At 38.5% G+C, this 72089-nt stretch overlaps 1 long non-coding RNA gene across 1 annotated transcript; it reads left to right on the forward strand.

Annotated features, from left to right (window-relative positions):
• The first annotated feature begins 22585 nt into the window (after positions 1-22585).
• LOC140848740 (uncharacterized) lies at positions 22586-33856 on the forward strand. Its single transcript, XR_012129855.1, has 3 exons — positions 22586-22776; positions 28369-28469; positions 32351-33856. It is a non-coding gene; the product is annotated as an uncharacterized lncRNA (long non-coding RNA).
• The last annotated feature ends 38233 nt before the right edge of the window (positions 33857-72089 follow it).

The raw sequence follows: 72089 nt of genomic DNA on the forward strand, positions 1-72089 counted from the left end.
AGGATTACATCATTAACTGATGGCACACAGTAGAAACTCAGTGTATATGAGATATTCTTTGCTGCTTAGCCCAGTCATGCGCAAACATTACATTTCTTCCTTTACTGTGTCACTGTGGTGATCTCTGGACCACATAAAGTAGAATACTTCTTGAATCACGGTTAAGCAAATTTCTCTTATGCTGTAACAATAGCTTTTTAAAAATGTCATTTTCACATTTTGTTTCATATTCTGACCACAGATTTCCTGTTTAGTTTCTTCCTCACCTTGCCAGAATGTCTCTGAATGCCTTCTTTTTTTCCTTGTTTTAAAAAATTTGATGAGTCTCAACACTACCTTCAAAATATTTCAGCCATTATGTGGTCTACTGCTGCATGGAATCTACTTTCTTCCTGGGAACATTCATCTGCCCCCTGACCTTTTTGCTACAATCCAGACCAGATGCTTTCTAAGCTTCATGGATACCACAGGGGTCTATCAGTGCTTCCTGCATTCCATGATTTCCTCTCTTTGATGTCTCTCTATTTTTGCTGGTGTAAATCCTCAAATAATTTCCTCAGAATGGTACATGAAAGGCAAATTTTATAAATCTTTGCAAATAACCTGGACAGCTTATTATTTGCCATCATGAATTTTTGAGGAAACTCTCCTAGCAGTATTTTTTTAATTTATAAGTTCATTCTAAAACCCTTAGAAAGCATAAAGGACCTAGAATAACCAAAACAACTTTGAAAAAGAAAAAACAAACTTGGAGTGCTAATTCTACGCAACTTTGACACTTGTTTTAAAGCTACAGTATTCAAGAAAGTGTGATATTGGATAAAGATAAAAGCTCAATGCCTGTGGCACCTTCCAAATCTCAAACACCCTATTCTTTTTTTTCATCTGGGGATCACAAAGCAGACGTGATCAACTGAAAATTGGGCATTACCATCCACAGAAATGCATCCCTAATAGTATATGTGTTTAGATCTCAGCCCCATCAACAGTATGGGTCTAGCATCTATAGATGAATATTTTTGCAACAGGATGCTGTTAACATTTTGCAGGGTTACTGCACACATTGGACTCTGTGTCTACTCATCACCACTGTTGCTACCTTAGTTCCGACGATCATCTTCTTGTCTAGAAGTGGATACCAGCTACCATTGATATCCCTCCTTGTAGTCCTATGACCTCCCATCTGTTCTGCACAGCTTCAGGGTGCTTTGTCTAAAATCAAATCTAATAAATTCACTGTCCATGCAACTCCCCACCAACACGCACACAAACAGAGCCTGGGTTTTTTAACAAGCCTAAATACAACCTACACGAGCCTGCTCCCTCCCCATAACCCAGTTTTTCCAATGTACCATGCTCTCTGTCACATTCAGATTTATGCACAAGTTTCTCTGTACCTGGAGTGTTCCATCTTCTCCAGTTTTCTCCTCTCCATCTTTCAAGTCTCCATGTACAATGCACTTACTCTAGGAAGCCACCCTTGACCCCCTCACAGTTAAATTAAATGCCTCTACATGTGCCCTACAGCCCATACAGTTACCCTATTTCTCAACAGCACTTTGCTTCTGTTTACCCCACAAGACTGAAAGCTCTTTGAGGGTAGGTGAGGTTATCTTGCTTGCTGGTTTCTGGTACGCAATAGACAATTGCTAAATACTCATGCAAATATTAAAATAAAGTGGAAAGTGTAAAAAGGGATAGTTCTCTTAAATCAATACATCTTCTTTCTGGGGCTGTTGCTGGGGAGGATCTGGCACTATTTTAAAGTACATAGTTGCATTGCCATTGGGCTGGTTTGCATTACTCCTTCATGAGGGCTAAAAAAGGAAACCAGGCAGTTGGCTGAATTTTCTAAATATGCTATTAGTAATGCTCTCTTTTTAATGATTGCCACCTCCTTGCCATCTGGAGCACAGAGTGGGAAAGTCTCATACCTACAACCTCATGGCCTTAGCATGAGCTGTTTTCTATGCAAACCCCCTGAAAGAGACAGAATATACTGCTGCTACTGAGGATGGCAGGCAGCTCTTTGCCACCAGAGAGCCAAAGGCTTGCAGCTTGCCCTGTGTCTGTGCAAATCTCTGTAATTATGTTGGCTGTATGTGTCAAGACAAGATGGTAAAGCCATGAGGCTTCTTGATGCATTTGTAACTGATATGCACAGTGGAGAAAGGATCTGAGAGTCCAAGAGAAAATTGGCCCTTTTCGGGGAATTTTAGAAGAACTCTCACTCCTTCTCAAGCCGCATTTGCATTCCTGCTGAATGGGCTTTTTAGATTTTTCCCTGTGAACAGGCATAAAATCAGCAGCCAAAGCAAATGAATTTTGGAGATGGCTATGTACCAGGATAAATACAAGTTGATTTTATTCAAAGATAATGAGATTTTTCCCCCCAATTTATGTATGTAATGACTTTGATTCCTTTTATCAAGCATACCAGACATTATGAGCATAGAGGAGTTCAGGAATCTTGAATGTAGGTCCCTTAGGAAGCTCTGCGCTTATAAAAACCGTGCTTCCCCTGCTCATATCCTTTCTGGGGCCCTTTGTGAGCATGGCTCCTGAGCTTATGACACATCCTTTTGAAAAAAGTCAAAAATCACTCAGAACTATAATGGTGAGGGGGGGGGGGAGGCAATTAAAAGGTATGTTTCTCCTGTAGACAGATGAATGAAAAGAAAGCTAGAAAAAGAGTGAGAGAGTCAATGTGAGACAGAACTGCACTGACATGAGATGATTTAGTGCATGGGTGTGTCTTAACTTTCCGAAATTTGGGGCTGCTTCTTAAACTAGGATTTGTCTTAACACAATGGAGGCCTATCAGTCTAAAGCGGCCAGTTGAAGCTCATTTGGCATCATTCAGGATTCACTATGTCACAGCAAACTGTCAATTGTACCCTTTAAGAAAAAATCTAAGGAGCAACGTTAAATCCTCATAAATATTTGCCTTTCATTAATGTGCAGCTCTGATAATCAGAGAAGTTAGGCACCAAGCCCCACCTCTTTCATGCTGGCCAGAGCCCAGAAGGAGCCACCCTTTGGGTAAACTCCTGACAAACATGAGTGCAGGGAGAAGCAGTACCCCTGCCTACCTGTGCATAGGATACCACCTGAGGGAAATCTGGGGCTCCTCTGCTTCTAACAAAGCAAGGCACCCACAGAATATGTGTATCTACTAGGAAGTCATATTCTCTGAGTTCTTCCACTGCTCTAGGAATCCTTCCAGGCACTTTGCATACATCACCTCATTTAATCCTTACCACTGCCCCATGCTGCTATTAACATAAAATGTCTCTATTTTACAAGTAAGACACAGAGAAGTTTTACATCTCCAAGGCCACACAGCCACACTTAGGCCAAATCTAGACTCAGGGGTCTTGCTTTGGAATGTACTTTCAAGGGAAGAAGTGGGTGCCAGTGCTTTTTATTCCTCATAGTTTCCTTTGCATGGTTGGAAATAGTTATCTGCACTTTGCAACTAGGGAGCTGGACACAAGCAAATGTAAATAACCTGTCAAATGCAATCCACGGCAAGCATGAATAGACTCTGATTATTAATTAGATGTAGGAGTATGAAGAACTGGGAAACATGAAATGATTGTCAGATTTCTTTTTTATTGCATTTTTTATTAAGGTATTATTGATATACACTCTTATGAAAGTTTCACATGAAAAACAGTGTGTTTACTACATTCACCCATAATATCGAGTACCCCCCATACCCCATTGCAGTCACTGTCTACCAGTGTAATAAGTTGCTGCAGAGTAACTACTTGTCTGTGCTACACTGTCTTCCCCATGATACCCCCCACACCATGTGTACTAATCATAATACCCCTCAATCCCCTTCTCCTCTCTTCCCACCCACCCTCCTCAACCCCTCCCCTTTGGTAACTGCTAGTACCTTCTTGGAGTTTGTGAGTCTGCTGCTGTTTTGTTCCTTGAATTTTTCTTCATTGTTACACTCCACAAATGAGGGAAATCATTTGGTACTTGTCTTTCTCTGTCTGGTTTATTTCACTGAGCATAATACCCTCCAGCTCCATCCATTTTGTTGCAAATGGTAGGATTTGTTTCTTTCTTATGGCTGAATAGTATTCCATTGTATATATGTAGCACATCTTCTTTATCCATTCATCTACTGAGGAACACTTAGGTTGCTTCCATATCTTGGCTATTGTAAATAGTGTTGCAATAAACATAGGGGTGCATATGTCTTTTTGAATCTGAGAACTTGAATTCTTTGGGTAAATTCCTAGGAGTGGAATTCCCGGGTCAAATGGTATTTCTGTTTTTAGTTTTTTGAGGAACCTCCATATTGCTTTCCACAATGGTTGAACTAGCTTATATTTCCACCAGCAGTGTAGGAGGGTTCCCCTTTCTCTGCATCCTCACCAGTATTTGTTGTTCTTAGTCTTTTTGATGCTGGCCATCCTAACTGGTGTGAGGTGATATCTCATTGTGGTTTTACTTTGCATTTCTCTGATAATTAGTGATGTGGAGCATCTTTTCATGTGCCTGTTGGCCATCTGAATTTCTTCTTTGGAGAATTGTCTGTGCATACCCTCCACCCATTTTCTAATCTGGTTATTTGCTTTTTGGGTGTTGAGGCATGTGAGTTCTTTATATATTTTGGATGTTAATCCCTTGTCGGATATGTCATTTACAAATACGTTCTTCCATATTGTAGGGTACCTTTTTGTTCTGCTGATGATATCCTTTGCTCTACAGAAGCTTTTTAGCATGATGTAGTCCCATCTGTTCATTTTTGCTTTTGTTTCCCTTGTCTGAGGAGATGCGTTCAGGAAGTAGTTACTCATGCTTATATTCAGGAGATTTTTGCCTATGTTTTCTTCTAAGAGTTTTATGGTTTCATGACTTACATTCAGGTCTTTGATCCATTTTGAGTTTACTTTTGTATATGGGGTTGGACAATAATCCAGTTTCATTCTCTTGCATATAGCTGTCCAGTTTTGCCAACACTGGTTGTTGAAGAGGCTGTCATTTCCCCATTGTATGTCCATGACTCTGATTGTCAGATTTCAAGCAGGCAGGGTTTTATTGAAACAGAATGAAGAGAATGGTATGAGAAAAAAAAACAGTTCTATTTTAAATCTGTGGAGTTTGTAGTAGGATGGAATATCCAAGAGCAGGGAAGAACTGATGGAGATGGAACTCCTGCTTCAGAGAAAGTGGTAGCTCTTCCTTGTCAATACACAGGTTGAAGACTAGATTTCTACAATGTGCAGTCAGGAAACAGGGGAGAAAAGAACACAGGGAAGCCACTGAAGGCTTATTTCATTTGAGATCACCTAGTATCCATCAATCGAATTGTAGGTTTCCTTACTTATGTTTCAGGAGAAGAAATCGTGGCTGTGTCTGGAAGAGCATAAACTTTGTGATGCTTCTCAAAAACCATGATAAATATATAAAAAGAAATGGAGATGTAGAAGTCAAAATAGGAGTCCAAATAGCTGATACAGATATATAGATATTTAGGTCTAGGTGGAGGGCCTAGAAGAATTTTTTGATGAGAAGTTAAATCAGGATACAAAGGTATAATAACCCTTTTGTATAAAGTCAAAACTACATCTGTATTACTTAATACATTTTGCCATAATACTTACTCAAAAACAGCACCTTGTGATATATCATCTTATTCTTCCAGGTCTGTGTACCACTTAATGGAGCTTTTTAGGTCACATAACTTAGCTAATTGTAGTATTTTAGATCAATCTTATCTCATCATTTGAGTTGAAAATAACTTATGATCAAGATTTCTGTCTCATAGTCCCTCAACACAATTGTTGCACATGATGAATTATGTATGTATCATGTTTTTTGAGAAGCATACACAATTATTGATAATAGAAGCATAACTATTCATTCAAATAATATTTATTTCCTGAGGACCCTTTCTGTGCTTGGCACAAAGATAAATAAGTTATAGCTGGTCATAAAAGACCACATATTGCATGATTCTATTTATGAATATGTCCAGACTTGGCTAATCGATAAAGACAGAAGTAAGCCAATGATTGCCTAGGGCTCGGGGAGGGGTGATGTGAGGATCTAGTGGGATGATCGCCAAAGGGTGTGGGAGTTCCTTTTTGGAGTGATAAAAATGCCCTAAAATCGATTGTGCTGATGGTTGTACAACTCTGTGAATATAATACAAAACTTTGAATTGTACATTTAAACGGATGAATTGTTTGGTGTGTCAGTTGTATTTTGGTAAGCTGTTACTGAAAATGCCATAACGTAGTTTATTCTCATTGAGGAAAGCGTATTCAAAGGAAGTATGGGGTGGGAAGCACAATGTCAGAAGTTTCTGCAAAGAACCATGGATGTTTAAGAGCAAGAGGACGTTTATTTGGGCCAAAAGTTTCAGGGAAACTAATTAACCATTTGTTAACTGATTGATTGATTGATTGATTGATGACAAGCCACACCCACAGCTCTCAGCACCATGCTGCCTCTAGCCTCCGTAGCTCTTGGCTTTCTTGAAGCTGGATATTAATTCATGAAATAGAAACCTGATCACAGGGGTGAGGAGCATGCGCCCTAGCTGCTTGGAGCTCCTTGAAACATTTGCTTTACATTCAGACCGAAACCCAGAAGAACCGGAAATCAAACTCTGACATATGGGCATGTGGTCCAGTGGCCAGAGCTTGCTTTCTTTCAAAGATTAATGAAGCACAAAGATGCCAGCTTTCTCCTTTCAACTCCCCACCATAATCGGCTCTCAGCAGCCTGCCAGTTTAATATTGCTTCACTTCAGTGCTCAGGAACAGTCCCAACTGGAAAAGACCAGGAAAATTTGGTCCAAGAGTTTTATGAAGAGCAGTTTAATAACCCCTCTAGAACATTCCATAAGCAGTATTACAAGCTTTCCTTTCTTTTTATATCTAGGAATGGAGAAAAGAGTAGGGGGAAGGGCACTGTAATCATGAGTCAAATTTCAAAGTCCATAAGTTGAACCTCTGCAAGGCCCTGGATATTTTCTAAATTAATTGACCATCAAATTCTTACCCTCTACATCTGCATTACATTAGAGATCATAAAACTATCTGGGGTTTTTTGCTACTTAAAGGAAAGATTGTGTGGGCATAATGCTTTGAGAGGGCCTGTTCCTTTTCAAAATTATTTTGAATTCATAAAATGAAACAAGATTATCTTTTGTGTTTATGCATTGTTACGCCCCTCTAAGAAGCTCAAAGGACTTTGCATAGTCTTGTTGGTCTTGATAAGGAAAAATGGAGACATATTTCCATGTTAGCAGCTGACTCTAAAAGGAGAACTTGGATTTCCTGCTAGGCTTGTTCTCTGTTTCATTTGATAAACTTTGTAAGAGACATGCATCCTTTAGCCCATTTATTAGTCTATTCAACAAATACTTACTGAGGATTGTGGTAGACACTGTGTAGGCACTGAGTATATCAAGAAGAGAAAATAGCCTCTGTTCTAAGAGGTTTTACAGGCTGGTACGAGGGACAAGCTATCTAAAAGTAAATAAATAAAGTAACGGTAGGAGAAATAAAGCTGGTGCTGTGATAGTAGACAAAAACAGTGGTAAGTTACCTACTCTGGCTAAGATAAGCCCAAATACCTCCCCGAGGAGGTGGCAATTGAGCTGAAATAGGAAGGAAGAGCAGAAGCGGCCACACAGGGAAGGAATCAGGGAAATGTGCTCCAGGCATGATGAACAGCTAATGTAAAGGTCCTGAGGCAAAAGATTTTATTTTTTAGCGACATCCAGGCTAACATGGCCAGATAAAGTTAATGAGAGGGAGACTAGAAAGACAGGAATATGAATAGTTCTGCAGGTATGGTGGCCACTATGCTATAAGCTGACAAGAATATTAGTTAACTATATTGGCTAACTTTTTTATTGACTGGTTAGTAGGTAACCACACACTAAGCTAAGCCATCTACAGGATTTACCTCACTCCAGACTTATAAGACAGGCATCGCTATCATCATCCACATTTTACAAATGAGAGACAAGAGGGTAAAAACTTGAATGGACTGCCTGACACACACAGCTAACAGGTCTGGGACAGAGGCTTGAACCCAGGTGTTCTGATGCCAGACCACAAGCACTTAGATAGTTGCTGTCCTGCCACCTGGCTGGTATGTGGCACACAAGTGGTAGGGGAGGCAGCCAGAGAGATAGACAGGCAACTAGATACAGAGTCTTGGCTTGAGGAAGTCAAAGATTGTTCACAGAACATCAGAACAAGGCTGAGCAGTCAGCTATGGCTTGCTGGGAGATTTCACCAAGGGGAGAGGGTGAGGGGAAGCCAGTCTTCCACGATGAGCACCAGAGGCATTCAAAGCGCATGAGTTACGCAGAGGATCTAAGCACCTGGGCAAGACTGAAACACAGGGGAGGAAGTGGCTGGGTTTGTTGAGAGAGAATGGACCAATAGGCAGGGTCAAAGCCATAAAGGTCTAACTTTTGCTGACTTCTACCATGACCCTCATCACCCCAAGTATCAAGACCATCATCAGTGTTAAAGGCAAAAGCAAATATTTTTATATCTGGAGGCAAGTCAAGGGAAATCTATGAAGAGAAATTGTGGAATGTTGTAGTTATGAGGCTGCATTAATACTCTAGAATGTTGTCCTTTGGTACAGGCAAAAGACTGTGAACACTCCAGCCTGCTCAAGTCTGGGAAGCTACCTGCCCACCCTCCTTAGTCAGTTAGGAGCTCTTCCAAGGTTATGTAAGTTTGTGTTCAACAGCCCCACGCAAAGCTATCTTTTTTTTTTTAAGTAAGGTATCATTGATATACAATCTTATGAAGGTTTCACATGAGCAATGTTGTGGGTTCAACATTCACCCATATTATCAAGTTTCCCCTCCCTACCTGACCCACAGCAAAGCTATCTTTGAATCTGCCTATTTGAGTTCAGGAATCTTTAGTTGGAGTTTTGGGGGAAACTGCTTTTTTCTAAAGATAATGTTAAATCCAGCTCTGGACCAGCACAGAGGACAGTGAAGAGCTAAAAGGTCAAGGCAAGAAATGTCAAGTAGGAACCGCCCTGGAAAGTCCTTGGAGTCATGTTCTCTTCATTGTGACATCAGCCGATGGCTGTTTTCCCTTTCTTCATTGTGCTCTTTTTGGTCCCAGCAACATGCCTTTTGGAGGATGGCTGGGCCAGTAAGCCCAGTTCTTATAATGGCTTTCCCTGTGTAATCCATCTGAACCTAATGAGCAAAAAAAACCCTACACTGAGTGCCATCAGTGAGAGTCCCTAAAATTCTATTCCTCCTCAAATTAGAATATTACGAAGTCCACGCTTGTGCCACTCACCACGTGACACGCTACTAAGTCAAGAGACAAGGTATTGTGCCAAGCAAAGCAACTTCGTTAGGAAAGCCAGCAGACCGAGAATATGGTGCACTCATGTCCTAAAGCCCCATCTTAACTCAGGATTGATTGTGAGCTTCTTCTATATTATGGAAGGGGGAGCAGGAAAAGGTTGAGGTCTGGAGATCACGATCCACCTCAGACATCTGGACCTCAGCAAAAGTCTGAGGAGGGTGGCAAAACTCCTTGTCCTTGGTTAGCTGACTCCAGTCATTTCGTTGATCCGGGTCTGGCCACGATGTTCCTGTAAATCCCTGGCAATCCGGTCGTCCTTTGTGTACATACTTCTTTATCTCCTCAGGGGAGATGATTAAGAGGCTGGTAGCCTCAATCTTAAATCATGAGCAAAACTCTCTGATGATGAACAAGCCTACGTGTAGGGCTACAAGGCTGGGCAGAAGCTTTTGGACCCAAAGATTAAGGCAGCAAAGGAGATGGAGACACTGTCAAGGCTGAGATGCCACTTTTTCACTCTGTTACAAAAGCATCTCAAGAAAAACAAATAGAGCAAAATTTGCATAGCAGTTCATCCTATTTTTCTTATTTCTTATACTTTTTACAACTTTTTCTCTCATTCTAGAAGTAAAACCTGCTTATTGCTGAAAATTTAGAAAATGCAGAAAGTTAGAAAACAAACAAAAATCATGCATGATCATATAATATTTTTTTGCAATTTGGGGTAAATCTCTTCAGTTATTTTTATTTAACCATAAAATTTATTTTCTTTTAATTTTTAACAGAAATACATATTTTTGCAAAAGGCATATTTAGGTAATTCACACATAGGTGTACATGTACATATGTTACTACCAAAAAAGTATATAACAGAAGGTGGACCCCATTGCATGTATGATATCCATTTCACATTTTTATAATGTGTTTTCTTAATTACTTATGAGTCCTTTATATATTAAGGTCTAATCCTTTGTTATTTATATATGTTGCAACAGTTTTCCAAATTTTAGTTAGCCAAATTTTAGCTAATCCTGTTTACATGCAAATGTTTTTAATTTGTGTAGTTAAATCCCTATATTTTCCTTTATGATTTATATCACTGATGTTGTCTTTAGAAAACACTTCACCCACCCAAGGATTATGTAAATATCACCTATCCATATTAAACTGTCAAGGTCTTCTTTTTTAAAGAAAATCTAAATGTAAATCCTTAACCACTCTGAAATTTATGCTGGTAAGACGTGTGAGGAAAGGATCTAGCCTTATTATTTCTCCAGTCGGTAAGCCAATTACTTCAGTATCTTTTTTTCTGGCAAATCCATCCCATCCCAATTGAATTAAAATGCCGTTTTTATTTATAATGATTTCTATATGCTCATCACCTGTTTCCGGACTTCACATGCTATCTCATGGATCAGTCTGTCTGCACCACGTAGTGTCTCACTATTTTAATGTGTTATCTTTTAACTGGCAGGAAAAGATCCTCTTCAGTACTCCTTTTTTTAGTTATTTCTCAGTGTTTATTGTTTCAACTCAGAGTCATGTTGGAAATTCCAAGTAAAATCCCCTGGAGGTCTTTCTGGAAATGAATGGATTCAGAGCTGGGGGCCTATACGGCTTTGGAATGAACTCCCTCTCTCTCCTCTCTCCCCCCAGGTGGGTAAAGAGTTCTCTGAAGACAATTATCAATGGTATAAACCACAAAGAAATATATAGAGGGTTTAATTACATAAATCAAAAACATTTGCGTGTAAACAGGATTACCTAATAAGAGGCAAAGTATTTGGGAAACTATTGCAAAATATATAAAGACAGTGTGTGTTCACTACCTCGGGGCTTTCTACTTCCCATCTTTTTTCAGTGGCAGCTTCCCAGGGCTGGCCTTCCTCTCATCCACCTTTGTTCTCTCATTGTAGACCCTCCAGTCAGCTGGTCTGATTTCCTAGCATGTCTGTGCTCTTCTGAAATCTCACCCCACCTATTTGTACCAGACCATAGGTCACTGGTCCTCTGCTGCCTTGCTAATCTGTGTGCCTTCTCCCGGTCTAATCAGGTGAGTGGTGGGGTGGGGACTGGGTATGGAAGCATGGAGAGTCACACGTGATAAAACCTGGTAATTTCCACATCAGGGGCTATGGGAGAGAGATATTTTCCTAGACAGGAATGAGGAGTGTGTGCAGTGCAAACATTTGGACACTTGGCTGGACTAGATCATAAATGTAAGCAGGGTAAGTAGTATATAAAACCTTATTTTCAGTAAGACTCCAAATTTTAAATTATAAATATAAGTATATGTATATGTGTATATATATTTATAACAACATTTATTGAGTCCTTATAATCAACTAGGCACAGAGCTAAGTGCTATTATCTTATTAAATTGTTCTCAATCACAAGGTAAGTATTATTCTCACAGTTTTACAGCTGAGAGAACTAAGGCTCAAAGAAATTTAAAAAAAAAAACTAATTCAAACTCACAAGGTTAGTGTCAAAACCAGAAATGGAACCAAGATCATTTTGCCTCCAAAGGCCAGATTTTTCAACATTATACTCATATGCCTTCTGAAGGATTGGAAGGAACTGTACCAATTATTATAGAGTTTACCAGTTGTTGAGCAATTATTATTGTCATCAGGATTAGGAAATATGGGGTTTTCATATGAGAAACTCTAATGTTTAAGGGGCTGCTTAGGCTTTAGAATCTGACCTGCAGTATTCAAATATTCTAATCCTGACAGTAATGTTTACTTTCTGTGTGTCCTTGGGCAGGACACTTAACCTCTCTAAGATTCACTTTTTCAGCTATGAAATAGAAATTTTAAAAATCTACATCATGAAGTAATTTTAAGAACTAAATGTGATACTAATTTGATTAGTTAATTAAATGTAAATGTGCACTGTCACACAGCAAGTTCAGTAAAGAGTAGCTCATATTCTTATATTTTTCAGGATTTCTCAAAATTTCTCAATGAGCATATATTTCCTTTTACCTAAGTGGAAGGTGGGGGTAGGAGTTTGTCTATTTTTAATAGTGAATACATATATTTTAAGTGGCAATATTGAATTACATTGAGCCATTTTCCAATTTCCCTGATAACTAATGGTGTGCATGTTTAAGAAAGCTAACAAGGTTTTTATAGTTGAAGGCCCAAAAGTTCAACAGCAGGCCTTTTTAATTTCTGGGCAAAAACAGAGCCAGATGGAAACTGCTTCTTCTAATACTATGCTTTTGCCAGTTTGATTATCCGTGTACTGCATGAATACTGACTACCATTCTGTGTTTTATAAATATCCTTTATGATGGTGTTTTTCAGTTATACTAAACCACCAGTATCAGAGTCCTTTGATCAAAAATCAGATTCCTGAGCCCCAGCTATCACCTACTGAGTCAAAATCTCAGGGAATATGTTCCAGGATTTTTTTTTTCCAGACTAGTTCCCTTGGTAACTCTATGCACACTGACATTTGAGAATCACTACTTTAAGAGACCTGAAATTTATGGATAAGGGGAGTTGAGTTTTAAACCAAGTTCTGACCTTAATATCTGTGTGTCCTTAAGAAAGCCCCTTCAATTCAGTCTATCAATTTCCTCATCTGTCCAATGAATCAGAAACCTTCTGGGGTCTCTTCCAGGCATATTATTCTTTGTATATAAGTAAAATTTTATGGCACAGAGTAGTAGGAAAATGTTTTATGAAAAAATATGGGACTTGATCCATATCAAAAAAAAGGGAGAATTTATCTGACAAAATGTATTGAGTATTCCAGCCATCAATGAACAGAGCTAATGTTGGAGGGACAATGAGACAACATTCCTGATCTAAATCATTAGTTTCTTGTTGGAAAGTAGCCAAAGGCAAAAATATGGGCAAAAAATACAAACAGCTTTAATGTCAACATACAAACTTTTGATTTATGTATGTAAGCAACCAGTGGTCACTGACAGCTGGAGAACAGGGAAATGACATATGGGATGATGTTTTAGGTGTTGGGCAAAATAAAAGGCTTGTGGCAGCACACACAGTTAAGAGGCAGGTTCTAGGAAGCCCTGAATGAAGAGTTATATGGAACACAAAGAAATAATTCAAAAGAGTTAGAAGCTTCGAGTTTCAACCCTAACATGGCAAGAGCTTGAATGTCAGCAAGCCTATCCATAGAACAACACAAACCTGGACAAGCTGAAAACCGATGCCTTTCATGGACTTCTGTGGAATTTTCAGAGAACTGAAATCACAGAGCAAAGCCCAAAATCTGGAGAGAGACATCCTGAGAGTCACAGCCTGGATCTGCTTACCTGAAGCAGAAACTCTTGGAGCCGTTAAGTGGTACCATTTGCTGAAATGGTAAATTTGAGGCAATCCTGCAGGCAGAGAATGACTAGAGAGTGAGAAACTCTCGGAGAGTGAGGACCTCACGGGAGCCGCTGTCCTGGGAAGGTGGAGCAGGCTTCACGGTTTTCGTCTGGAGGAGCTCCATGATGTTACCAGGACGAGGAGCCGAAAAGGGCTCTCGTGGCCCAGGCAGGGAGACGGAGAGAGTAACTATTGTGAAATAATGCTGAGCCGTCTCTGTGACAAAGTCCTCATCTTCAGGGAAAGGACTTTCCAGAGCCTTCTCCTAACTCGGGGGTGGGCATTCCTTCACTTCTAGTTGCCTCCACACTTCCTGTCTCACCGAGAGGAGCAGGGAAGAGAGATGAACCTAGGAAACACTAGAATGGGACACGAAGGTCATGACTCAGGGACACAGGCACATGAAAAGAATGGGATTTAACTAGAAAAATAAAGCATTTTCCTTCAGCACACTGTGATGCCACATCAATAGGACTCTCATATAATAACAGGGGTCATAGCTAAAGAGCTGCAAGACTGCAAAATGTACGCTATCTAAGGTTTTAAGAAAGGTTAAAGTCAACAGAGAAGACAAAAAACAAGGATGCTAAAGGGAACTGACATCTCTGGCACCTACAGCTACAGCAAACATCAAACATAGCTCAGTATCTAGCCAGATTAACTTAAAACTTCAGACTAACAGCCTACTTACATTAGTTCCTACTACCTCTTTATAGTATGTAAGCCATTCAACAGAAAACCACTAAGCATGCTAGAAATCAAGAAAAAACACAGTGTAAAGACACAGCCCAAGAATCAGAACTGGATTAAAATACTGAAACAGAATTTGGAATTATCAGATTGATTAATATATTAAGATTCTAATGAAAAGATAGACAACATGAAAAAAGACATAAGTAAGCAGAGAGATGGAAATATTAAAATCAAAAGGAAATGTTAGACTTCAAAAACAGTGTAACAGAATGAAGAATGCCTTTGATAGGCTCCAGCAGACAGGACACAGCCTAAGAAAGCAATGAATCTGAAGATACATCAGTCAAAACATCCTAAATTGAAATGAAAAGAAAATAATATATGAAGAGCAGAGCAGAGCACCCAAGAACTGTGGGGCAATTTCAAAAGGTGCAATGTATTATAGTTAGAATACCAGAAAAAGAAAAAGAATGGAGCAGAAAAATATTTGAAGTAGTAATGTCCACACATTTTTCAAAAATACTGACAGTCACCAAATCACAGATCCAGGAAGCTTAAAAAACAGCATGGAAGATAAATACCAAAAAAACTGACACCTACATATGTCATATTCAAACTGTAGAGAACCAAAGACAAATAGAAAATCCTGAAACATGTTGGTATTGGAGCACTTTTTCTATAGTGGCATTAGGCTAGGGTAGACTTATCATCAGAAACCATGTACGCAGGAAGAGAGGGGCGTGAACTATTAAAGTGTTGAACAGAACCATAAATAAAAACAACAGCCTAAAAATTCTAAATCCAACAAAATTATTCTTCAAAAATGAAGGGAAATCAAGACCTGCTCTGACAAACAAAAGCTGAGGAAATTCATCATCACCAGGCCTTACCTGGAAGAAATGTAAGAAGCACTCCAGACAGAAGGGGAACAGGTAGGTCAGAAACTCAGATCTACAGACAGGGAGGAAGACCATCAGAGAAAAGTTATATGAAAGAAAATAAAATACTTCTTTTCTCTTAATTCATCTGAAAGATAACTGTTTGGTTAAAGTAACATATTAATAAAGTAATGTATTCAGTTATCATAGCTGTGGATAAGTTAAATGAATAACAACAAAGTCATTAAGAACAGAGGGAAGAATTGAGGATACTGTTATAAGGCACCTGTAAAACATATAAAGTGGTATAATGCTATTTGAAGGTTGACTTAGATGAGTTAAAAATGTATATTCCAAACTGTAAGATGACCACTAAAAACATTTTTAAAGAAATATACTTTATATGTCAGGAGAAGAGATAAAATGGAATCATATAAAATGTTAAGTTAAAACTAGAGAAGGAAGAAAAAAGGGCAAAATAGAAAAAAATAGAGCAAATGCAATGAAAACATTCACAAACATGTTGGCTATTAATCCAATTATATCAATAATCACCTTAAATGAGAATGATCTGAATACACTATTGAAAAGATAGATTGTCAGAGTAGATAGAAAATAACACCCAATTGTAGGTTAGTTACAAGAAACCCACTTTAAAGTAAAGACACATGTAGATTAAAGTGTGGGGATGGAGAAAGATATACCACACTAATACCAATAAAAAAAAATTGGAATAGCTATATTAATTTCAGACAAGTCACATTTCAGGTCAAGAATTATCAGAGAGATAAAGAGAGACATTGCATGGTAATGAAGGAGTCAGTTCTCCAAAAAGAGATATTAATCCTAAATATATATGTGCTAACAAGGAAGCATCAAAATATGAGGTAAAAACTGCAAGGAAAAATGGACAAATCACTCATAGTTGGAGACCTTAACACTCTTCTATCAGTAATGATAGATCAGTCAGGCAGAAAATCAATTGAAGATACAGCTGACTTGAAAGCACTATCAATCAAATTGTTCTAATTAAAATTTTAGAATATACAATCTAACATCAGCAATCTGCACATTTTTCTGTGGCTCATACAGAGCATTCATGAAAATGGACAAAATTCTGACATATAAAATAAATCTTAACATATTTAAAGTAGAAATCATGCCAAGTGTATTCTCAGATCATGATGTAGTTGAATCAGAACAGAGAGTGGGAAAATCCTCAAATTATGGTAGATTAAACAACACACTTCTAAATAACACATGGATCAGAAAAGAAGTCCCAAATTAAATTTTTAAAAACATTTTGAACCAAATGAAGAAAGAACTTACTAAAATTTGTGTGACAACCAAAACAGTGCTTTGAGGAACATGTGTAGCTTTAAATGCCTGCACCAGAAAAGAAGGAAGTTACAAAATCAATCATCTAAGCTTCCACCTCAGCAAACTAGGGAGAAGAGCAATGTAGACCAAAAAAATAAGCAGAATGGGTGAGATATTAAAATTAGATCAATGATCAATAAAATTGAAACAGGAAAACAATAAATATAATGAAATCAAAATCTAGTTCTTTGAAAAGATCCATACGACTGATAAACCTCTAACCCTGCTAACTAAGGGTAAAAAAAGCAGGTACAAGTTAACAATAGCACAGTGAAATTCTGATATTACCATATGAGAATGAAAGAAGGTTTGTCATTACTGATCCCATGGACAAAAAGAATTAGAAGAGATGACGCCACTGAATTTAATGAATGACTTGACCTATTAAGTAACAGAGAGCTAAGAGCTGGTGCAGCTGACAGGTGATCATTTTATCAACAGATAGATGACCCTGGATGGGGGAATAGAATAGTTTCTAGAAGAACATGTCCTATCTCAGGAGAGAGAGTAGGTATACGGATCCTTCAGTCAAGGGATGTGTGAGAAGGGAAGAAGGTGGACAACTAGGGTCAGAATTGGGGAAAACAACCCAGTTGCAGGGCTGTCCTCCTCCCCCAGAAACAGGAGAGTGGCTGATGCTTCACAGTTGCTTGGAAGCAGGTCTTCTTCCAAATGACCTCCAACAAATGTGCAATTTATGTAAAGACCATATATTGTTATCCATGTGCAGTTTCAAGAAAAGGCTTCTAGACAAGCCCCTCCCCCCAAACAAAAGGTTGAGCTTAAAGGTCTCCTGTGTGAAAATTCTCATCACCACCAGAATCAGTGAAATCAGGTATAATGAGAAACTAATTTCAGTACCCAAGGGAGTCTCTATGGGGATGGGTTGCATGTCGAAAGTGATAGACACTGATGTAGACAGGTAACTCCTTAGCAGAGGGAAGTCACTGGCTAGGGGAGAGGAGGACAGGCCAGGCAGAAACTGTAAGTGTCACATAGCCTGCAGATGCTCTGTCACATCTAGGTCAGGTCGAGGCCACATGGGGGTTAGAGGGTGCAGAAGGGAAGGCAGAAAATTCCCAAGGTGTGGGCAGGAGAAACAAGGACATGAGTAGAGACTCTCATATACCTCTCCATGCCTACATCAAGTGTGTTCCAGACCCTAGCTTCAAGTAATTTAGTTATGATTATACTGTTCATTTTAAGGATAAGGAAATAAGTCAGAGCAATTATTTAATATAGATAATAAAATCATGGAACTATTAAGTGACAGAACTGGTCCTTGAGTTAAACTCTCTGTCTCCATAACCTTACGGAGTTCCTGCTATTAATTCATTGTCTCAACCACCTCTGTGAGCTGCCATCTACCCAGCACCAACGACATTCAGCCACTAAACTGGAACCTAAATTAATTTCTGATCATTCATGAGCAAGTACATATTAAACTTTTCTGGAGTTTATTCCCAAAATGGAAATAGTAATAATAGTATCAACATTAGCAGTTGTTGGGAAGTTGTGGGCAATGGGCTAATTGTAGGTGGAGTACTTTTTAAAAGGTTTCATGAAGATATCTGTTGGGGGCATAAGAAATGCATAGCTATCCAATGGAATATTATTCAGCCATCATAAAGAAGGAAATCTTTCCATTTGTGACCACATGGATGGACCGCCAGGGCATTATGCCAAGCAAAGTAAGGCAGACAGAGAAATTCACATGCTTTGTCATAAGTATGATCTCACACTTGGACTCTTAAAAAAAAGAAAATGAGTGAGAGATACAGACATGCATATTGGTAGTTTGCCAGAGATGGTAGGGGAGGGTGCTAGGGTGAAAGTGATCAAAACATACAAACTTTCAGTTGTAAGATAAATAAACCCCAAAAATATATGTGGGCTAACGAAAGCCAAAAATACCAATGAACTCTCCACAGGACAAAAGCTAGAGTGTAAATATAAATACAGAGAAGAAAGTAAAGAAACAAGGAAGTCATTTGCATTTGAGGATGGGAAAATCTCCAGTGCATGTGGTCCTAGAATCCAAAAGCAACCAAGTCTCACGACAGCATTAGGGATGTCAATGTAGATAAGAGGCCCAGAAAGTGCAAGGGAGGTTAAGGAACTGGAAGCTGCTAGAAGGAGACCATTGGTCTTCTTGATGAGGAAATTGTTAGTGAAGTTACTGGAATGGACCCCACTTAAGTAATAGCTTAAGGTTGCTGATGTGGGATGGCATGATTTAAGAATCTTGGACTTAAAATTCTTGGAATACCCATTCTGTTGATCTTGGATTGATCACTCACATTTTTCTTTAAGCATGTGACCCTCTTCGTTTCTCTCTCACTTCCTCTATTTTGACAGAGATATGGTCAAGAGAAGGGTTTCCCGTTAGCGAGACGAGCAACGCTCAGTGTGAGCTTAAAATTGCAGTTGACACTAGGTCTCAGAATGGAGACGGTAATACAGAGCGATGGCCTCTGGGTGGCGCTAGAGTGCATGTTGTAGAGGGAGCGGTCCAAGCTCAGCTCCTTAGTCATGGGTGTGGATAGGGGCGGTGGTCCACGGATGGTCACATCTTCAATGTTTTAAGAAAATCCAGAACACTAGATGTTTATGTGAAATACCCTGATTGTTGTGTGTTGGCTCAATTGAAAAACAAAACAAGATTGCTTAGGCCATCTGGGCACCAGACCTGCCAGTGTGTCAATCTGCATCCCCTATTGTACACATTCAGTTCAACCTGTCACAGACCTGGGGGGACAGCTTTTGATGCCTGAGAGTCAAAGCTACTTGTGGTTTCCTTTGGTTGCACTGATTAAAGGGAAAGGGGAAAAAACATCCTTCAAAGCGAAGCGAGCAATTGGGATTAACAGTTTACCAGGACAACCGACATTGGGAAAGCAGAGCAAGAAGCTAAAGCCTGCAGGAGTTGGGCAGTTGTATGTTTGATTTTGATAACAGGAGGCATCCTTGTCTTCCTTAAATCAGGTTGAGCCAGGTATGCTTTACCTACTGTAACATAACCAAACATATGTGGTCATCCAACAACAGGGTATTAATGAAGTGAATTAAGGTGAAAGGCTATGCAAACATTAGATAGATAATGACTCAGAAAAACTGTTATTTATTTTTGGAATTTCTCACTTTATATGGCTTATTCCAAACAATATTATCAAACTTTTAAGCTTTAAAACAGATTAAGATATTCTATACATCACAGTTCTATGGCTTCATTTTTTTTTTCATTTTATAAAATAAGAACCTCTTTTTTCTGTAGTTATTTAGGGTCTGGAATAACATACATTAACACTCTAGGAGGCTGTGACTCTGGCTGGCAGGATGTTAGGAGATTTTCAGGACTGTACTCATGCCAGGAGAACCAAGAAGTATCCCTTTCTCTGTGTATTCCAGAAATGCTACAAAGATGTTCCAAAATCCAAATGATACTATCTGCACACATCTCCTCCCTTCAGTTCTTTGTGTTTAGTTGTCTCCTAGTTTCCATTCCTTCCAGGATAGTAGAGGTTTTGCCCAGCACCAGTGTCCTGAGAAGAAAGCAAAATTCCCAGTCTTCCCTGGCAGCTAAGTGTAAAACGTGACTCAGTTTTGCTCCATGCACTATAAGAAGGTGACTTTCAGGAACCTTCCTTCCAAGATGTTTGTCACCTTCCTCTTCTTCATCTCTTCCTACATCTTGCTGCCCAGTGTGCAGACGCTGCCATCTTCAATGAGAAGGATGAGAGCTATATTCTAGGGGATGACAGAGGTGATCTGGAATAAGAAATCCAGGAATATTTTGCTGCAGAGCTTCCTTTCTGTCAGGGCTATATGCTAACAACTGAATTCCATCCTAAACACAACACCTCCCTGCCTAACACTGTACCTAATGTTTGTGTTGGGATGAGGCAGCTAATAAATCACAACCCTACCTCCGCCCTTAGTCTGAAGAGGTGTCATCTCATCTTTACTATTCTAAACAACCCATGACCCCTGACTGGACATCTTGAAATCCCATTTAAATTTTTATAGGGCTAAGTTGATATGCTGGATAAGCTAGAATGTAAATTTTCCACTTTTTTCATCAAAATTTATAATGCAACTGTAAATCTGACAAGAGTCCTTCCATAAGCACTTTTGCTTTCACTTTTTTTTTTAATTTGGTTTTTCTTATGACTTTCTTCCATCAAGTAAATATTAAAATCATTGTATGAAGTTTCCCAAAAAATGACATTGAATTTTTTTTGACATGTCATTAAATGGATGTTAATTTAAAGAGAATCTGCCCCTTTTCTACAGTAAAGCTTTTCTTCCAAGGAAATAGATCCATTTACTTATTCAAGTTTTATTTCTGTCCATAGTTATAGAGCCCACAGATTTCTCATTAAGTTAATTCCCAGATGTTTCCAGAAATTTTGTTGACATTGAAATGCCAATTTATTAGTTGGTATTTTGATTTTAATATATCATAAAATATAACAAACATTTGAAGGAAAAACAAAATTGACTGGATTATAAACATAAATTTTAGAAAATCATTGCTACTACCAGAAGTGAAAATTGCACTGTGACTGCTCCAGTAATTTTGTTTTTAACAAAATTTAAAAAGTTTAGGAAAGTTTGTATTTACTATGAAGGGAAATTACACCCAAATGTACTTTTTGAAGGCTTTGTTTCATTTCGACAGCAGTTCACATCTCAGTATCAATCACTGATCTGGAAATCTTAACATTTCTATTCCTCTTTTTTAAAATTGGAAGTCTCATGGAACTGAAAGAATGCTTACAGTGACTTAGTCCATGCCTCTCATGTTATGTACCATGAAATAGACCAAGAAAGATAATGTGCTACGGCCAAGATCACCCAGTTAATTTTTTTTAATGAGAACATTAAGCAGGTACAAGAAGATTGGAACAATAAAAAGAGAAGTGGTTTATTGTTCAATAAACATGGGTTTGAATCCTGCACGTATACAAACTGCATCTCAGCAGCGTGCTCTGTAAAAGCTGTGGACCATAACATCAAACTTGTAGGGCTGTCCTGAGGATTACATAGCAAACTGCACTAAAAACACTTAGTCCACAGCTGAGCACACAACACATAGATCTATGCTTCAAAAGTGCTGCACCCCATCCATGTCTGGGATTAGGCGGGCCACTGCTGACAAATACAAAAGGAAATTCTCCATGAAGCAAAGTGATTATATTATTCCAACACCCACAGGGAAAGTGGATAAAATCATTTTCATTCAAAGAAGCAGTGGAAATCAGGTAAAGAGGTTGCCTCAAATATGGCAGAAGATATTTGAACCTGAAGCCCTAAAGATGATTAGTGGTAGGTATTCTGGCTTAGCTTTGAGGATTCCTGGTTTTAAGCTTGTTATCAACTGAGGACTCACAAACTGCCTCTAATGTGGGTAGCTTCAATGACTTGAATTTGGAACCATTTTAATGCTTAGTAACTGTGGATCAGAACTTTTGTTTCCTTATTGTTTTTAAGCCAGTCACTAGAAAGCACATAATCTACTTCTAATTTTTGTCTATAGAGAGCCCCGTAGCCAATTAGAACTTACTCCATACCAGGTACCACCTCATGCTAATCTATTCAGTGAATTTTAAGTCTCTTTCCAGGTACATAATCCTGGAACACAGAAGAGCAACATATGCTGCATGAAGGTAATGCTCTGGGAGCCTGTGACTCAGACACATGCCAGGTCCAGAAAACCTCAGCATCCGGCCAACTCTTAAATAATCAATTCCGACAATTACAAATGCCGTAGAATTTACACACAGGAAATGTCAGTCAGAGAATGTCTCTGTGCAATATCAAGAAGGTTCACTTCGCTAACCCAGGAACTTCAAGTGTCAGTTGTTGGAAGAGGCTAATTATGTTTATGTTTGCTGTTTACGTGATAATTTCCCTCCTCTTTATGTTGTGCTCAGGTCAGATTACTCCTGGAGTAAACTTACTTTGCTGTCACCTCTACACTAAATGGAATATGGTACTCAAAGCCACCATGTCACCAAAGAATGCTCCAAGAAATATTTTATAATTTTCAACATGAAGTCCAGAAATAATCATCAAGTAAGCATGAATTAGGAGTTTATTCATTGGGGACTATCCTGATACCTGAAAAGGATTAAGTAGGTGAGTAGCTATGATCATGGAACTCTGTCTTACCTTAACAAAACAAAATTACATATGCTATTAAAAACTCAGGTAATATTTTTTCCTTCTCACTTCAAGCATTACCCTTCTCATAGAATTTTGACTGTTACTCCATTTAACAATATTAAAGCTATGCACTGTGTGCTTATACTACGTGTAAAATTTCCACTTCATTTGAAGAAGCTCTGTAGCCATATTCACCTCTATTCATGCACCTAAACAGAATAAGTATAAAATCACTAGGAAAATCACAGAGGAAAAGGCTGATATGTAACAGCAGAAAAAGCTGACATTTCTAGTGTTCAACAAACTGCAAGAAAACTTGAGCATAAAACGTAAGCTGGAGCAAAGTCAAGGCTGATGTCATCAGTAAATGTGCATCTATTAAAACACAAGTTAAAACTCTTATAAAACACAAGTAAGAACAAGTAACAATTACTAAAAGAAAAATGGGCAGAGTACAAATAGGAAATTTATGAATGAAGAAACAGAATTGGCCATTAAGCATAACAAACATTGCTGACATATGATACTCATTAAATAATGGACAATGAGGCAGAAACAAAATCAGACAACTAAAAATTAAATTTAAAACTATTTCAATTTAAAATAAATTTTGATAAAAATAAAAATTTATATCTCACTCATCAAATTTAGAAACATGTAAATGTTTGGCACTATGACTACTAGTTAAGAATGTAAAGAAATGGGTTGTGCAATAGCTTGCTGGCAATGGTATCAAGTCTTGTAATGAACATGAAAGGCATTTTGTCAGAAGCTTGTAAAAGTAAAACACACATATCTTATTGCTCACAGATTCCACTTTCAATAATTACCCTTAGGAAATATTTGCATACAAATGTGTACAAGGATGTTTGTAAGTATGGCTTGTAATAGTCAAAATTTAGAAACCCCTCATATAGAATTTTATTTGGCAGTTACCAGGTTTTCACTTATCATGGGTAAGTGTGGAATATTATATAGCAATGAAGAGAAACTGTTAAAAAGAGTATCTATTTCTTTTTTTAGCATATATAGTAGAAATATCTAAAAAGCTATTAGAAGCAAATTAAAGATTATGAGTACAGTATTTTACCATTTGTTTAATTTTAAAACACACACATGAATAATATATTACTTAGAGTTCATGGTTACTATGGTTATAAAACATACTTCAATTTTATCTGCAGTGCTTTTTTTCTTTTATTAAAAACAGAAAAACTGTTATAAAATGTTCATCGTCACCATCTAGGCATAGGATGGCTTTTATGATTGTTTTTATTTTTGGACAGTGAGAGAAAATATTATTACAAAAAATCAAGAAAGATGCTTTGATCCAGGATATACATAGGTAATCTACAGAGGAAAAGTACAAGTAAAAATCCACCCAACATCACTATTAGCCAAAGGGCTGCAAATTAAAGCCACAATTGGCATAGATTTTTGATTAAGTGTAGAGTGCACGGTAGGTGTGCTGCTGAAAGAAGCTGGGGTAAGCAGGAAATATTTGCACACAAACATGTACAAGGATGTTTGTAAGCATGGCTTGTAATAGTCAAAATTTAGAAAAAGACCTCTTTCCTATTATCCCCCTCCCCTCCCCCAGCCCAGTGGAGCTGGAAGCAGTGGGTTGAGAAGAGGAAGGAAGATTAAAAGAACAAAGAGACCTGGAATAGCATGTGCACGTTTCCCCCTGCGGTCCCGAAGGACCACAGGTTAGGCCTGATATGGGGGTCAGGAAGAGTTTTGAATTACATAAAAGGCTTTAAACTTGACTTTAGGACTTCTCTACACATGAACATGTGACTTAGTGACCTTAATACGAATATTTTTAGAACTGAATATAACAAACTCGAGATGACATCACGGGGGCCTGGCTAAGGAGAATCGATTCCTTGTAGTAGAAGGCAATGGCAAAAACATTGAAATACAACACTGTCTACTAACAGCCTCAATAAGCAGAAACTAGAAGTTTGAAAGACGAGTCACATTTGAGAGAGTAGCCAACCCGCTGTCTGGTTTGCCCAGCCAGTCCTCATTATGCTTCCTTCTCCAGAGTAATTATTAATTACACGCCCTTTTATTCTCAGAAGGGTCTCAGCTTGGGTGATGACCAACCCAATGAGGATTAGGCCATTTGTTCGAGGACAATGAGCTAAAAAATGGCAGCACTGGAATTCAAACCATGTATGTCAGGCTTCAGACTCTGTTTTTTCTACTTCTATTAAATCTTACTAATCTGGACTAGTAGCCCTAGTCAGTAAAGTTTCCCAAATGAAGTTCAAGAAAAATAAATTATAACTACTACATTCAAGACTGTACCATACTTCATACTTAAGCCAATAATTGTTGCCACATAGAAACCCTTAGGGATTGACCTTAGTGACTAAATAAGATGTGTATACAACAAAATCATACGGTTCTGAAGAGATTTAAAAAAAACACTTTCTTAAGTAGATCAAACACTTAAGGTTTACATTTTTCATTTGCCTACACGCTTTCACCGTTAGCCAAAGGTGAAAGTTTAGAATGGTTATGAATTTGAAATTAGTAGAGTCCAGATTAAATTGTTTTATGTGTCTTAATAAAACTAATGAAATGAGATCACTATTCATAAAAGCTTAAAATATCAATCAATTATTTTAATACTGTGTAAAACAGTATAAACTCTGTAAAAATTATGTCACTTCCTTTTAAATATCAGATTACAAGATTGTGGTCCTTTATTAAGGAGAGAAACTTGAGTGTGTATTTGCAAAGAATTCATCCTTAGGGACATGCTTTGAAATATTAAAAATGTCTCTGAAAACCACATACACCCTATTGTGTGAGCTGCATTTACATGTTGCTTATAGGTGAATGTTCACTGATACATTTAGTCTCACAGTTTATCTGTAAATATGCCATTATTTTCTTTTCGACTAGAAAGGAGTATTTTGCTTCCAATTATATTCCAATATGTTCCAGGTTTTGCTTCCAGACTAGGAAGCAATTTTTCAATTTCTGTCTCTCTAAACCTTGTCTTGGAGGGAAATTACCAAGAGGTCTACACTGCAGCAGAGAGAATAGAAGTCTATGTTTCCCCCTCTACCCCTCATCAGTTATATGACCTTGGGCAAAACCTGCCTGACTCTCTATTTCCCTTCATGTAGAACCAGAACGCCACTATCTCACAATTTTTAATTAGGCTGAAAGCCCAACGTGAGTCAATGTTTGTATAGCGAAGGACATTCAGAAGCAAATAGTCTTCCTCTTTCAAAGCACTGTACAAATTCAGTGTATTATTACTACTGAAATAGTTTCCTTCCAGAAAACACTGACCTTAAGCAGAAAACATTTCCTAACACAGGGCTCTCAGAATTCCAGAAGGGGAGCAAAGAAAGGGACAGTCAGGCCAGGAGTGGTGGGAGGTAGCATTAAAACGCCCCGTGGAGGAATGTTTCAATTCTCAGCAGATCCCAGCTTTTCAGAATGTGCACGTGTTGGAGCGGTTAAATCCTGAGCAAAGCTCATGGTCTGACAAGTCCAACCGCAGTTGTCAATCTCCGCGGAGCTGCTGACCAAGCCCTCCTGAGCTTCGGGAGGGAACTCCCACCCTGGCCCAGACTCGCTGCGTTCTGCAACTGATCTTCCCTGAGCCCTTTAATGAATGTTGACACTTGGCAGAGGCACGGAGCGCAGACACATACTCTTAATGAGCTCTCATTCCTAAGAGGCTTTGGCCTCACGGGTGCATAACTCCTGCCGTGCGCTTCCTCCCTGTTATCTGTCCCGGCTCTCATGGTGCAGAGGGCTGCAGTTAGTGCCAGGCAGAGATGCCACATCTGGGCACAGCTGTCGGCACATATTGCCAGGGTTCAGTTGGAGGGGACAACAGGCAATGTTCAGCACGAAGCCCAGGGGTCCTTCCAGACCAAGCACTTTCAGTGTCCTCTGCAGAGGGAGTGCTGGCCTAGCAGGCAGCAGAGCAAACCTGTGATGGGCACCAAGCCCCATGCCTTGGGGCAGATCCAGCCTTCCAAGCATCCTGATAACTTGCTCAGAAGGAGAGCATTTCCTCACCAAAAATGTCTCAGCCAGTGACCTCCTGGGTGGCTGTTGTTCTGAAGCTTAAGCGGCCTGAACTGGGAGAATTAAGCGCCTGCTGTGGTCAGGCAGTCCCCAACTACCTGAGAGGGCTGCAGTGGTCGTCAGTGTCTGACTCAACCTGCAGTCTACAAGGAGGAGACAGAGAGCAAACGGTTGCATCAACAAGATCGTAATGTTGGAGAAAAAGAGGCATGCTGTGAGAGAATAGGGGTCTGGGCATTGGGAACACGGCCTCTGAGAGAGCAGTCAGGAAGACCCCTCTGGGCTGAGGTGTGCTGGGTGAACAGGGCACAGCCATGAGAAAGCTAAGAAAAGAACCTTCTAGGCAGAGATAATGCATGCACAGTGAGAGGGAGAATCCTCTGTAAGCCAAGGATTGTGCAGGGAGGAACTTTATAAACTACAGGGTGTACAAGAGAAACGTTTCACAGCACCATTATCATTATTTGAATGGTCCACATCCTGCACCCTTCTGACAGTGTTTTTTACAGAAAGAAGCCAGCTGGGTCTGCATTGGGTAATCGCCCCCCTTGTGCTCAAATGGATGGTGCCCTTTGCTTACGGCACAATGCTGTCCCTTGGACTGTCCTGGCCCTCTTCCCCTCTGGTGGGGAGTCCCTTGAAACAGACACTCTGCCTTTTGTTTTTATGGCACTAGTGGAGCAAGTTGGCATAAGATAGGCACCTTAGAAACATTTGTCAGATGTATGCATGGAAGAGACAAAATCTGGGGTGATAAAGGAGAACAGGCTGCCTTCAAGGGGTCTGGAGGAGGAAGAGGGGCTCAAGTTCTTTTTCCCCCAGTTTTCTTGAGATATAATTGACATACAGCGCTGCAGAGGCTTAGGGTGTAGAGCACAATGCTATGTGAAATTCTCATGGCAAAGTTACAGGGAGAGGCATTCCCAGGGGAACTGTCACCATGCGGAGCTCAGCCCTGTCATCACAGCCCTCAGATAGCTCATCTGCCTCTCCAGGCACAGATTAAGTGACCTAAAGGTACTTTTTCAGCTACTTTTTTTTTCCCCAGTAGGGAAGAAGGATCCATCTTCATTATATTGGCAGAATTCGACCTCTGCCAGCGATAATACAAGGTGTAATGAAATGTGTGCTAAGTATAAGGAAAAAGAAAAGGAGAATAAAAAAAGAAAAGCTGAGGAAGTGTAAGAGAAATGCATAAAAATTCTAGACCTTTGATGCTAATACCCTTTTTACAATGGCAGCTTGCTGGTACCTTGATTTCATGAATGAGACTCAAGAGCAAATCTAAAATATGGTTTGTAGCTAGCTTCGGATTTCATATGGCAGTTATCTTGTATTATTTGAAAGGCCAATTGATTATTAGGAACACATTTCTTTAACTTGGACTACCATGCAATAGACAGGTAACTATTACATCGTTGTTAGAGCCCAGTAAATACTGCTGATTGGAAACACATTTCTTTCGATTCAACAATATGATTTTGTATGTATCTATTACAGGAATCTTGAAACTCTATCAATTTGTGCCAAAACACATCGCTTTTCCTTTGGATTCGTAAGGCTGAAGATACCGTCTCCAGTCGGGTGCTATTAAATCCGCAGTAAGTATCTTATAATAAATGGTGACGGCTACAGTAGAAGTTTGGCAGTTTGTTTAATCACTCAGAATAATAACTGGAAACAAGAGCACTCTCCACATTAAAAGCAGATTTGTTCAAAGCACGTTGGCCACTTTGTGTCTAGACTGAACTACTGCTGGCTCAAATATTCTGGACAAAAATTCACAGCAGCAACACCCTTTTCGGGAGGGGGAATGAATCACTGTGTGCATTCTGCTACCCAGTGGATTTATCACAGCACTCCTACCTTTTTGGATTCAGGCAAAGCTCTGCAGCCTGGGGCTGTAGCACAGGCTGGAGCTGTGTCAGAAGCAAAAGGAAAGGAGTTGAAGAGGAGAGTATCTAAGCCAGCACTTCATCTAAGTACTCCTGCTATACAGATGAGCCAACCAAGGTGACTGGTTAGTTCAGGGCCATTTCCCCGGGTTATGGTCCACCCTTTCCAGGGAATGTAATAGGTACACAAAATCTGAACACAGCACTGCACTGCATTTTTGTTTTTCACTAAAGGGAGTGAGGCTTTAATTTCTCTGGAACTGGGTGGAGTGTAAAAGACATTTGCTGTTTTATAATTATATTTACTTCTTACTTCATTTTGGTTTAAGATAGTAAGATGGAACTTGATTTATATGGGACTTGTGACACCAGGCTGACATCCAGTTTGCCAGTAGGTGAAACATGGAAATACTTTCCTATAAGTTGGTAGGCAGATGCTTCTCAGTGGGTCCCCATCACCATCCAGCACTGGGACCCACTCCCCAAGCCTTCCCACAGTCTGGCATCTACAAGGTTCATGCTAGAATGTTCCTTTAAAGCGGAGTCTGTCCATTATGACTGGTCAATGTCTGTCTTTTACACATTATTACATCTTTTGAATTTCTGTCCTGGATATGACAATAGAGTTTGCTAAAGACTGAAACAGTCCCACAAACTGTGAGAGATGGTCTCTCATAGAAGATACACAAGCACAGCCAATAGAATGGACATAAATACTAAACACATTACCACAGCAACCTATTCTTCTTATAGTAATAGCTATGGAGTGCTTGCCATGTGACAAGCCCTCATCAGTGTCCTTGACATGCATGAACTCATTTAATCTTCATAGAAGTCTTATGCAGTGGGAGCTATCATTTTGCAAATGGAAGAACAGAGAGGTGAATTAATTAGCCCCAAATCAAATAGCTAGAAAGTAGTAGAGATGTGACAAGATTTGAGCTAAAGCATTATGACTCCAGAAACTGGGCTTTTCATCTCCAAAGTGAAACTCTTGCTGGGATGGCACATAGATTATTATTATAAATTTATATTTGTTGGTATTTTTTAGGTGATTATCTGTTGGAATAACTGAGACTATGGAGTAGGGAGGGGTAGACCAAATTATTATTGTGACTTAATTCCCTCTGTAAATATTAGACAGATCCTTGTTTATCTGGCTTGAATCTTTTTGAAATAAATTAGTTTTGTGGTTGTTTCCTGCTGGTGATTATCAGATGAATCTGATATCATTTAGCTATTTATTTAGATCATTAATGAATTAACTAGGTAATGATCATGAATTATTTAGATCAGTGATTAAATTATTGAATTGAAATTAGGAGTGAGTTGAGAATAAAAGGCCACACATTTGTACAGTCTCACTGATATGAAAAGTCCAGAATAGGCCAATCCATAGAGACAGAAAGCACATTGGCAGTTGCTAGGGGCTGAGGACGGGGAATGGGGGTGACTGCTAAAGGGTATAAGGTTTCTTTTTGAGGTGGTAAGAATGTTCTGAAATTAGATAGTGGTAATGATAGTTGAAGCACACAGGTATGGCTCAGGGTTTGTGAATGATAGATTGACTTTAAAACAGAAAATAAAGTAAGTCAAGGGCCTCTCTTGTCAGGAGGCTGGGCATTCCTGAGGCCACTCTGGTTAGGGGAGATATCTTGATCTTTCGCTATTGAAGGATAAACTACATCCAGAAAGAAAGGAGGAATTCAAACCATACTGAGGGGAATGGGTAATCTTTGGATTGAAAGAAACATCTAGAAAATATTCAATCCAATTAAATATAAGTAATTGCTGAGTTAGCATCATGTGGGGGGCACAGTACTTGGCAGCAGCCGACAATGAAACAATGTTATTTCTGATGGAGGGATCACTAAGTTAGGAGGGGTGACAGGCCCTGCTCCTAGTGAGGCTGGAGAACCGCCATCAGGATGTGCCCGGGAACCCCGCTGCTCCCATGTGCAGTGGCCGAGGGCAGCCCAGAGTCGCCCTCTCCACCCACCAAATTCAGATACTGGATTTTACTGGAATATGTAGAAAAGATCTTTCTCCCATGGGCAAAGGATGCTCACTGAAATCATATGACACTGATAAATCATTCAGAATGACACAGCAAAGGAGAGGAAGTGACCTAATGCTCGGGTTTCTCTCCAGACCCACCAGCCCAAATGTTGTGCACCTTTGTAAGTCCGGGGAAAGGAAATCCCGGGGCAAAATACCTCTAAAAACCAAAATCAGTCAAAGGGAGAAATAAAGTTTAAAACCATTTATTGCTCACAAACTGCAGTCCCAGGCCGTCTTTCTTCTCCTGCTCAAGCAGCCACAACACCTGCCTTCCCCCTCACCTCTCAGGTACAGATAAGCCCTCTGTTGCCCAGGTAATCACCCATTGATATGGAGATGAACTCCTCCACCCCTGAGGAAAGATGCAAATGCACTAAAGCCATAATTCTTTCCACCTCTGAACACTTATTGATATGCAGATGTACTAAAGCCAGGCGAGATATTCTGAAAATGTTTCAGTTTTACCCACAGCCTTCCATGCATGACCACTGACTAGAGAGGGCCTTGGTGAACACAGACTAGATGGAAAAAAAGTGAATAATCTGAAAAAAATTTTAAAAGCAGATCATTTAGAGCTAGGCTGTGGTGATTCCTGATAAATTATCCTCCCTCCCTCCACACGAAAAAATGGTTCTTTGGTGATGCAGGTGGTCAAAGTGGTTCCACTCACATTCCCTTCCCAGCTGCATGGTAACAAGAAACATAAAAGGTTTTTTTTTCCCAATGCTGTATTGATCAAGCCCGTTTTGTTTTCTATAGTCCTGATTCTTTGGCATCTTGGGGCCTTACAGACCCAGAAACCCTGTCTCTCCCAGAGTTAGCCAATTCCTGGAGAGAGTAAATGACTCACCAGCAGGTGTGCCTTTCATATGCAAACAAACCATCCCAAGCCCTCAGCGCTCTGGACTCCTCTACTGGGTTCTCCTACTCAGGGCCAGTGTGCCACACACCAGGCCACTAGGGCAGCCCCTGCACCCCAGAGAACCCTGGAAAATTATTCTAACTAGCCAGTCCTAAACCCACTTACCCTGCCTCATGCCCTCCTTCCCGTGAACCCATCAATAGCCTTATGAGAGGTTTCCCTTTCTGTGGTTTCACTTACCCGCTGTCCACTGCCTTCCAGAGGCAGATGGTCCTCCTTCTGATGAACGGGAGGAAGGTCAGTAACAGCCTAACGCTACATCCCTGTGCTTACGTCACTCACCTCGCTGGCTCCCATCACGTAGGCATTTTATCATCCCACATCACAAGACAGTGAGCACAGTACAATAAGATATTTTGAGAGAGAGACCCTATTCATGTAACTTTTATTACAGTTTACTGTTACAATTTTTTAATTTTTAGTTGTTATTGATTTCTCACTGTGCCTAATATATAAATTAAACTTTATCCTAGGTATGTATACATAGGAAAAAACAGTATATAAAGGGTTTGGTACTACCTGCTGTTTCAGGCATCCACTGGGGGTCTTGGAATGTATACCCTGCAGATTATGGGGGACTAAACTTAAAAACTCTTGCCCCCAGCTCCCCTATGCTCCCTGCCGCCTGGCCTGGGGCTTCCCTGTGGAGACACCTGCGGCAGGCTATGCCTCATCTTCCTGGGAACTGTGAGTAACAAACTATCTTTTCAATGGCAGTTACCTTCTCACCTAGTGGCCTCAGCTACATGAATAATAATAAAACCTATATTTTAAGATAAATGCACCCTGAACCCTGGATTGAGAAATTCAGGCAGCCTTTCCATGCCCTTTTCTTTACCCTGCCATCATGGGCTCATCAAGTAAGACTAATTGCATACTCCCAGGGCAAGAAGAATGCGTTCATTGATGCCCCCAGGCTCCCTGGGACTCTGGGTAGACTCCCAAGGAACTCGCTCGCTGCACCCAGTTCTGGTGACAGATGCTCATAAGCTCCTGGGCTTTGGGGCTCTGCCAACTCTCAGGGGGCTGGGGCGGGGGTACAGTGCCAGACTCCCCTTCTTCAGACCCTCAGTTTTGATGAGCAGTTGCCTCAGAGCTCTCCTCCCTTACCTCAGGGTGGGAGCGCTGCAGGAGAACTCTAGGGGCGGGATCAGCACCGCCATCAAATGATAAGGATGGCTACTGTTATACAGTCTCAAATTTCTAGTCTCCCTCATGTAGGCTGGTGGAGCTATGGCTACAGGACGAAGTCATTGACCTCTGGGTGAGTTTTGTAAGCATGGGCCTGGCAGAAAACACAAGGACTTCCCTATATCGTGTAAAAATACTTGTTTCTCAAAACCGTCATAAGTACAGGGCTCTAGACACAATTCTGAGCAAACAAAGATCCTTTCAATGCTGCTGAAAAGCCTCAGCCAAGTCAGTCCACTTTCTGGTTAAACACACATATATGCACATGCACATGCACATATACTTGAAAAATACTTATTTGTATATACATCCATATACATGTATATACATCCATATGTAATTGTATCTGAACCTACCAATGGTAACATCTAGCACACTATTGAACTTGCTATATCATTACCCATCATTCCACAGAAGGATTTTGAATGATCACAAAGTATACCATCTTGTGATTCTGCAATGCTTGTTAGATATTCACTCTGATTTCTAACTTTAAACTGTTATGACTAGCATTCCTGTATACACTCTGTACATAAATCTCTTTTAATCACTTTATTTTTTTCTCTTTGTAGGTTTTTTTATGGCTAACTCAAAGTCTATGAACTGTTTGGGTATTTGAATGTATTACAATGGATCCTATAAAAGTATTTTATCAATTTAAACTACTACAAGCAATGGTAGGAAGGTTGTCACATCTTCAACACAATAGTAATTATCATTTTTGTGAAAAAAAAATAACTGTAACAATTGTTCTTTGTTACCATCTCCTTGACCACTTTTGATGCATTTTTTCATATACATGTTACTTGTATTCACTCTATGAATTACCTATGTTTTCTTCATCCATTTGCCTATTTTAACTTATTTTGTCATAAATTTCACTTTGATAAATTAAAAAGGAATATAATGTACACCTGTATACACTTGATGATTATTCATAATTTCAAATATCACTTAATCTTTTTAAACATTAAACAACTACAGATAAAATTAAAGTTCCCTTATCACCCCTCTCCTGTTCATGTCTCCTGTCCCATCTCCCTCATACCACAGAGTAATGCCTGTTCCCAATTTAGTGTGCAGCTTTTAATGTTTGCTTTTAGTATATTTTCATATACTAAGAACCCTATATGACATTTATTTGTTGGCATGCTTAAAACTGTACAGAAATGGTAGAATTCTAACAGTTATTCTGCAGCTTGCTTTTTTAATCATAAATTTGTTTTTACACCTATCCACATTGATATAAGGATAAATCTGGTTCACTTCTTTGAGCTACTATGTTAAAACCCATTGTACTTCAGTAACACAGTTTCTTTACACATTCATCAGTTGGGTGTTTGATGTATTTCCTCTTTTCCCCCATTAATTCTGCACCCAATTCCAGTGTGTGTGTGGGTTTGCCCCGCACACCAACAAGAAATTCTCCAACTCCAACTGCGGGTCCTACAATTCAACTCAAATCTGATGCTATCACATCCCCCAATTTCAGTCCTACAAGACTCCGCCCGCCCCACCCCCTGCCTGCCTCTGCACACACACTTCAGACACCAACTACAAGTCCAGGTTGTCACTTGGGCTTCTGACCAACTGGCTATAGATCAGAGGTTCCAATGACCCCCTCTTCAGGTCCAATTAATTTTCTAGAGTGGCTCACAGAACTCAGAGAAACATTTTACTTACTAGATTACCAGTTTATCGTAAAAGGATGTAATGCATAAAAGGCCAGCTGGAAACAATACATAGGGTGAGGCAATTCAGGGAAAGGGGCTTGGAGCTTCTGGGCTCTCTGGGTGCACGGCTGTCCCTGAATCTCTACGTGTTCACCAACCAGAAGCTTTCTGAGCCCTGTCCTTGGAAGTTCTTAGGCTTCATTACACAAGCATGATTGATTAAATCATTGGCCACTGATTGAACTCAGTTTCCAGATTCTCTCCCCTCCTCAGGGTCAGAGGGTGGGACTGAAAGTTCCAACCTCTAATCACATGATCCATTCCCCTGATGACAAGTGCTTCCTCTGCCCCATCTTTAGGGGATGTCCAAAGGTCCCCTCATTAATATAAAATCAGTTGTGGTTGAATGGGATTTGTTGTGAATAACAACACACCTATTTACCTTTATGACAATAAAGCCATTTCAGGAACTGAGAGCAAAAGACCAAACATTTTAACAAAAGATGTTCCCATGCTCCGTGGATTAGGAAATTCCATGGATCTGGGGAGTCAGGAACCAGTTTTCCCGGGTATGGGAGACATACATGTTATTAAACTTGTTTGCTTTTCTCCTGTTAATCTTTTATTATGGTCAGGCAAGAACCTAGAAGGGTAGAAGAAAATTGTTTTTTCTCCCCTAAATGATGGTTTAGAATTAGTGCAATCTCTCCCTGGTCTCTTCGTTTTAATCACTTTGCTAATTCTGCCACTGGCACTCTGATGGAATATTGCTAAACATTCTCCCACAAAAAAAATCCAGGGATTTAATTGCTTAACTTCAAATTTCACACTCAATTTCCAAGTGGTAGTATGGCACACTCAATTCCGCACGTTTTGAAATCGGACAGGAGAACCCAGAGCTGATGGATATAGCTTTGAGCCCACGTTCCACCAGTATGGAAGTGACTTAACCCCCTCTCCAGGTCTTATTTTCTTCATCAGTATAAAGATGTTTTATGTAGCCAATGAGATAATATATAAGATGTCTTTGGGTTGGAATCCCATCTCTGCCATCTACTAGCTGTGTGACTCTGGTTGTGTGCCTTAATTTCTCCATACTTCAGTTTGTCTATCTGGAAAAAATGGGAACCATAATGGTAGGTACCTCCTAGTCTTTTATAAAAATTCAATATATTATTTTTGTACTTGTAACAGAGCCTCTTACATATGAATCATTAAATAGCCATTATATGCAAGTTTTGTTAAAGCTAAAACCATGTGTCTATAATATATACATCACAAATAGCTAAAATAGTTGTATTATTTTACATGTTCAATTAGCTTACATTTCAAAGCCCAAGTTTCAGCTCAATGATGACCTGGCAAATGAATTATTTATAGGGCCATTTCTCATATAGGCCCACTCTTGAGAGGTACCCAATGGGAGAATAAATAGGTTTCTGGCTTATTTCCTTACTGATCAATCTGTTAGTACCAGGAGAGTCAATGCAATGCAAACTATTTTATAGTTTTCTATGTTTGATTGGAAGGAACAAGGGGACTTTCCCTACGGCCTCCAGACAGGTCGATCTATGAGACACTAAGACCAGGAGTTTGGCTAGGGAGAAGGAATTCTCATAGGAGCTGGGGAATGCTGCAGAATGAACTCGTACTGTAAGGTAAACACAGAGCAAAGTGTTAGGGAGCTAGTTAAGGCAGAGAAGCACAAACAGGCTTATCAGAGGGTCTGTAGTCTATAGCACAGTATATATATATGAGTGAAAAACTGAAAATTCCTAAGAAAAATGCTGTGGAACAGAAGAGGTCTCTGGTTTCCCTGGCATGGTATGTGCAGCAACAAAGAGGTGAGTGACAGATGGAACAGCCCTGCCTCATATTAATGCAGGAATCACTGTAAGTGGTGAAGCCACTGCCCCAGAGTCAGAAGACCTATACTTGGGTCTCCATGTGGACATTTCTTACTGCCTTGGTCTCACCTATGTATAAGGATGACTATAATAATTTCCCTGCTTACTTAATAGGGTTGTAGAAAATGGAATTAAAGTAATTGATGCAAAAGAAAATAATAGATGTGAGAAGCAATGTGTTACTTGAGTTTATATTATTCTAAGTTCCCTTCAGGTCCATTTTGAAAAGAAGCAATAAATTAAGTGCAAACAGATGGATACTTGCTAACTGCACTGCCATAACTTCTCCCCATTACAGAAGTATATATTGCTGAAAACATTGAAAACAGAATAGTGCTGAGAAAGTAAAAAAACAAAACAAAACAAAAACAAAAAGCTGTTGTCTCTCGTTCCATCATACAGAGTATTATATATGTAGTATATAGAGAGATATGTATTAAATATGTAAATATATATTATGCGTAAGTACATGTTGTATAAATACACATACACACACATACATAAACGGGGAAGGTTTTTTGTTGTTTTTATTTTCTATTTGAGGCTACAAGGGAATATAGGTGCCTCTCCATCAGAAGAAATCTCTCTAGAATTTAGTTTGCAGAACATTCTGGAGAGTTTGAAAAGAATAAAAGGCTAAGACTCCAGGTTATAGTCTATTTGAAAGGATTCAGTTTTAAGAAATTAAACTACTCGAAATAAGAATTTATCAGAAATACAGAGTGGAAAGTGCAGAGAGAGGGGAGCTAGAGAAAGGAGATAGAGGTGCATGATGATTTTACGTGTGTTTCGTCTGTCAATTTAGCAAAGTGATAGTGCCCCGTTATTTAGTCAAAGACCAGTTTAGAATTGCTGTGAAGGTATTTTTTAGATAAGGTGAACATTTAAATCAGTAAACTGAGTAAAGCAGATTCTCCTCCATAAGGTGGGTGGGTTCACCTAATCAGTTGAAGGCTTGTCTTAAGAACAAAGTCCCACCGCCTCTCCCCGCTCCCCCTCAGGTCTCAGGTCAGCAACAGAACAGCCCTGGAGTTTTCAGCTTTCTGACCTGCCTTACAGATTTCAGAGTCAATAGCTCTCTCAATCATGTGACCCAATTCCTTAAACATAAATCTATATCTGTTATTTATCTATCTGTTTTATTTTTTAATTTCTCATCTCTGTTTCTCTAGAGAACTTTGGAGAACACAAAGGGTTGTTGAGAGACTGGTTGAGGTGCCCTGTCCATACATGAGGACTCCTGGGTGGGGTGGGTAGCCAGAGGGCTTGGAGGGCTATGCGTTGTATCCCACCACATCAACCCCCAAATCCAGCCAAGGTGCTGCACACAAATGTGTTGTGTGTGTGGTGAATCAGGGACATCTATTTTAAAAGCGGCGGGTGCATTGTTCCTTATCTAGGCTGACTTTGGGTGGAGAGGAAAATCCAGATGCAAAACTGGGTGAGTTCAGACTTTGCTCACATAAAAATATAGGAACATTGAGGATACCATGAACAGTAAATCCCTAACACTGTCAGGAATGTTGGGAAGGTTCTCAGCCTCTTGCTGAGTGATGGTTACTTTTATGTGTCCGTTTGGCCTGGCCATGGGGTGCCTGAATATCTGGTTACACATTATTTCTGAATGTGTCTGTGAGGGTGTTTCTGGAAGAGATTAACATTTGAATTAGTGCATTCAGTGAAGCACATGGCCCTCCTCAGCGTGGGTTTCATTCAATCCAATGAGGACCCAAATGGAACCAAAAGGCCAAGGATGAAACAATGTGCTCTCTTTGCCTGATTGCCCGAGACAGAAACCAGTCTTCTGCCGTCGGACTCGGACTCAGATTCATATCATCGGCTTCTGTGACTCTTAGCCTCTAGACTCTGATGGGTCTACACCAATAGCTTTCCTGCTTCTGCAGCTTACAGAGGACAGATCTGGGGACTTCTCAGCCTACAGATTGTATGAGCCTTATATTAAACCAGTTTTTACATGTACCCATATGCATTACATATACAATTACATATATATAATATATATAATATTCATTTACTTTTCTGGAGAACCCTACTACACACCAGATACGGGATAGTAGGTTCAAGGCAATTTTCTGTGAATCTAAGAATAATAACTACGGGAAATTTTGTGCAGGGATCTAAAATCCTGCAGTTAGGCTCCTGGGCACCATCAGCCACCATCATATGGGTGTCATTATGGCTACAGCTTCATTTGTGTCCTCACTCCATTGAGGATGGGGCACCCAAGGCTTCATAAACATGGAATCACCTACGCTGATTATTTCAAGGCCTTTGTTAGCCAGCAATATTTTGTGAACACTTCCTTAGTCCTTTGCCTATAAGATCTCTAATGAGTATGCATTATCTTACTGTAAATACATATCTGCTGAATGACTAGATCAAATAATCATAGTTTATTTAATCTATCTAATATTTCTAAGCACTTAAATTTGCCTGGAATCTTCACAGTAATGAGAAATAGAATGGTGACCATCTTTGCACAGATATTTTTATATACATCTAATCAAATCCTAAAGTGGCAGTTCTTGGTGAAAAGATATGCACATTTTAATATGTTTGAAATGCACTGCCAAATTGCCCTCCAGAAATGTTGTTCCAATTTACATACCCACCATCGGCAGGCATATCGGAGTGTCCATGAGACTGTGCCCTGCCCAGCACTCACATAATTTTCCTTTTAGTCATTGCCGATTTTGAGACAAAAACAGTAATTTCATTGCTGTTGTAAGTTCTATTTCTTTGGCTACCAGTGTAGATGAAAAAATTTTTAATTTGTCATGTATATTTGTTCATTGGTGAATTGCCAGTTCATGTCTCTGCCCCTAATTTCTACAGTAATGTTTTTTTAAATTGATTTGTAAGAGCTCAATATATTAAGGATAATAACATCTTTTCATTAATCTCTAAAAAAACTCTTTCCTTGTTGATAACATACAGTCTTCTAGGGAAAAAAACATTTCATTTTAGGAAATCACATATATGAATACTTTCTCCTTTAATTACTTAAAAGCTTACCTTACCTTATTATTATGTAAATGTAAAATCAATACTTGAACTTTTCTATGTATTTATATTTCATCCTTTCTCTTTATAATCCACCTGGATTTTATTTTGCAGTACAGTTCATGACAGAGCATTAAATTGATCAGTTAAAAACTGATAAATGAACATAATTTGTTTTAAGTAAATCCATTCTTTATCCAATAATTTGTAGAGCTACCTTATTAAATGCTTCATATATAATATAATATATATGAATATATGAATAATGCATGGATTAGTATTCAGTTCATATTGTAATATATTATATGTGAAATCTTATTATTCTCCTTGAGTATTTAGTGCTATATTTTTGTGATTACTATAGGTTTATGATGAATTATAAACAAAGTGCTTTACACTGCAAGAGTCTCTAAATTCTTGTTTACTTGACTCTTTTCCCCCACTGATTCTTCATATGAACTTCAGAAATATTTTGTGACTTTGAAAAGAATTAATCCTAGAGTGATATTTGGTGGACTATCATTAAAATTTATTAAAATTTTAAATTAATCTGGGGAAGAAATGATATGTTTACAGTATTTTCCCCATCAAGGAAGAGAGCAATCTTTTCTTTTTTAAAAAGTATTTTTTATGCCATTCCAGAAAGTTTAGTAATATTTGACATATGGTCATAGGCATTTCCTTTAAATGTACCTGCACATTGTTATATTTTTGTTTTATTTGAATTGATAACTCATTTATTCTAATTGATAATTGTGTACAGGGAAGTTGATTTTTTTGTTCGATTTATGTCTTTTAGCTTAATGAGTTATGTATAATTTCTGTGTAACTGACTGACTTAAAATACTTCCTTATCATCACCTCTTATTTTTAGGTGATTTACAGACAGTGCTAATTCTGTCTCTCTTTTCCAATAGTAATGCCGCTTGTATTTTTCTTGACTTGCTGCATTATTTAAAATGTCCAGAAGAAAAATGTTAAATTATGACCACAGGCACACTTACCCTGTTCCTCATTTTAAATAAGAATGCTTATGGCATTTCAGGATTAAGTATATTTTGTTGTATATTTTTGAAGTGGTTTGAAGTACTCATGTTAAGGACGTATCCTTCTAATCTTAGTTCTAAGTGTTTTTACTTCTATTGGGCTCATACATAAATAACTTAATCCAAGATAAAGGAAACAGCATGAATTCAAAGTCACGTACAATGTCACAAAAACTCAACTTGTCAGAATCATGTACATAATGGATTATCCTGTATTTCAAAAACAACTGTGTCAGGATGTATAATCATTCTACATTTGATCTAGATCTGATACAACTAATGACATCTGTTAGTGCATAATCTTCTCCTTACCAATAATAATATGCCCCACATTCAGCAAAAATAAAATATGGCAGCCATAATAAAAGCAAACATGTAAACAAGATTTTCACAAAATGTGCTGGGTTTGTTCAGATCAAATTCGGGGTCTGTTATGCCCTCACTATTTAATCCTATAATGAGCACACTCCGGATGCAGGTTTGGACTTCAATGTGAGAAATGAATAGCAATTTAGGTCATTAGGTTTGGACATAATGACCCTGGAGAAGACCTGAGCATATCTACTGAGCCATCTAGCGGCTGCAGAGAGCATCTGGAAAAAATAACCCTGGTGTGGTCTGCAATTTCAGAGTAAAAATGAAAGAACAACAACAAATTCCCCCCAACACCCTTCTCACCCCCACCAAACCAACACTCCAGGACTTTGCACACAATGGGAATGCGATTACTTTCAATCTACATGGGATTTGATCAATGATTAGAAGAATAACCAATTCATGCTTAATCATATACAATTCATAGATAAGTGTCTTTTTTAAACTGCATAAAAACACCCACTAACTAAAAAAAGAAAACGTAGACAAAGGCAGTACCAAATTTAAGGGCCATCAACATGATAGAGAAAAACATTACTAAAGATGTGCAACTAGCATGTGTGTGCATATGCATAAATCATGAGTGCTAAGAGGAGAGAATTGTAGTGAGAAAAAATGCATTCTTAGTAGTGGTAAAATTCATGGTTCTTAAAGTAAGCCACCAGATTTTGACAGTGATAAAATTACTAAATTAATCTTCCATCTTCTTAAATTTCTCCTTCCATCTACATAAAAACCGGGGAGAGGGGGAGGGGACAAGCAAACAACAACAAAAAAGAGTTAGCTTGGATCAAAAAAGAGCTGAGAATGCTGAAGAACAAAGATAAAGCAAATTGATAGCTTTCGAATGTTAATAGGGTTTGTCACCTCCTAGAGTGTGTAAATTGAAGACATCTGTCTGATCTAAAATAAATTCCAAAAATCCCAAACTAATTGCTTCACATACACAATGCAAAACCTCAGAATTTCATGCAAAAATAAACCTTCGTTTAGAAAATAAACTTCATACAATTATGATAAAAGAGGACCTGTCAATAAGCCAGTGCTTAATACAGGAGGATTATTTTGAAATAAACTTCTTCAGAACTCATTAGAATTGGAAAGAACTGTGAAAATAGATCCAGCTACCCAGGTCCTTAGGTATGTGATGGTGTTTGAAGGAGCTTAGCTGAAACTAATACAGGTTTACAGCAAAGGTCTTTGTTGAATTTTTGGCAATTATATTCATTTATAACACAAAAAAGAAAAATAATGTATTTTTTCTTAACTGACCTCTGAAAAATAAATAGAAATATAGCAGAATCACTCCCAACAGAAAGGCCAGATGAATAACATCCTACCATCTCTGAAGAAGAGTTCTTCCTTTTGTTTGCTCTGAAAGGGAGTTAACACTATTTGCAAAACAGATGTGAAAGAAAAGACTTAAAGTTTCTTTAAGTGGACAAACATTCGTAAAATCTTTTCTAGGAGGTATATTAATGTATTAGGTTGTTGTTACATTGTTATTGTAGGATTGAGAGAGAGAGGGAAAGAAATTTCATTGAATGCTAATTCAGATATTCACAAGACTGTACTCTTAATCGCAAGCAAAACAGACCAAACTTAAACAAATCTAGAGGAAACAGAAAAATGTATTGTGACTCAAGAAAGGACTGTTAACTGGCTTAGCTGAGTTTTCTGCCCTTTCCTTCAGTCACTGTGGCTATGGAGGGAAGTTCAAGTAGAAGTTGCCAGTCACCATCCTGACCCTACTTTAGAAAGGGGTGAAAGGGTTGAGGTGTTGACACTGCAGAAGAAGGGCACTTCCAGGAAGAGGGAGAGATGCTGAGCATCTAAACCACCAATTTCCAGCTGCAGAGGCAGAATGACAACAGAATATGAGAGTCAACTGACTCACGGCTTTTTCCCTGACAAGGAGCAGTCTAGAAAGGCAGGTGGGAGCGGGGTCTACAATCCAGGCACAAAGGTTATCATCTCTGCACTTAGGAAAAATGATCTGCCCAGGCCAGATCTCTCTCCGAGATAGCCTGGCTTTCCAACTCGTTTTATTTTATTCCAAAATCCTAGTATGGATGCCCCAAATGGAGCTCTTTCATTATTTTCACAGTGTTGCAGAAATAATCACCTACACCCCAACCCCAACTCCAAGGAAGATGGTTATTTTTGGGATTGTTTAAAGGTTTGTACTAAGAAGTGCTGAAGAGACTCATTCTGTTTCAGAACAATTTTATTTGTTGCACTCCACCTTCTCCATGACCCTTCAAAGGCAAATACTCCTGTCTAAAAGCCCACTCCCCTCTGTGAGTGATGGAAGAATTGAGGTCTCCAACTAGAATCTATTATTGGCTTGTCTCTACCTTTTTGACTTAAGTGGCTATTAGCGAGAAGTCTCATATGTCACCTAGAATAGGGGTTGTTTCTCGTGACTCTTAACACATGGCTCCTTCTTAAAAGTGACCCCATGAGCCAACTTAGGAAGTTCAGCCATTGTGCAGCCAAAACTTCTCTTGCACTGGGATAAAACAGAAGTGAGCAGCTAGCTGTCCCTGCTGAAAGCCTAAGGCAGACACAGGCCCACTCCAACCCCAAGTCGTCTCCATGACACCCCTCTGCCCCTCAACTGCCACCCTCCGGTCTGCAGCTTCAGCTCTTTAACCTGATAGGGAAACAAGCTAGCTGAGCAACGTGGGAGGCCAGTAAAGCTCTTCTCTCTGGCTTATCAGGATCTTTCAAGAGGTCTTCAACCCAGTCTTACTCGTTGAAAGTTCTCTTTCAACTAGTAACACACAAAAGCACCATCTCTCTGATTATGTCTAGTGACTGCAGATACTAGCTGGAGCAGCTGATGTTAGAATCAGGTTTTTACTCTTAGTCCTTCAAAAATGCAAAGCCCCTTGGGGTGTAAATGATACCTCTCCTGTGTCCTCCTGCTCTTTCATTTAATGTCTCTCCTATACTTGTCTCTGTGAATCATCTCTCTCTTTCTCTGGGTCCCACCCATCCCAATAAAACATGTCTCTTTAATTTTGGTCTTTTAGGGCATAATCCCTGTGTGATGCAAATGACACAGCTATGCTCTGAGTCTGCTATCCCCCAGGCAGGCCCTTCCAGAAGCAGGATCACAGAATGAGTCTATGCCCCAAGTGGGCAAAGCAAATGGGCTTTCTTTTTTCTCTCAAACAGATCCAGTCTTTCTCAAAACCTCTACCCTTTCGTAGCAAAAGAACTTAATGGCTCTCCCATGAGATTTGCTGTCACACTGAAGATGATGGTGGTGGTGGTGATGGTCATGAATTTCCTTCTTTTCCATGTCTGTTTGCAGACTTGCTCTCCCAGGCTCTCCTCGTACCTGCAGTCTGACCTTAGCACTGACATGGATACATTGCTTCTGTGACAGGCTGGAAAGTGTGAGATTCAGTGTATCTGATCACTCCAGATCTGAGCAAATTGTGAGAACTGAGGAAGCAAGGAGGAGGTGAAGCCAGCTCATCTTCCAAGAAAGAGCAAGGGCTTTTGATAACAGTGAACAACTTCAAGTCCTATTAGATTCTGTAGAAGTGACAGAATCATAAACCAGAGAGGAAAAGGAAAATCAAAATAATATGATTATCTTCATAATTGAACTAGAACAAACATTTGAGATTCATGAGCAGAGAGGGATGGAGCTCTAAGAGACGGTGAAGTTATCTAAGAAGACCATGTGGATTCAGAAGAAGGAGAAAAAATGGAATCTGCACAACAGATACTTTAGGTACAGCAACAAGCCAACACAGTACTGCCACCACCACCACAAATAGGCTATAAGGCAATCTCAGAGGCAGCCACCTAGTCTCCATTTCCTTGCCCTTCTACTTTTTTAGTGAAAAAGGCAGGAGGAGAACTGAGAAAGAGCAGGGCCCTGAAACCAAGTGAGGCTGGCATTTCCAGGAAAGCGGTCTCTATGGTGCAAGTGCCACAAAATTCAAAGATGAGAACCAAAGATAGTCGGTTAAATGACACAATTAGAAGTCCATTAAAGGGACAGTTTCCTAAGAATTTAGAGATAAGAAACATCTTAAAGTGGCTTGGAATGAATTTCACTGTGATATAAATTGTGGTCTGTACTTTCAGCTCTGTATTAGTTGCCTATTGCTCTAACAAATTACCACAAGTTTAGCAGCTTAAAGCAGCACAAACGATTTATCTTACAATTCTGGAGGTCAGAAGTGGGTCTCACTGACCTAAAGTCAAGATGCAGTGAGGACTGTGTTCCTTCTGGAGGCCCTAAGGGAGTATCCATTTCTTGCTTTTCTAGCTTTTGGAGCTGCCCACGTGCCTTAGCTGGTGGCCCTTCCATCTTCATAGCAGCAGAGCATCTTCAAATCTCTCCCTGACTTAAATATTCCTGCCTCGCTCCTTCTATAGACTTGTGGTTATGTTGGGCCCATCCAGAAAGCACAGAATTATCTCCCTATGTCAGAGTCAGCTACCTAGCAGCCTTAGTTCTATCTGCAGCCTTAATCCCCTCTTGTCATGTACTATAAGACATACACAGGTTCTAGGGGGACATGAACATTTTGGGGTGGCCATTATTCTACTGACCACTTGATTTTTTTAACTTAATTGTAAGTCTTAGAGATCTACTGCATGCGCTATGTGGTCAAGATGATAATTCAAGATATTTAGCAACTAGTATGCAGGAAACCAATAGACTCAAAGGGGGGCTACTGTTAGAGGGACATCAACCTTTCTCATAACCAATTGCTGTAAAATGAGGGATTTGCAGGGGGTTGAGGATGGTATGCCCAATAAGTGGAGGGCCCTGGGGACACTAGAGTCAGAAGCTCTGTGCCAGCCAGTACAGATGTATATCAATGTCTGAATAACTGATAAAACCACACCATTGTAATGCCTACATACACAATGAGTGCATGTTTATAAAAGGTCTGGAAGGAAATGTCCTAAATTGTTCATATTGCAAAGGAGGATATTTGTTGGAAAGGATTACCCAAGGCACCTGGGTCTTCTGTTGACATGTTCATTTATTACAGAGGGAATTTATTCATACATTGCATCTTGAAAAGGGTCAGAGAAGAAAGCTCCATTAGTAGTTTTCCCTGAGGAACAGCCTGGAGTTGAGGTAGGAGGATGTAAGTGAAAAAATTGAAGTATTAGCCCTATTATCTGAGTTATTTTGAGTTTTTAGTTGCATAGGATTTTTCATCTAACTCAACCAATGAATTCTAAAATGTGTCAGTTGAATGTATCAGTTCTACAATGTTGAGAATATACAATGGATTCATTTTGTATGAGAATTCTGTGTAGGATAAAGATGGCATTTTAGATAATTGGGCAAAGTACGGACTTTTCAGTAAATAGTTCTGAAATTACTGTATTTCTATTTAGAAAATAGATCTTTGAGTTCTCACAGAAATAACTTCCAAGCGCAACCAAGGAACTAAATATAAAAGCAAAATCATATGTAGGTATAAGTATGCTTGCTAATTTCTGGGTGGGGTGGCCCAAGGGAAAGCCTGACTACATTAGCATGTAAAATGTATTTCTATGAGAAAAGATACCATTAAAAGGTTGAAGGGCAATGAAAGACTGTGAAAAAATAATTGAAATACATTTAAAGATAAAGAATTCATATGCAGATAAATATAGAAAACCTGCAATCAATAAGAAATCAAACCATCCAAAAGACAAATCAACAAAGGACATAGATGAAGAAATGTAAACGACCAATGAACAAGAAAAAAAAGTTCTATTTCTGTGGTAACTCAGGAAATACGACTTAAAATAGCATTGATTTGTTTTTTCCCTCTTAGATTGGTAAAGTAAAAAAGGCCATTAATACCCAGTATTGGTAGATGTGAAGCAATCAGTTCTTTTATATCACCATTGATACTGCTGTTGATTTAGCCATTTTATAAGAGAATTGAGAAGTACTTTCACAGAATGAGATATGATTTCATCTTATCGAGATGTAGTTTCATAATACTTATGTTAAAATCATGTCTCTAAAGGTACAAATACAGGTACAAAAGATTTTTTAATACAAAAAAATACATTTTGTATAAACACACAAAAACAAAAAGGTATGAAATTGTACAGGAATGGGTCTACAAAGATCACCCCAAAATTGCAAAAGCAGTTTTCTCCCAGGTGAAGGGCCTTGAGATAGGTAACAGGGCTTGAGAAGAGGTGTCAGAGAATTGAGGGAGTGCTTAGCTTCCCCTTATTGTTCGGGATTTTAGAGTGAGAATAGAATCCATATGTTTCTCATAAAATAAAAACAACAAAATTGAAAATTCACAGTTCCATGGTTACAGAGGCTAAGAAGAGAGTAGCCATTTGAACGCTCAGACCCCAAAGCTTGAGTTCCACATCTGGCTCTGCAATAGTCATTCCGTGAAACTGCAGGGAAAATCATTCAGCAACTGATTGTCAATTTCCTCACCTGTAAAATGGAGATTCCATAACTGCCACGCTATCATTTACAGTTGTTTTGAGAACTAAATGCGTTAAGTTATATGAAAGGGTTTTCTATTCTATAAAGTGCTAGTGCAATATCAGTCAGTTAGAACAGTTCCTAATTATGCAGGTAATTTTCAATTAACATCAGGTTGTTGAAGAATATTTTTAAAAAGTATACACAAACTGAAATAAAATGTGCCTAAAGACTGTCCCTTCTAGTTGTCCTTCTCTCTCCCTCTCTTCCCCTTCAATCTTTCTTCTTCCTTACTAGTTTAATTTTTGTTTTAATTTTTGAATTAAAATTACAATGAAAAACATTTTAAATATTATGAAAAAAGCAAAGATTAATTAAAAAAACACTTTTGTTAATACCATCTAGACTGCACAACTGTTATTTTTTCCTTAGTTGCTTTAAAATAAAAACAAAAGGAAGCTCAATTCTTTTTAACACCTTTCTCTTTTTCTTGCTCTATCTCCCTTGAGGAACAGTTATCATGAGTCTGGTTTAGTCTCCATACTGTCTAAAAATAAAATTTTATGTCTGTAAGTATGTCCATTAAGTCTCTATGGCTACCAGTGTTGTTCCCTGTGGGTGTTTTTAAAAAACACATATGAATTATCAATTATAACCTCCAACTCTTTGTTTGAGTGGAATTTATAGCTACAAAGCCTGAAAAAGCCTGTGTTCTTATGGTTTCACGCATCCCTGTTCAGGTGAGAAGTTTTGGTACAGAAAGGGACATTTACCAATCCCCTCTTATAGGGCAATGTACATTTACATACATTATTTCAACTCTTAAGATAACCAAGTAGAAGTTGTATGCCCTCATTGTACAGATTGTGAAGTCGGCTGAAAATGTTGGGTTACTCCAGAAGCTCTTCCGTTCTCATGGTGAACACCCAGATCCAAGCCACCACTGCCTCCCTGGACAGCTGCAGGGGAGTCTGACTGGTCTGCCTGCATCCCCTCTTGCCCCCATACTCTCTTCCTATACCAAAGCTTGCGTAGGTCTTGTCACATCTGCCCAAGATCAGCTTTTAGTTTGTCAACTTGCTTAGAGTTAAGAATCCTTAGAGTTGCTCCAACCACTTGGCCACTGTCACCTTTTTTGATTTACTGCCTGCCCTTTTCTCTCCATTGCTGTCGCCCTGGCCTCTGCACATTTCAAGGACAGCCCAGATGTGCTCCTGCCCAGAACCCTGCCAAGGGACCACCTGTTGTTTCTTCTGCCCTCACTGCCCTGAAGTTACACTCTCCTTTTCTTCAAGTCTTTTCCCAACTGCTATCTTCTCAGGGAGACTTAGCACAATGACTCATGGACTTAGGAATGCTATGTATGTGTCCTTAGTGGGCAGCTCCTTATGACCTACTCATGTATTTTGCCTGTCCATCTCTCCCCCAAGAAGAGGTAAGTTCCATGAAGTTGGGGTGTTTGGGGCTCTTATTTTTTTAAGCCCTTGTACCAAAATAATGTGGGCACATAGTTGTTTAAAAACCATTTGTTGAATGAATTAGTGACTCTTCAGTCTATTTAATCTGTAAAGAGTGGATATAGAGTCCAAGCAAATATCTAACACCAAAGAGTGGATTGTTTTACGTTAAATAGCTTTGCAGAGAAGCCCCTAAGGATCATGGGCCATCATGGGAAGTATCACTGGGAACTGGGAGAATAGTTGAGTGGCATATTCCTCAGCAGCAGGAGGATAGAGGGAAAGATCACACGTGTGTAGAGCCCAGCGGGTACACTCCTGCCTGGAGGTCAGGCGCATGGAGTGGGAGCTGTGCTCCTCTCCCAGTGCTTGACCCTGGATGATAGAACCTGCAACCAGATAAGCAGACACCTGCCCTTCTAGATGTGATAGTTTTCATATCACTCAGAAAGACCTTATTTTTCTCCTGATTTAATCCAAACCTTCTCCTGCCTAGATGTAAACTCAAACAGAAAGTCGCTTGAAGAGTCCCTATACATCAGGAAAAGATATCAAGGAAAGAAAACAAACAGCCCATGTTTCGAAATGCCTTTGGTTCATATCACATTAGAATGACTAAAGCAGTTATCGACTGTCACATAGCACAGAATTATTTGGGAGTATCCTTTTTTGCCTGCAGCCCCTCTTCTCCCTACATCATGTACACTTCTTATCGTCAGGGTCATCCTGCTTCTTCCCCAGCAAGCTTCCTTTGACTGAAAGTTAATAGGGCACAATTCTGGCAGGTTCTACAGGTCTGGAGGGCCGAGTTAGAGTTCCTCTGGAGGCCATCTCTGCTTTTCAGGTGGAAACATGGATCATCTGTGAAGTTCTAGAAACCGGCCTCTGAATTGTTCTCCAAGGCCATTCTACCACCGAGTACCGTATTTCTCTTCTTTTGTTCCTTTTATATATCAAGTTGTGACAAATGCAAGTGGAAACTTTCCAGGAAAAATAAGTTTATCTGCACAAAACCCTATGGTACCCTATGGCAATTTATTATTTTTCAATTAAATTTACTGCTAGTTGGCAGTGGCCCTAGTTTAATTTTCTGTGTTTGTTTACTGAACAAGGAAGCACATAATGCAGAGCCTAATAAAAGTCAGATTGAGTTAATTAAATGTGGGACCAAGAAACACTAACGCTGCCTTTTGAACAGTGTTCTCATTAGATCTCCTTCAAAAATATCATTTTTAGCTGAAATTTATTTTGACATTTGCAGTACATTATTCATTTGGGTCACATTTTCTTGTCTACAACCCCAGGAAGGGAGCTGACATTAGTTCACGCTAGTTTGTAGGTGGATAAGGGGAGAGGTGGGTAGTACTGGATCCCCTTGGGGTTCTTCCAGGGAAGGAGAGAGGGTGCTGTCATCGTCTTTCAGCGGGACTGGGAAGGTATAATGACCAGGACACGTGAGGAGGGATTAGTGAATAGCCTATAATTAGATTGCTTCATTTCAAGACATCTTCAGAAGCTCTTTGGTGCCCATCTTATGATAAGGTGAGTTTTGTATGCAAAATATCAATGTCTGGAAGCCAAGAACAAAATACAAACTTTTGGAGATTGCTTTGGAGGAGTAGTGTAATGGATTTGGAAATCTATAAAAACGAAATGGCGTTTCTTGGGTCACATCTGTCATGTGGTTATAAAATACATTTCAGTGTATAACTTCAAAGGGCTTAGGGACTTATGATGGAAAGTTGAATAAACTTCTGTTCATCTTATGGGATTTGACTTCGTATATTCAATTAAAGTATATATTATTTTCCAGGCCCATGGTTGGATTTTAATATATGTCAGGGTTACTTAGTGGTATAATTTTCTAGGATAGCCTTCTGGGAATCTCTAAGAAATTCTGCCATAAAATATAGCAGTTCCATTCAAAGACAAAGAAAAAGAAAAATGTTTTGCCTATTATCTTTTTAATAATAATGGGTCTTAATTTCTAGAGCCATACAAATAAGCTTCTCTAACTATTACACATTTTACACAAGATGTAAAAGACATTACTATTTGATTTAGCATCAAAATTAGACTTTTTGTCCAACTATTAATATTATTAAAGTGTTAGAAAAATATTTGGAGATTACTTATTTACTCTTTACTATCTATATTTACCTGTATCTATTTAAAATGTTTTCTTATTCTGAAGTAATACATTTTAGTATAGAAAAATGTGAAAAAAGAACAGGAAAACATACATAAGAAAATTAAATTTACACTTTATCTCCCAGAGCTACAAAGGTAATTGCTATTTGGTTTTTGCTATAATATTTGACAACAATTTTACATGTTCATATATGAAAATTTATTTTAACTATACCTATATAAGATTTAATTTATACTAATTGGGTTATACCTATAATAGTTTTATAAAACCTCAAACAAAACAAAGTCAATATTCTTGGGCAATCCTCCCTTCCCTACACCTTCCCACCCTGACCCCAGCCCAGACCTGGCTTCAATTCTATGTTATCACCAATAATCACCAGTGATGTTCACTTTATGTGTATATTTCCAGATGTTTGTACAAATCATTACAAACATACATACACATGTAGAAATAGGTTTTATTTTACTGGCTTTTAAACATGATTAGTATAAAAATACACATATGTACAATCATTCTTTTTTTCACATAGCTGTGTTATGAATATTTTTCCATATCAGAACACAAAGTGCCAGCAAGTCTTTTAACAGCTTCGTAATATTCCATTGCATATATTCATAAATTTTAACTAGTCCTCATCTAAGTAGAAATGGAAATTATTACTTTATCTTCTTTGTAAATTCTTGCATTCAGTTTTTTCAGACAAATGTCAATATTTCTCTTAGGTAAATACCAACATGCAGATTTCCTTGGTACATAAATAAGCAACACAGCAAAACCCTTAGCTATATTTAGGCATCACAAAAACAGAAATCACAGAAAGAGAAGAATTGGGATTGCTCATCTTAACTGTGAGGACTTCTCATTTATTCCTTTGAAAATAAACCTTAAGTTGCTAAGAAAGCTTTTTGTGCTGTGTTGTTTATAATTACTACTGCCTTTGAAACAATGATGAATTTTCACATTAAACATAGTTTTAAGATTTTGCAGTTAATGATCTTAATATTTTCAAACCTTAAAACTAATTTAAGGTGACTTTCATTTAAAGCTGATGAAAATGGTAGAGTCAAGATATCCTCTATAGGAGAGAATTTTCTCCATAAAAGCAATGAAAACACTTGCAAAGCTGTCAAAATTAACTTTTTCACAACACTAGAAATTAACCAAAATTTTCAGCAATCCTGGGACTATTACTCAAAAATAGGGCTTAATCTTGGTAAAAAAAAAAAAAAAAAAAACAACTTTGGAGAGTTTTAGCTATTTATGTTCCTCTTTCCTTGATCTCCAGTTTTGCTGTAGCCCTGAAAACCAACAGATGATAATCACAGTGAAAACTACCAGCCTGGCGGCCACTGAAAAGACTAATCAGGGTAGGAACTTGTTTAAAACCCTGTTGCCCTGCCAACAGGGTTTTAAACGGTTGATGGGGGTTCCACGGTTCATGGAAGACTCACTTCAAACTCTGTCTTTATAAGACTTGGCTCAGAGCTCTCTCAGGGTGCTTCTCTTTCCCCCAAGAGGAACTTGCTAAAAACAATTATAGACAATCATTCAACATTGTCAGTGTGGTGGCTACAAAGTTTCCGAGAGCGATTATAATTTGCAGGTCCTTTCACTGACGAAGGAAGTTCTGGTGCAGTCGCTTTGGCGCAGGGCCACCAGGTTCCATCCCTCGGAGAGTGAAAGTATTTCATTCATTTTTCTTCTGGCAGAAGATGAGCACAGTCCCTCTGTTTTAAGAGTTAGGACCAGGTGGTGAAAGTCACTCTGGGCAGTCAGAAATGGAGATGAAGATTCTGAGATAATAAAAGCCCTGAGAGACTTGTCGGGTGAACAGCCTAATGGGGAGCTGAACAGCTCATGAAGCCGACAGTTTGAGGATTGGAAGCATTTTCCTCAGGCAAGGGTGAAAGCTGAGAGCTGTTCTCCAGAGCACACTGGAGATTATGACTCCACTCGTTTGGTTTGTAAGAAAGAGCCAATGTATTTTCTTCTTAACGGGATGTCTTAACAGAGCCCGTTATGGATTTATAAAGAGTTAATAAAATATTATTTAATAGACGACTGTCCCTGTAAGAATGTGACTGGTTTTAGCAGAATGTCTTAAAGCCTCAGAAATACTCATTAAAAAAAAAAAAGTCCACTTGCAGTTTTTACTGATTCATCTAATTCTGGGTGACATGAGTGATCATAATGTTGTTGGTTCTGAAAAGCTTTATACACTTTTACTGCAATTTGTCCTATAAAGTATGTGCCCTATTGCTATTTATGGATAGGGACATTTTAAACTTGGGAATTAATTCCTTTAGAACTATTCCACCGACTGTCAGCATTTTACATAGACATATTTGCCTAAATAAATTAACTTGAAAATGGCACAGGCTAATTGAAAAATAATAAATTTTCTTTTGAGAACTATGATTAATTCAGACAGAATAAACTCAACTAATTATAACTTTTGAATCTATTGACACTCAAATTGTCACAAATTGACCAGTGAAAACACCTTTTAATTTGGTTTCTTGTGCCTTCTTAATATAATCTCTGAACTTAAGAATCTTTGTTCCCTAGTAACAAGATATTCAAGATATGAAATTTTCTCTGCCCTAGAAATATCTAGTTTTTTGTTAATGTTAGTGAAGAACTTTACTAAGGACCAAATTTAGGAACTACTTATGAACATCATGTTGTTTCACATAAATACTGGAATCATTGTTATAAAAGATGTATTTCTATTCTGTGCCTCCTTTCTTTTTGATCAAAACATCTTGGGGAGGTTTAAAGTTTGTACATCTAGTTGAGTCTCCCTTTCAATGTTATTTTAATACAATACAAATTATCTAAAACAACTCTACAAATAAACCATTAAAAGTAATTGTACAGTTAACAGCAAGGTTGTACATACAGAGTCAATATTAAAATATTAATTATATTTCCATACACCAAGTTGTTAGAAAGAGAATTAAAAAAAAACAGCCTTATCAGAAATAATCAAATACCTGGGAATAAATTTAACAAAAGATGTGCATGACTTTAATACAGAAAATTATAAAGATTATTAAGAAAAAGTAGATGACATCTAAATACATGAAAGCTTTATCATGATAATTAGTTGGAAAATTCAATATTGCAAAAGTTAACTCTCCCTAAATTGATTTATAGCTTCAATTCAATCTCAATGAAAATTACAACTCTTGTTTGTGAAACTTGACAGAAGTATCCTAAAATGTGTATGAAAATGCCATATACATGATGTGACATTACTGCAAAGATGGAAAAAGTAGACCAAAAAAAAAAAAATAACAAGGAGCCTGACTCATGGTTATCTAAACAATTAATGGCAAAAACTAGCAGTGTAGAACATTAAGAAAATACCTTTTTCAATAAGTAATGCTGGGACAATTGAGTATCCCTATTAAAAAACGCAGATTTGACTCATTATTCACACCCTTTGTAAAAATTAACTCACATAGATTATGCACTTATATGTGAAAGGCAATAGTATAAAAGCTCTTAAAAGTTTTTGTCTGAATGTATGCTGTAATTTTTCTTGTGTAAATACACACAGATAGAATGGCTGATCACATGGTGGGTATATGCTTACCTTTTTAAGAGGCTGGCAAATGATTCTCCAAAATGAATGTATGATTTCCCATTCCTACCAGTAGAGTGCAAGGGTTACAGTTGCATCACACCCTCATTGACATTTGATATGGATAATCCTTTTAGAATTTTAATCATTATAATACATGGATAATGGTATCCCAATGTGGTTTTCATTTGCATCTTCCTAATTGCTAATTATGTTGATTATCTTTTTCTATACCTAATCGCCTTCTGCATATATTCTTTGGTGTCTGTACAAATCTTTTGTCCATTTATTAATAGGATTGTTTGTTTTCTTATTACTGAGTTTTTGAGACTTCTTTACACCCTCTGGGAAAGGTCATTTTCAGATATATGATGTGCAAATATTTTTTCCCAGTCTGTAGCTTATCTTTCCATTATTTAATGGTATCTTTTGGAGAATAGATGTTCTTAATTTTAATAAAGTTCAATTTTCACTTTGCATTTTTATGAACAGTACATTTGGAATCAAATTGTCCCAGTGTTTCTAATATTTTTCTTCTATGTTCTCTTAAATCTTTTAAGCTTTACATATAAGTCTGTGATCCATTTTAAGTTAATTCTCTATATGGTGTGAGGTATAGATCTAAGTTTAATTTTTGCTTATGGACATTCAATTATTCTAGCACAATTTGTTGAAAACACAAACCTTTCTCCATGGAATTGCCTTTGTACAAAAACACGTCCAAATTCATATGGGTCCAATTCTAGACTTTTTGTCCTATTGATGTTTGTTAATTTCAACTCCAGTACTGCATGTATGTTAGTCTAGGTTTATAAGAAGTCTTAAAATCAATGTAGTCCTTCAAATCCGTTCTTTTTCAAAGTTGATTTGGCTGTTTTAGAATCACCTTATCTATTTCTACAAGATATCCTGTTTCATATATATTATCTTTTTTTTTTTCCAGCAAAGGGATAAATCTGGCTTCTGTTGTTCCATTTGTTGGAAGCTGAAATTTCCCTGAATGGATTTCCTGATGGGAAAAGTTTAGGACCCTGAGGTACTGGATGCTTGAGCCTGAGCTGATTCAGCCTCTAGATTCCTCTGAAACCCACAGGCTTTCAGCAGCAGTCCCCAGTCTCCCCTCTGAGAAGAGAATAAATTCCATTTACAGGAACTCTGCAAGGACAATCACCTGAGACAAGCATTTTGCAAGATAATGCTTGTTATCTTCAAGATTTGCACTTAACACCTTACTGCTTCAGGCTTATGTTTATTTAGCCTGTGTCAGGGCTCAGCAGAGTCCAAGAAGATTGGTGCAATTGTTGCTTCCAGTAGGAATTAACTGAAGCAGTTATAGCAGCTGGTTAATACCCACCAGCAAGAACTGGGGGAAACCTTGTCAGAGCAAAATCCCAAGAGTGTTGGCATGGGGAAGCAGGTTGTGGAATAAAAGACCAGATAGGGGAATTAATTAACTGGATACATTCTCCTATGACTCCAGTCTTAACATCCTAGCAAAGCCACCTGGAAATGATTCATAAACACTGGTGGGAAGACTGAAGTTTTCCAAAAATGACCTACAACATACAGAGTAGAGATACTAGAACTGCCCTAATATGGTATTAAGGAAGATATCAGAAGGTGCAGGGAATCAGGAATGTTAGAACAAATCCATCATATGAGGTCAGAAAACCCACCAACTGACAATATTCTCTGGGGGTGCTCAGAGGACACATCCATCTCCATGCAGTGAGAGCGCCTCTCTCTACCAACTGCTAACAAAACAGGATGTCCTGAGGGACAAGATACAGAGACTGCCAAACAGGTTGTTACTTAAATTGGAAAAAGAAAAGGAAAATAAATGAGAGGTATTAAAAATAGTATGACATAAGTTGTGATGGGAAATTGCAATTACTTACTCAGTTTCCAGATTTAAGTCAGATCACAAACCCAGAATCATTCATTAGAATGGCTACCAGCCCCTTGAGGAAGAATTCTGCAACATCGTCACAAGTATATTCAGTAAACATTCCCAAATATTTCCCCTAAAGAAACTGTGGTAATTCACCAGCATTAGTGTATACTGGGGAAAGGGCAGTTAGATGAGGAGTCTTAACTGACAATGACCTCAGGGAACCTTAAGTGCCGAAATGGTCCTCCGGTTTAAGTCTATTCCGGCACATATAAAAACCTGCCATGAATGGAATTCTGCAGTGAGTCCACAGTAGTTTTCTAATCCCCAAGTGCAAAATTCAATGAATGTATTTAGCAACTAGAAGAGCTCTCACACTGGTTCTCTAGTTATGCAATAAGAGTCCTTGTGACAAGAGAGCTGGGAAAGGCACAGAAGTTACCCATCCCCCGGTATCCCAGCGAAGACTATAAATTAGGGGAATACTGCATTTGAGGAAGACTTGAAGAGATTACTACCAACATCAAAGACATTGAAAGAGGCAGGGCTGCTGGTCTCACTCCATTCCCTTTTAATTAAACTGTCTAGTCCCAGCAAACACCAGATGAATCATGGTGGATGAAAGTGGACTGCTGTAAACCTAAAATCAGCCTCAGTTTCAGCTGCCATGCCAGATGAGAGATCTGTCCTGGAACAGACCAACACAGCTTCTGGAATTTGGTATGTGGTTATCAACCTGGTAAGTGCATTCTTTTCAACATTCATCAGTAAAGAAGAATCCAAATCAATTTGCTTTTATGTGACAAAGACGGCAATACATGTTCTCTCTCTTGTCTGTGGCTGTTTATTCTCTTGATCTCTGCCATAATGTAATTTCAGGGATCTTGACTATCTTGACATTCTACAGAATAATGATCCAGCATATTGAAATGATGCTAATCAGATGGTGAGCAGTAAGTACTCTGGACCCTTGTACAAATCCAATGCTTTGGGGCATGTGGATGTATTCTAAGGTAAAGGAGAAATTATTAGAACATTAATCCTTTAATAAAGTAAAAGAGAATGGGATAAATGAGGTTGAAGAGGTAGGTTGGGGCCAAATCATGTAAATAAACCATGGTAAGGAGTTTAGAACATATTGTAAGTACAATGGAGAATCACTGGAAAGTTTGAAATAGAAAGAAATAGAATCTGATTTATTTCAAATGCTTACTTTAATTGCTGAATGGATTATGAAGAACGAAAGAATCAAAAGAGGCAAACCAATTAAGAGGCTGTTGTTACCATTTAGGAGAAACAAGGGTGTTTTAGACTCGGAGAGCAGCACAGGGGTGGAGAGAAGCGACAGATCCAGCATATGCTTGGGAGGTAGAACTTGCAGGATGTATTGAAATCTTGGATGTGGTTATTGAGGTTAAAGTACCAAACACAAGAAGCAGTAATGTGGCAAGTCCTGAAATAAGAACATTTATGTAAGACTAGAAATGTATCAGTATTGAAAACATCAGATATTAATGGAACCTCTTGGTGACTTTGTTTCTTCATCAAATAAGAAAAATACCTGTATCGTAGAATTGTTGTGAGGATTAAAAGAGTTCATATATGTAAAACACCAGGACCTAGCTTCGTACACAGAAATTCTGTTTAAGTGTTTAGAGTTGTTATTGCTACTACTATTACTCATGATTATAGCTCCTTCCTCTTTCCAAATACTTCTGTTTTCTTACTTTTGTCTTCAATCATAGGAGTTTACATCACTGCTTTATTTTTTCAAGTTAGATTTTGTTTTCTTTTTTCTTTTTCCCTTACCCCCTTTATTGTACTAATTTCATCTTTCTTTCTTTGCTGTTAGCTTTTTGTCATTAGATGTGTTAATATTGTTGGCTATGCCTTGGCCATGGCTTTAACATGTTAACACTAAATCTCTGACTTTGCCTAATATTAAACTAGCACTGTGTGAGTGGAAGAAATTATTCTTCTCACTTGCAAGATGTTATTTTCACTTCTGGGTTCTTGGATAATAGTTTGGTGAGCTCAAGGGCACCTCATTTGATTCAAAGTCAAACATTTCAGTCCCTGAGGTAGAAGTGGGAGGATAGTTTGTCGTGGATTATGTCTCCCTTCTGATATGAGCTTCATAGCTGGCCTAACTGACCCAGAAAAAAGAAGCGTTTGTATCTTACCAACTCTAACACATTGGGAGTTAATAGTTTTAAATCACTTTGAAGAGAAGGCTGTCAGTGCAATGGATCAGTGTTTCAAACTGCTTTAAAGGTACTTTACAACCTTTTCTCTGCCTAGGACTCATGACAGTGGTAAGAATGTCTGTCTATGGATCACACCAAGCTGATCATCTTCCCAAAAGGAATTAGGAGTTCAACCTTACCTCAGATGAGCTCCAAGTGGCAGGATGTGTTTCCATTACAACCCTGATCCATCATCAAAATGTGCTCGTCTACAGTGCTGCCAGAAAAACTGTATTTCCCACTGATTAGTTCATGACTAACTCTCTTGGCAACACAACATCATTTTAATAATTAAATATTCTACATTATCAGATCTACATGCTTATCTCAACACATGTGCTGTTGTTCTTATTTCCTCTTGCCATATTCTTCTCAAACAGCACATTTAGAGCTCAATCATAAGCAAGGGTAAATAATAAGAAAAAAGACTTTTAATGAGAATGCCATGTGCCAACAGAAGCTAATTCTCAGAACTCAGGGAATAGAAGGGCTCAAGCAAAAATTCTTCCAAACCAAATAATATTACCAAACTGAAAAACAAAACCCAGTTCTACTCACCTGATGCCTAGCAAAAACAAAAACTGACATCAGAATACAATGAAAGAAAGTGGGCATTGACTACAGGTTGCCAAGCAAAGAGAAAGGGTAGCTAATGCTTAAGGTTCCAAACTCAACACTGGCTTACAAGCAAGGGTTTTTATTTCTTTTATTTCTTTTTATTATTTATTTATGTATTTATTGAAGCATACTTGATATACAGTATTATATTGGTTTCAAGTATACAACACAGTGATTCAACAATTATACCCATTAAATCCTCCCCCCAACTAGTGTAGTTAGTATCTAGAAAGATGTTACAGAATTATTGACTATATTCATCCCCATGACCAACTTGTATTATGATTGAGATTTTGTGCCTCTTTTTCCCCTTCACCTACTTCATGCACCTACCCCAACCCCTCCCCCATGGGAACCACAACTCACTTCTCAGTGTCTATTGAATCTATTGCTGTTTTGTTCACTTTGTTTTGTATTTACATTCCACATGTAGGTGAAATCATATGACATTTGTGCCTCTCCACCTGGCTTATTTCACTTAACATAATACCCTCTAAGTCCATCCATGTTGGGGAAAATGGCAGGATTTTTTTTATAGCTGCATAATATTCCATTGTGTATATGTATCACATCTTCTTTATCCATTCATTTATTGATGAACACTTAGCTTTCTTCCATATCTTGGCTCTTATAAATAATGTGGCAATAAACATAGGTATGCATCTATCTTTTTGAATCAGAAATTTTATTTTCTTTGGATAACTTCCTAGAAGTGGAATTACTCCATCATATGGTATTTCTATTTTTAGTTTTTTGAGGAATCTCCATACGGCTTTCCATACATGCAAGGGTTTTTAAGAGCAAAATTATGGGGGAGGGTTGCAAAGTGTGTGATCCACTCATGACCTACCTTCTGATTGGTCAGCAGTGTCACAGGGGGCTGTCCAGGAGTCTTAGTCATCAGACTTCTGGCTCCACCCAGTCTGGGATCTATGTGCTTGTGGTTAGGAGGTGGCCCATCTGGTGGGAATCTAAGTTCCTGTAAAATATCTCAAGGATACATGAGTCAAGAGTTTATCCATGGCCTTGAGGGAGAACTAGGAGTCCTGTGTCTGTTAAGTCCTGTTTTGTCTTTCTTTGGTTTGCAAACTCCCATTTCCTTTAATCTCTAATTACTCATTCTCATTCCCACATTCTGGGACATGACTGAAGGACTCTGAGTTCTCCTTGTTAATGATAAAAGGGGCTATCTGTGTGGTTAGAGAGGCATGAGGTGCAGACACAAGGGCTATCACCAGAAGGAGGTTTTCTGGAAAGGAGAGCAGGCACTCACTGATGCAGAGAGCCCTTCAATAGCCCTGGCGATCCTGAATGCTCTTGGAGGCCAAGGGATGATTGAGAATCCCTGAATGTCCCGCCAGTTAGCAGCCATGGGCACTGTCCCAGCTCACTCCAAGCACTGTCCCAGCTCACTTCATGTTGCCACAACAAACAAAGAAACTGTTTGTCACTGAGGTGATATCCCACAGCTGGCTCCAGCTGTAGCTCCATCCGGACTCCCCAAACACAGATGAGACTCTAATCTGGCGAAGTAAAACTGAAAGAATCTAAACTTCTCTGCTGTCTTTATCTAGATCGTCAATATTTGAAGAAAAACTCATGCAGTTTTTGGATGAGTCCTTCTAAATTCTGAGTGTAAGACAACCATAAACCTCCCACATGTAGGATGAGCAAAAAGAGAAAAATATCAAGAGTATGAAAAAATTAGGTGGCTTGAAACAGGGCCTTTTGTAAAGGAATTAATTCCTAGCATGACATCACATTCCTCCTGAGCTAAGAACTCCAAGCAACCACCTCCCAGCAAGACTTCTGGCCATTCCACACGAAAGCATAAATCTAAAATGAAACTAACCAGGGCTAGATCTGGGGTTCTGTCACAGGATCCACAGATTGTGTTTCATAGATGCAGCATCTTTTAGGTGCGTCTTGGAAGCAGATCAAAAGTGGCAAATTCTCGTGAGTTTTAGCTAACAATAAGCTCCAACTTTTTCAACCAATTCATGAGATCACTTTTAAACAGCTAATATTACCTTATGCTGGAAATACAGAAGTAAAACTGAGGGTAAAGTCTCACTCTTTACTGGCCTTGTCATTGCTGAGTACTACCCTTCCCAGTGGATTTAGACAAACTGGAGCTCAAGGAAGGAAGGGTGACCAGGATGGAGAAATCAGAGCACATGTTTGAAAGGAGCATGATGTCAAGACGTTGTAGACCTCAGTGCATTTTGTTTAGCCTGCACGGAACATGAAACCCATCTTCAACAATTTAAAGAGTGACCACGTGGAAGGATTGTACTTTGTATGGCTTCATGTGGAAAACTAGGTCAAAATAATGAGATATATCAGTCCCTGTAAGAATGGACTTTCTATTATAGTTGTTCAAGGTAAACTAAGGTTGTTCTCTCTTACTGAAAGGATTTAAGAATAGACTGGAAGAATATTTGTTCAAACCTTGAAGTTTAACTTAATGGCCATCGAGGCTATTCTATTTCTATGATTGTATGAGTCTTGATTATAAGCCCTTTAGGACAAGTGGTATATTATGTGTTCTTATGTTCTAAAGAGCCTTCCCCAGTTCAAATATATAACACAGTAGGTTGATATTCATGAACCTTTTTTTATCCCTTGAATCCTTGGGGGCATTGAAGTTTTGCCAAGTTCTAAATTATTATTTCCAAAAAAAGAGAGAGAAACTCCTAGAAGAAATATGAAAAGATTATACTATTCATCAACCAAGCCAACAAAGCATCAACTAATCATCACACAACATCATAACCTTAAAAGATAATCATCACGACGGAACAGAAGAAAACTCTTTGTGTTGCATTTTACTATGTAAGTGAAGCTCATAAATCATTATTTTATAATTTTATCGTTTCCCTTTATTTAATTTATAAGTAAATTTATAGGATTTTTTTCTTGTGAAACAACTATCAAAGGACCTATCTGAGCAGAGAATATAATTTTGATTACTTTTAATATTTTTAAAACAAAGTATATCCCTTTGCTTATAGTTATTTAAACCACAATCTCCATTCTAAGAAGTTATAACTTTGCTCAGTTCCCTGAGCCCCTAGTCTGTTATCATAGAATTGTTTATGGAAATTAACCTGATGGAAATAATTATCATTAGAAATTATATGTATTTATAGGGAAAGCCAAATACTTAAAATTTTATTTTCCTAGGAAACCCTCCCCCACCCCCACTACCAAATAACTTACTTCTGTGGGAAAAAAATGGAGTATTGGGAGGAATAGCTTGTATTATATTTTATTCATGTACTTGTATTATGCTTTATTTTTGTACTGTGTGAAAGAGGAGAAAGTGATATGACAGAGTCACAAACCAGGAACAAATAGGATGAATTTGTTTTGTTTTCCAGTTTTTAAAATACTCACAGTATTTTTAAAAATTTGAATTCAATACCAGCATCAGAAAATCAGGAGATTTCACATTTTAAAATCTGCATTCCACTTCACTTGAAAAGTCAAAAGGTCTGGCCACACTGGGACACCATTGCCTTATGACAGCAACAAGCAGCAATTAAGTTGTCCTCTCTTTAGAAAGGATACGCTCTCACTAGTTCACCAAACACTCCATGGATTCATCCTGCATTAGGCCTGGCCTGTCTCACATACGCCACTCGTGCGCGCTCTGCCCGGGCAAGCATTGAATTTCTGACCATGAGCCCAACTACACACATTTACACATGTATGAAGCATCTGGATAGCCTGTACTCCCATTATTCCACTAGCCAGCTCTGCACAAATCCTTCATGATGGAGTCTAGAGGGGACTATATATGATTATTGTTGGAAGAACTTAAGAATAAAGTGAAACCATTGTTAAAGAATAACTACGGGTAATGGAATGAAGGTGCTTCCTAACACCACCCAGAAGATCCCTCCTGGCTGGAACAGAAGAGACCTGGCAGCCACATTGACAAGCATGGCACTTGACTATCTGCCTAGTTAAAAAGGCCGGCTTTAAATTGACTCTTAGAATGCAGAAACACTGCTGTCCTCAGGAGTGCAGGGGAAATTGTCCCACCTTACACCCTTTACACTTGTGACTGACACAGGCATTAGATGGGATGAAGGAGGGAACTCCTCTTTCTTCTTTCTTTCTGTTTCCTTCCTTCCTTCCTTCCTTCCTTCCTTCCTTCCTTCCTTCCTTCCTTCCTTCCTTCCTTCCTTCCTTCCTTCCTTTTTTTGGAAATAAGCTTAATTAGTGGAAATTATCAGTAATGGTTCATTCCAGTTGACACATACGCCTCAGCATATGATAGAATTCCTCAGCTTAACAAGGATCACCCAGGCCACCCATGGGCACTGGGGGAAGATGCTCATCACAGGGTGCCTGGAGGAGGTCTCTGCCATGTGTTCTAACCCCGGGTCCCTTGGGCAGAAGGAAGAACATGGATGGACTCTGCTGCCGGGCGGCTCTCAGCCCAAATCTGAACTGGGCCACCTAAATTTGTGCATAGCCTTAAATATGACATCCATGTGCCCACACCACTGATTTTCCTTATCTGTGGCACATGGGATGTAATACACCTGCTTCATTAGGTATTTTATTGTGTTAAACAAAATGATGCATGGTTCAGTGTTGGCCTTCCAATGTTCAGTCCAGGCTATTCTTGTTATCCACCTGTGAGTTCCTCCAATGTCTGATTTCTAACTGATATCACCTTTTTGGTGAACATTCCATTCAACCTTACATCAAAAGCCTGTCTTGCCATGTCTTTCTGTTGCCTGTTTTCTGAAATTTACTCATGCTCTGTCAATAAGCACATCAGTTCACACTTGCCTAGGATTAGCTTGTGGGATGTGATAACCCTTGAGGTAGGTGGAGATTCTGAGTGAAGAAGAGAGCAGAGACCGGGGTAGAGTAAGCTAGGGTACCGTATCTGTCAGCTTTTCAATTTTGATCTGGGTGCACCCAGACATCTAAGCCCCATAATTACTCTGGAAAAGCAATTGGCTTTTCTGAAATTTATTGCTAGAGGTGTGTTTGTTTTCAATAGTGAAAGAAACTGCATTTATCTTACATTTAGATATAGGTATCAAAAAATTGGCAGTTATAAACATCATGTGCACCCTATAAAGGGCCCAGGTGTTAGCTCCCAGATGGGATTTCTTTTCATATCATGATGATTTAAACTCTAACCAAAGTCAGTTTCTCCTGACTGAGGGACAATCACGCTCATCCAGCTGCTCTTTCCATCTCTCCATCTGGGCTTCACTGGAGAACATTTCCTTGAGTCTCCAAGTTTACCCTCAGTTTCTGCAGAAATGATTTTTATTTCACTTCCACAACATTCCCAGGGAAATGTACTCCTTTTTGATCTATAGCTCTCACTGACGCAGAAGCATTTTCCATTCCATGTTGTACCAAAATATCTCTAGCTGGCCTGCCATTTAATCAGCCTGTAATTACCTCCCAATGTTGGTCACAACCATCCATTTAGTATACTTCCCTCTATTCTAAAATTAGCATTTTTCTATATTATAAGATTTCTGAACTTGAAGGGAAAGCATCTTGCAATCTGAGATTCTATTTAATGGGGTTTGTTTCCCACCCTATGATGCTTCTTGTAATTGATGGGGGCTTAGAGTTGAGTAAATGGTACAGATGATCAGGACATACAAAGGAGCATTGTGGGAGCAGGAAGAGCTGATTGACAGTGTGGAAATATCTTAACTCTCTGTTATTTTCCCTGACATTTCTGTACTTCAAGATTGTAAGATTTCACCTTTTAGCTTCATGCATTTAGAATGTAATTATGAACATAAAGTCAAACCTGTAAATGGCCCATGTTGCTTGTTGAAAGCAAATGAATTTAAGATTACCAGTCCTAAAAATTCCTAATTATTGCACATTATTTGAAATCATATGATTTTTATTTCAAAAGCACAAAGCCCTCAAGCTTTCACTACACTGAGTCAAAGTTCCCATCAAAAGTTTCCACAGAAGCAGCACCATTTGGGGTTTGTTTTTTTTCAAGGACTCCCTGCATTAAATCATCTTCTCCATGGCTAGGTTTCTTGTTCTGTCTTGTCCATGATTAGCAGCTTTCATCTTTCTCCATAAACACCTCTTTTTGAAATTTCAAGTGTAATGGCAGAATTCTCATGGTGGAAGGGCAGGAAGGTATAGGAGGAAAGGTTTGAGACTTACTATTAGGAACTTCCCCATTGATCCATGAGTCACTACACATCCTAGCTATCAGGGAAGGGATTCAATTTGTTACATAACTTCTCTGAGTCTTAGGAGCAGAGTTGTGACAGTACAATGCATTAACAAAGGAAAGCATCTGGTAGACAACATAGCCACTTATCAACATTGATGCTCACTTTGATGTATTACAGTAGAGTAAACCACAGACATACCTCACTGTACTGCACTTCACTCTATTGAGCTTCACAAATATTGCATTTCTAACAAATTGAAGCTCACAGCAACCTTGCATCAAGCAAGTCCGTTAGCACCATTTTTCCAACAATCTTTGCTCACTTCTTATCTGTGTCACATGTAGATGATTCTCAAAATAGTTCAAACTTTTTCATGATTATTCGATCTGTTTTAGTGATTCTGTGATCAGTGATTTTCGATGTTACTATTGCAGTTGTGTGGAGGTGCCATGAGCTGTGCCCATAGGAGATGACTAAATTAATCCATAAATGCCGTGCGTGTTCTGCCTTGTCTGCCAACCAGCTGATCCCGTTTCTCTTCCTCTCCTCTGACTTCTCTATCTGAAACACAACAATATCGAAATTAGATCACTTAACAACCCTACAATGGTCTCTAAGTGTTTAAGTGCAAGGAAGAGTTGCACATCTCTCACATTAAATCAAAAGCTGGAAATGATTAACTTTAGTGAGGAAGGCATGTTAAGAGCTGAAATAAGCAAAAATGCAGGCTGCTTGCAACAAACAGTCAGCCAAGTTGTAAATGCAAAGGAAAAGGTCTTGAAGGAAATTTCAAGCACTACTCCAGTGAACGCACAAATGATCAGAAAGTGAAAAAATCTTATTGCCAATGTGGAGAAAGTTTTAGTGGTCTGGATAAAAGATCAAACCAGCTACAACTTTCCCTTGAGCAAAAGCCTAATCCAGAGCAAAGTCCTGACTCTCTTTCATTCTGTGATGACTGAGAGAGGGGAGGAAGCTACAGAAGAGGAGTTCATGGTTGGTAGAGGTCAGTGCATGAGGTTTAAGGAGAGAAACCATCTCATAACAAAACAGTACAAGGTGAAGCAGCAAATGCTGATGTAGAAGCCACCGAGTTATCCAGAAGATTCAGCTGAGATAATTAATGAAGGTAAACACTAAACAACAGATTTTCAAAGTTGATGAAACAGCCTTGTATTGGAGGTAGATGCCATCTAGGACTTTCATAGTGAGAGAAGAAATCAATGCGTGGCTTCAAATCTTCAAAGATCACTGACTGACTTTCTTGCTAGGGGCTAATGTACCTGGTGACTTTAACTTAAAGCCAGTGCTTATTCACCATTCCAAAAATCCTGGGGCCCATATGCTAAACCCACTCTGCTTGCAGATTTGGTCTCTAAATGGAACAAAAAAACCTGGATGACAGCACATCTGTTTACAACATAATTTACTGACTATTTTAAGCCCATTATTGAGAACTACTGCTCAGATAAAACTCTTCCTTTCAAAAGATTACTTCCCACTGACCATGTACTTGGCCACCCACAAGTTCCGATGGAGATGTACAATGAGATTAATGTTGTTTTCATTCCTGCTGACTCAATATCCATTCTGAAGCCCATGAATCAAGGAGTCATTTCTATGTTCTAGTCCTACTCTTTAAGAAATACATTTCGTAAGTCTATAGCTGCCATAGATGGTGATTCCTCTGATGGATCTGGGCAAAATGAAAATCTTATGAAAAAAATTCAACATTTCTAATGCCATTACAAACATCTGTGATTCATGGCAAGAAGTCAAAGTATCAACATTAACAGAGTTTGGAAGAAATTGATCCCAACCCCTGTGGATGACTTTGAGGGGCTCAAGACTTCAGTCGCGGCAGTAACTGCAGAAGTGGAGGAAACAGCAAGAGAACTAGAATGAGAAGTGGGGCCTAAAGATGTGACTGAATTGCTCCAATCTCATGACAGACCTTGAATGAATGAAGAGTTGCTTCTTATGGGTGAGCAAAGAAATTGGTTTCTTGAAATGGAATCTTGTGAAGATTGTCAAAATGACAACAAAGCATTTGGAATATTACATAAACTTAGTTGATAAAGCAGTGTTAAGGTTTGAGAGGACTGACTTTAATTTTGAAAAGTTCTGTGGGTAAAATGTTATTAAACAGCATCACATGCTACCCCAATCTTCAGCAACACCACCATGATCAGATAGGAGCCTTTTGCTTCAAGGCAAGACCTTTCATCAGCAAAGAGATTATAAGTCACTGAACACCTAGATGATGGTTGGCATTTTTTTTCCTATGTGCTAAGTGGTAATTTTTTAAATTTTTTCATTAATGTATCATTGATATACAATCTTATGAAGGTTTCACATGAGCAACATTGCAGTTACTACATTTCCCCCTATTATCAAGTCCCCACCACAAACCTCATTACAGTTACTGTCCATCAGCATAGTAAGATGCTATAGGATCACGACTTGTCTTCTCTGTGCTATACTGCCTTCCCCATGCCCCCCCATATTATGTGTGCTAATCATAATACCCCTTAACCCCCTTCTCCCTCCCTTCCCATCCACCCTCCCTAACGCTACTCCCTTTGGTAACCACTAGTACATTCTTGGGTTCTGTGAGTCTTCTGCTGTTTCGCTCCTTCAGTTTTGGTTTGTTGTTATACTCCACAAATGAGTGAAATCGTTTGGCACTTGTCTTTCTCTGTCTGGCTTATTTCACTGAGCATAATACCCTCTAGATCCATCTACACTGTTGCGAATGGTAGGATTTCTTTTCTTCTTATGTTGAATAATATTCCACTGTGTATATGTACCACATCTTCTTTATCCATTCATCTACTCATGGACACTTAGGTTGCTTCCATTTCTTGGCTATTGTAAACAGCGCTGTGATAAACATAGGGGTGCATATGTCTTTTTGAAACTGGGCTCTTGCATTCTTAGGGTAAATTACTACGAGTGGAATTCTTCTTGGGTCAAATGGTATTTCTGTTTTTAGTTTTTTGAGAAACCTCCATACTGCTTTCCACAATGGTTGAACTAATTTACATTCCCACCAGCAGTGTAGGAGGGTTCCCCTTTCTCCACATCCTAACCAGCATTTGTTGTTGTTTGTCTTTTGGATGTTGGCGATCCTAACTGGTCTAAGGTGAGATCTCATTGTGGTTTTGACTTGCATTTCCCTGATGATTAGCAATGTGGAGCATCTTTTCATGTGCCTGTTGGCCATCTGAATTTCTTCTTTGGTGAAGTGTCTGTACAGGTCCTCTGCTCATTTTTTAATTGGGTTATTTGCTTTTTGGGCATTGAGTCATGTGAGCTCTTTATACATTTTGGATGTTAACCCCTTATCAGATATGTTGTTTATGAATATATTCTCCCATATTGTAGGATGACTTTTTGTTCTTCTGATGGTATCCTTTGCTATACAGAAGCTTTTAGTTTGATGTAGTGCCATTGTTCATTTTTGCTTTTGTTTCCCTTGCCCAAGGAGGTGTGTTCAGGGAAAAGTTGCTCATGTTTATATTCAAGAGATTTTTGCCTGTGTTTTCTTCTAACAGTTTTATGTTTTCATGACTTACATTCAGGTCTTTGATCCATTACGAGTTTACTTTTGTGTATGGGGTTAGACAGTAATCCAGTTTCATTCTCTTACATGTAGCTGTCCAGTTTTGCCAACACCAGCTGTTGAAGAGGCTGTCATTTCCCCATTGTATGTCCATGGCTCCTTTATTGTATACTAATTGACCATATATGTTTGGGTTCATATCTGGACTCTCTATTCTGTTCCACTGGTGCATGGGTCTGTTCTTGTGCCAGTGCCAAATTGTCTTGATTACTGTGGCTTTGTAGTAGAGCTTGAAGTTGGGAAGTGAGATCCCCCCCCACTTTATTCTTCCTTCTCAGGATTGCTTTGGCTATTCAGGATCTTTTGTGGTTCCATATGAATTTTAGAACTATCTGTTCCAGTTCATTGAAGAATGCTGTCAGTATTTTGATAGGGATTGCATTGAATCTGTAGATTGCTTTAGGCAGCATGGCCATTTTAACAATATTAATTCTTCCTACCCATGAGCATGGGATGTATTTCCATTTATTGGTGCCTTCTTTTATTTCTCTCAAGAGTGTCTTGTAGTTTTCAGAGTATAGGTCTTTCACTTCATTGGTTAGGTTTATTCCTAGGTATTTTATTTTTTTGATGCAATTGTGAATGGAATTGTTTTCCTGATTTCTCTTTCAGCTTGTTCATCATTAGTATATAAGAATGCAACAGATTTCTTTTGTATTAATTTTGAATCCTGCAACTTTGCTGAATTCAGATATTAGTTCTAGTAGTTTTGGAGTAGATTCTTTAGGGTTTTTTTATGTACAATATCATCTCATCTGCAAGCAGTGACAATTTAACTTGTTCCTTGTCAATCTGGATGCCCTTTATTTCTTTGTGTTGTCTGATATCCATGGCTAGGACTTCCAGAACTATGTTTAATAAAAATGGGGATAGTAGGCATCCTTGTCTTATAACTGATCTTAGAGGAAAAGCTTTCAGCTTTTTGCTGTTAAGTATGATGTCGGCTGTGGGTTTGTCATATATGGCCCTAATTATGATGTACTTACCCTCTATACCCATTTTGTTAAGAGTTTTTATCATGAATGGATGTTGAATTTTGTCAAATGCTTTTCAGCATCTATGGAGTTGATCTTATGATTTTTGTCCTTCTTTTTGTTGATGTAGTAGATGATGATGGATTTTTGAATATTGTACCATCCTTGCATCCCTGAAATAAATCCCACTTGATCATGATGGACGATCTTTTTGATGTATTTTTGAATTCGGTTTGCTAGTATTTTGTTGAGTATCTTTGCATCTATGTTCATCAGGGATATTCATCTGTAATTTTCTTTTTTTGTGGTGTTTTGGTATTAGAGTGATGCTAGCTTCACAGAATGAGTTTGGAAGTATTCCTTCTTCTACCACTTTTTGGAAAACGTTAAGGAGGATGGGTATTAGGTCTTCACTAAATGTCTGATGAAATTCAGTGGTGAAGCCATCAGGTTCTGGCGGTTTTGATTACCAATTCAATTTCATTGTTGGTAACTGGCCTGTTCAGATTTTCTGTTTCTTTCTGGGTCAGCCTTGGTAGGTTGTATTTTTCTAGAAAGTTGTCCATTTCTTCTAGATTATCCAATTTGTTAGCATAAAATTTTTAATAGTATTCTCTAGTAATTCTTTGTATTTCTTTGGTATCTGTAGTGATTTTTCCTTTCTCATTTCTGATTCTGTTTATGTATGTACACTCTGTTTTTTTCTTGGTAAGTCTAGCTAGGGGTTTATCTATTTTGTTTATTTTCTCAAAGAACCAGTTCTTGGTTTCATTAATTCTTTCTATTGCTTTATTCTCCGCAATTGTATTTATTTCTTCTCTGACCTTTATTATGTCCCTCCTCATATTGACTTTGGGCCTCATTTGTTCTTCTCTTTCTAGTTTCATTAATTGTAAATTTAGACTGTTCATTTGGGGTTGTTCTTCTTTCTTGAGATAAGCCTGAATTGCTATATGCTTTCCTCTTAGAACTGCATTTGCTGCATCCCACAGAATTTGGGGTGTTGAACTGTTGTTTTCATTTATCTCCATATATTGCTTGATATCTGTTTTAATTTAATCATTGCTCTATTGATTATTCAGGAGCATGTTATTAAGCCTTCATGTGTTTGTGGGCCTTTTTGTTTTCTTTTTACAATTTATTTCTAGTTTCATACGTTTGTGATCTGGGAAGCTGGTTGGTATAATTTCAGTATTTCTGAATTTACTGAGGCTCTTTTTGTGGCCTAGTATATAATCTATTCTGTAAAATGTTCCATATCACTTGAGAAGAATGTGTGTCTTGTTGCTTTTGCATGGAGTATTCTGTAGATGTCTGTTAGGTCCATCTGCTCTAATGTGTTGTTCAGTGCCTCTGTCTCCTTACTTATTTTCTGTCTGGTTTATCTGTCCTTTGGAGTGAGTGATGTATTGAAATCTTGTGGTTAGCAATTTTGGCAATAAAATATTTTACAACTAAGGTATGTACTTTTTGCAGACATAATGTTATTGCCTTTTTTCAGACTAGAGTACAGTGTAAATATAACTTCTGTATGCATTGGGAAACCAGAAAATTCATTTGACACACTTTGAGATAGTCAATTTATTGTGGTGGTCTGGAACCAACAGTACAATATCTTTAAGGTATGCTTACATTTCCTTTTAAGCCACTGAATTGAGTTGGGTCTACTTTTTATAGCACTCTGGTCTTACCCTTAAAAATATACCCACTCTCTATACCATCTTACTATGCTGATGGACAGTGACTCTAATCGGGTATGTAGGGGGGACTTGATAATAGGGGGAGTCTAGTAACCATAATGTTGTTCAAGTAATTGTACATTAATGATACCAAAAAAAATAAAAATTAAAAAAAAGTACCCTTACACTGCTCCCTTTAATACAGGGATGCATTATGACTTCTGGGCCCTGGACAGTTTTGCCTAGTGGGTATCTTCTTCAATAAA

The sequence above is a fragment of the Manis javanica genome, chromosome 4 (assembly GCF_040802235.1).
Source record: "Manis javanica isolate MJ-LG chromosome 4, MJ_LKY, whole genome shotgun sequence".
NCBI classification, from domain to species: domain Eukaryota; kingdom Metazoa; phylum Chordata; class Mammalia; order Pholidota; family Manidae; genus Manis; species Manis javanica.